General features: G+C 36.8%; 2 protein-coding genes across 2 annotated transcripts; both read left to right on the forward strand.

The window, feature by feature from the left end:
- Positions 1-6,135: 6,135 nt before the first annotated feature.
- Positions 6,136-19,251, forward strand: LOC121410299 (cytochrome P450 2U1-like). Its single transcript, XM_041602293.1, has 5 exons — positions 6,136-6,316; positions 16,358-16,743; positions 17,403-18,031; positions 18,314-18,641; positions 19,062-19,251. The coding sequence occupies exons 2-5, from the start codon at positions 16,374-16,376 to the stop codon at positions 19,238-19,240; spliced, it is 1,506 nt and encodes a 501-aa protein (XP_041458227.1). The 5' UTR covers positions 6,136-6,316; positions 16,358-16,373; the 3' UTR covers positions 19,241-19,251.
- A 13,443-nt stretch (positions 19,252-32,694) lies between these two features.
- Positions 32,695-59,681, forward strand: LOC121410300 (MICOS complex subunit MIC19-like). Its single transcript, XM_041602294.1, has 7 exons — positions 32,695-32,874; positions 46,045-46,102; positions 49,997-50,028; positions 50,691-50,771; positions 54,050-54,120; positions 55,608-55,743; positions 58,301-59,681. The coding sequence occupies exons 1-7, from the start codon at positions 32,803-32,805 to the stop codon at positions 58,337-58,339; spliced, it is 489 nt and encodes a 162-aa protein (XP_041458228.1). The 5' UTR covers positions 32,695-32,802; the 3' UTR covers positions 58,340-59,681.
- The last annotated feature ends 4,056 nt before the right edge of the window (positions 59,682-63,737 follow it).

The raw sequence follows: 63,737 nt of genomic DNA on the forward strand, positions 1-63,737 counted from the left end.
TTGAACATCACGATATAATAGGATGACCTATATGCAAGGTTCAAAACGTTTACGAAGAGGTAATGAACTCTATCTAAGTAAGTCAAGTAACAAATACCCATTATGAACATCATAAAAGATGGTTAAACAATCTGATTTGGAATTTAGATGGACAGTATTATCATTGTCCAATGAGATTAAAAGGCAGAAGTCCACCATGAGATTGTAACTCAAGAGAATATAAGTACATGCAACAAATAAATACTCATGCATGTTAAACATGGCAAAAGGGGTGACCTATCAGTTCAGGATCAGAAAACGTTTACAAAGAGCTAAAGAACTTCTTCTATCAAACCCATGGAACAATGACCACCCTGGACATCTTAAAAGATGGTTAAACAATCTTATTTAGACTTTAAAAATAGACAGCAGTACCATTATCCCAGAATACAGTGGAAAAGTCACACTCTTTGTCATTCTTTGTCATTCTAGAATAAGACTGTATAGAACAGAGATATCGTCTTGCTTGTCGAACATCATGAGATAATAGGATGACCTATATGCAAGGTTCAAAACGTTTACGAAGAGGTAATGAACTCTATCTAAGTACGTCAAATAACAAATACCCATTATGAAGATCATAACAGATGGTTAAACAATCTGATTTGGAATTTAGATGGACAGTACTATCATTATCCAATGAGATTAAAAGGTAAAAGTCCACCATAAGATTGTAACTCAATAGAATATAAGTACATGCAACAAATAAACACTGTCATGTATGTTAAATATGGCAAAATCAATACTGTTTACTTTGTTACTGCGCCAGTTTAGAATGTTTAGTTTTCAGGTTAGAAAATCACAAATCTTTTGGCTCGAGCTTCGCGCTCGCATCAAGTATTGTTTAGGAAAGTAGGCCATCCTGTAAGTGTCCATGGTTACAAAAATGCTGAGAATGTTTTGTTTTCATGTTGGAATATCACACATTTTGGCTGACTCGTGTTTCGCGCTGGCATCAATTATCGTTTCCTTGTTACACAAAAATACTTATAGAATATAATATTTTCTGGTAAGAATACCACAAATTTCATCTCGCGCTGGCACTCATTGATATGAATCCTATAGGCCTATGAGTCACTAAATGCATTTTTTAACAGGTTCGTTTTCTGGTCAGTAAGGAATTCTTTAAAGTTAGTATCTTTTTCATGATTTATACAAATATCTTGCTCATGTTTATTTTTCATGTCTTATATGCCTTCATAATATCCAATAGTAGATCTCCTCCAACTCCCTGGTTTGAACTTGCGAATGGCGCTCGCAACATATCGTAGTCTCGTAAAGATGACTTTTAAACAGTAATTAGAGCCATATATTAAGACCACAAAAACGAGTTTTTACAATTTCACATTTAAAAATGTTTCCAAAACTGCTTGCTCGCTACGCTCTATCGCGGAAAAAATAACAAAACAAGGCGTATACACTGGATGCACGTGCACCCTCCCGCTGAGGGCAGAAGAGTCCCGACACTGGCAAGCAAATCAAAATTTGTACCCCTTCTTCTGCTTTCAACAGCTGATTTTCCTAACATTACTTCCATCTTTCCAAGATGATCACTCCCCCCCCCCCATCACTTTTAGTTCCACATCCCCATGTTCAAACCAGCTAGACTACGCCCTTGAAATAATATTATAGATTTTATCAATCAGAAGTCACTTCAAAAAGACTGCTGAACTTTATTACAAAACGCAAAACCAGTAGCGTAACTACGGGAGGGCACAGCTAGGGGCACGTGCCCCTCCCCCCATCGGCTGGCAAAAAAAAAACGGGGGAAAGGAGAAAAAGGGGGAAAAAGGAACAGAAATGCAGTGAGAAATAAGAAATTATTGGACATTATAGCATGGTATATTATATACATAATGTTGTATTACCTAAGATTTTTTTTTCATAACTTTAGGAATCATAATTTGCTCAGGGCCGATGTGTTCTTCGTTCCTGGTGCTCGCACGGTCTGTTTAACGAGATGTTTAATCCTGTTGTAGTAAAACATCCCTTTTCACCAAATATATTTCCTCGCATTTCGAGTTGTTATTGTTTTATGTAGTGACATATGCCTCTTTTTCAAGACTTCTGAAAGTGATTGCCCCCTTTTAAGGTCTAAATATAAAACATTTCCAGTCCGTGCTTACGTTCGCATTCGTGGACTGGTGAGATATGTCTGCTCTTAATGAATTCCTAAAGTCAGTCCCGTAAATTGTCAATTTTTCTGATCTGAATATCAAAAATTTTCAGCTAGCGCTTCGCGCTCGCATCATTTTGTTAGTAAAATACGTATGGTCTTCGTTAATTCCTACAAACAAGCCTTAAAATGCCCCTCTTCATGTCTGAATTTATTAAATTTTCAGCCGGCGCGCTTCGCGCTCGTAATATTTGATTGTTGAGATGCGTATGATAGTCATGATTACAGTGACTACAAAAAGTGCTTCATGTGTTTAGATGTAATTCTAACAAAATCAGCAAGCACTTGGCACTCGCATTAGATGTCTATAGTGAGATATGAATCCGTAAGGCTTAAAAATATTCTTAACATGACCCTGTCTGGGGTCAATACATAAAAAATCAGCTCGTGCTTCGCATTTGCATCATTTGGTTAGTAAAATACGTATGGTCTTCGTGAATTCCTACAAACAAGCCTTAAAATTCCCTTCTTCAGGTCTGAATTTTCTAAATTTTCAGATCGCGCTTCGCGCTCGTAATATTTGATTGTTGAGATATGCGTATGATAGTCATGATTACAATGACTACAAAAAGTGCATCATGTGTTTAGATGTAATTCTAACAAAATCAGCAAGCACTTGGCACTCGCATTAGATGTCTATAGTGAGATATGAATCCGTAAGGCTTGAAAATATTCTTAACATGACCCTGTCTGGGGTCAATACATAAAAAAAATCAGCTCGTGCTTCGCATTTTCATCATTTGGTTAGTAAAATACGTATGGTCTTCGTGAATTCCTACAAACAAGCCTTAAAATTCCCTTATTCAGGTCTGAATTTTCTAAATTTTCAGCTGGCGCTCACAATATTTGATAAGTGAGATGCGTATATGTTAATCATGATTAAAATGAATACAAAAAGCGCTTCAGTGTTTAGATGTAATTCTAACAAAATCAGCAAGAGTTTGATGGCACTCGCATATGTATTCTCTTAATGGATTCCTAATCGGTTCAGTTAATGAGGATGGGGAAGAAAAAAGAAGGGCGGCTGAGCAAAGTAGAGTAAAGCCTTTTTGAAGTGATTTCTGGTATGGTAATATATTCATGTTTTATTTTTCGTGAGAGAGTGGAACGATCAAGCGGTTCGGAAAATCTTTGAAAGCTGATGTTATATAAAACTCGGGGGGGGGGGGGGGGGTTGTCAGTTACTGTTAAAAGGGCATCCTTGGGAGGTGTTATTCCGAAACACGTTATTGCCTAATACCTCGATGTTCCTTAATCCATTTGTGGCATTATTCCGAAGGTCCGTCGATCCGAAAACGAAATAAGGTTCGTTGTTCCGAAGGTTCATTTATCCGAAAACGTAATAAGGTTCGTTGTTCCGAAGGTTCGTTCATCCAAAAACGAAATAAGGTTCTCTATTCCGAAGGTTCGTTAATCCGAAAAAATGAAAACCGGGAAAGCACAGGAAGGGCAAGTGTGGTGGCGGGGGGGGGGGAAGAAACACCGTTGCTGTTCAATTGTTATGAGGATGAGAAGGCAAGGGCGGACGAACGAATTTTCGTCAAAGTGGGCACTTTGGTGATTTCACGCGATGGGATGATCATCTGCGTGAAGTCATTGTGTGTTTTATATAGTAATTAAGTAGAGAAAAGCCTTTTTTGAAGTGACTTCTGATTATGGAAAGATGTATATTTAGGCCTTTTTCGCGAGAGTGTATTCAATGCTGAAGTTGTAAAACTCGTTTTGGGGGTCAACTTAATGGCATTATTGCGAGGTTTTGCAAGCGTGAATCACGATCTCAAACTTTAGGGCATTTCAGTTAGAAATGAAATAAAAAAATTCCGAGCAGGTTTCTACTATCATTCAAAAGATGTGCATCTATACTATGGACGCTAGGGTCTATGATCTAACTAAAGAATTAACACGAGCACAAATTGCAAGCTTAAATATACTGACCAGAAAAGGAACCTGTTAAGGATTGCATTTAGTGACCTTGTTAGGATACATATTTAACCAATCGAATAATGCGAGTGCGAAGGGCAAGCTAAGAAATTGTAATATTCCAGCCTGAAAATTAACTTAAAATGTATATTTTGAAAAGAGTATTTATTTTGTAAAAATGGAATTTCCCATTTTGAAAAAATAGCATTTCCCTGTTAATGTTATTTCTTTTGGGGGGTGCAAGTGCCCCCTAGCTGCCCCCCGGCGGATCCAACTTTCGCCAATAGGGGGGGGGGAGCAAAAATTTTCACCCATGATTTCCCTGATCGGCAGCTCAAAGTTTATTTTGTTTGTTTGTTTCTTTAAAAGGGTAGTCGTAACAGTCAATAAGTAGCATTTTTCTCATAAAATAATATCATAAGCCCTTTCTTATAATGCGGACGCGAAGCACGAGTTATAATTATTATTTTTTAATATGATGGGCAATATGTTTGCGATCTTCAAAACAAGATGCCTATGTAACTAGATAACAACTGCGAGCAAGAAGCGCGAGCAGAAATTGCGAATATAAGCTCTGACCTGATCTAAAAAGAGGGACTGTTAAGGAATTTTTGCAGTTAGCCATGAAGACGATACATTTTTCATCCAGGGGCGGCGGAATTTTCCTGGGGGCGGCAAAACCCCAAAAGTTGCACTTATATGCTAAAACGGGCATTTTGGTGAAAACGGATATTTTCACCATGAGATTATCATCCGTGTGAAGAAGTTGTGTTTTGTATAAACTCCTGAAACAAAGTTTGGAAATCTGACTTTGATCGATAATCAAACCTCGGCTTAAGTAAATATCATAATTAATATCAATGAATAGATCATTTACTAGTAATTCATTTTTAAAAATGATATCCCTACATGATGTGATTATCACATCATCATGATCATGTAGGGATATCATCCCGGCTTTAGATGGGCTGCCTACACTGCAGCAGAGTCTCGAGAACACCTGTAATCTTACCAGATTGCCTTATATTACAGGAAATTGGTATTTGGTGTATGTGATCTTAAAAAATCACCCCCGCCCTTTTAAACAGACCTTTTCTGTTAAATTGCAGAAAAATTCTTGTTTTATGAATATACAGAATGATTCTGTTATTGCTTTCTGCAAAATCTTTCACTTTTTCTGTACAATAACGGTTTTTTACAGTGTAGGCGCCCAAAGGAAGGCATTTAATGAATTTCTTCCCACCGGGTACCCATTCACCTCACCTGGGTTGAGTTCAGCACAGTGTGGATAAATTTCTTGCTGAAATTACGCCATGGATGGGATTCGAACCTACATCTGTTTCATAGTCAGAAGACTAATCCACTGGTGAACAACGCCCCATATAAAAAGTAAACATTATACGAGCAGTTTTTGTAGTCATGAAAAAAGAATTATCATTGTTAACACTAGGCGTAACGATCAATAAAATTTTAGTAGCATTCTTTTTAATTACCATTATGATCATCGTTTGGATTATTATGATCATCATTAGTGGTTTGCTATCAGGGTAGGCGCAATGCTGAAAGTTTTTATCACTTGACGGCATGAATGGAATACTGTGGTATTCAATACTATACGCCCATATAAAAATTATATAGGACCTATATATTTTTCTTTCCTTGTGGTCAATTTTCTTTGGGGGGGGGGCGGGGCTTGAGTCCCCAAATCGCCCCTCCATAGACATGGAGCCCATCAGTGATGGAGCCACGCTTCGAACCGCGGGCAACGTGTGCGTCGTCTGTTGAGGTCATATAGTCCTAGTCTACAAATGTAGACCCACATCTGCAGTGTGTGTACCTCAGCTGATTGAACGAGTCTGCATAGCAGACTATGTCTACTGAGGCTGCAGAAATGGCTCGCTTCGCTCGCCCTTTCAGGCTGGTTTGCTTCGCAAACCAGCAGATCCCACCTCACAAGCCATTCAGAGTCTGCATAGCAGACTAATATAGTCCATGATGTCGACTGCCTGGGCCTATTGTAAACATGCAAAATAACTTGCTCTCTATTTCCCGGGCTATTTCCATGGACCAGTAGGTCCATGCTAGTTCATAAATTGCGTTCTGTCGTCTGGCTCTGAGTTCGAGAGAGAAAGAAAGAGAGAAAGGGGGAGAGAGAGAAGACAGTCGGGAGTCAAATATCAGGTGAGTTACTTTATGCGGATTATAATAAGCTCTTGTACTCTTATATCTTTCAAATTTGTCTGTCTTTATCAAACCACGGACCCTACCACAAACCGAGATTCACAGATTCGTCACGTTCATGAATGTTACATATAAGAACATCCGACTCTAAATAGAAACTGTGCAAGACCTCGACGGGCCACAAGGTTCTTTATATATCCCTTGCTCCAGTGAGTCCGCATTGAGCAGAATATAGCTCCATGAATTGGAATACTTTTTTCTATAAAGGTTGAATGAGCGTGAATCGGTAGAAAATCTGCAGCAAAATCATATTGGACGGGGTCTACGTGTTTTAAAACCCAGTTGGTATAGCAGTCAAAGAGGATACTAGCATCAGTGGAATAGAATTTTCAACGTACCTCATTTCTCATCATATGCATATGGCTGCGATTTCCTACGCGGCATATTTTCTTTTCATAATTATGTTAACTGGACCCATGAGACAGAATATTGGGCCTGAGTCCTGAATGACGTCACACATGGAAGATAATTATCAAGTTTTTTTAATGCATTTCTATAATGTTTTAGCTCATCGCATGATTCGATAATAGGTTTGCAGATTTTTCGAAAAATAATAGCCTATAATATACTGGCATAAAATGCCTAACTTATCCCAAGATTGACAAAAACAAGAACCATGCAGTTGCCAGCACATGGGGTCTCTGTTCTGTCGACTTGAATGGATAATCCAGGATGAAGATATTATGATTTGAACCGATAAAGAAAATCAGACAAACAAAACACTGAAAATTTGATCAAATTAAAAATCAGACAAGGATATATGGCATGAAAAAATTGCATTATTCCTGTCAAACAGTTCTAGGCATGTCTTCACGAGACACAACACTATGCACATATCTCGAACTCTCAACTACAGTTACTATTACAGCTTTCGATCCTTTATTAATCTTTAGCCGATAACTAAATCCAAATAAGCATATTTTATAATAATTCTTGAATCAGACTTTAACTTTGACATGTCATTAAAATCTTTTAGTATTGTAAATTTTGCATGAATCATATACACCTGAGTTAAACTAATTTCCTTATGTTGACACCCGGGGGGGGGGGCACCGTATGACGAGTAGATACCTGCGCGACCCCAAAAACACGTAAAAAATGATGTCTCTTACAAGATAGGGCACGCGTACGTAACGTAATATTACGTACGTAACGTAATTAGGGGTGTCGGTGTCAAAACACTAAAATAATGAAGAAAAAAGGGGTATCTATTTCGCTAGGAAAGCTACGTGTTTAGGGTCACATTTGCGAGGGTATAAAAGAACTAAAATGTTTTATAAAGGATGTACTTTTTTCCCCAACAGTCAACACTATACGTGTTTAGAGTACAATTTGCGCGAGGTTTGGGGGTTGTTGCCGTACAGGGTTGCCGTATTATAGGTAACGATCGACGACCGACGTCCGTGACTTAAAGCTCAATTAAAATATCGCTGTACTTGTTTAGTACTTGCCAAGAGTATCGTTTTTTTCCCCCGAATACTTGTTAGGGTAGGGTTTCACACGCCAATACTTGCAGGGGTGCATTTTCAGAATATGGAATATTTTCGAGATCTCATGGTCGCGCATGGTATCTACTCGTCATTGGAAGTGGCCCCCGGTTGTTGACATTGTTATCACCAACTTTTGTTTTGTTCTGTCACTTCTGTGTATATACATTCAACCATTCCATGTAACTAGACACCATGCAGGGGCTTAAAATTTCAAGTTGAACCAATTTAAAATAAATAGTCATGTTTGGCTAGGTGTATGTCCAAACAGTGTAAATGTGAATTTTCACTGCTTTTCACCTTCCAACAACCGAGTCATATCTATCTGAACAGAGATCAAACTTGTTACTGGAGTTCTGTCTTTTTTTGTACTTTTTGAAATCATATACTATTAAAAGCACGTTCTATTATGTGTTGATACATCATACAATCTTGTATTAAGTCTTATTTTACACTCACTCTACAATATCAAGTTTGTAGGGGCTTCGATCCATTTTTCAGATGGGGGAGCAAAATGAGTCATAAAACAACATCACAAAGGCGCTCGATCGCACAAAACAAACAAACAAATACACATACAGGCACACACCCTCAACCTCTTCGTGCATTAATAATGCGACCTGGATTCTGGGCATTCTAGATACATTTTTTTTAAATTATGAAAGTCGATGATGCGAGCGCGAAGCGCGAGATGAAAAAAGAATGATATTCTGATCTGAAGAAGGGTCAAATTATGCATTATTTCGAGCAGTGTGTAGGAAAATTGTGAAGGGCATATGGATCGCAATGAATAAATGGTGCGAGGCGCTAGCTGATTTTAGTGTTATTTTGATTTAGGACCGGGATAATTCGAAGACATAATGTTTCATATGACATGTGAGCAATATACAAATGGGTGTACCTCAGGGATCTAATCTAGGCCCATTATTATTTTTATTGTATATAAATGACTTGCCAAGTGTTAGCAGTATTTTATCCTTTATTACCTTTGCTGACGACAAAGCAATATTTTTATCTGGTAATGATCCTTTTAATATGAATTTTATATTAAATACTAAAATAGCCAAAATTCAACGATGGTTTCTTGTCAATAAACTTTTTATTAATTTCGAAAAAAAAAATTGTGTTTTTTTTTAAAACACACAATAAACATATTGATAATAGTGCAATACGAATAACCATTTCAATAAAGCAATAAAGCAGGTTAATCAAGTAAAATTCTTAGGAGTAATTCTTGATGAAAATATTATATGGAGATATCATATAGATTGCATTTGTAAGAAGATTTCTAGAGTAATTGGAGTATTGAACAGAGTAAAAAAAAATTACCAATACGCATCCTTGTAAATATATATAATACCTTGATCTTGCCACATTTGAACTATTGTCTGATTATCTTGGGTGGCTATGCATCATATTTATTTCAAAGGATATATGTGATTTAGAAACGTGCAATAAGGGTATTAACAAATTCCTTTTTTTAGAGCTCATACACAGATTTTATTTTTAAGCTAAAAATTTTAAAGTTTAATGAACTTTATGTACAAATATTTCAATTTAGATTCTACTTTTCCATCTTGTTTTAATACATATTTTATAGTTGATAGTAGTATAAATAATTATGCAACGAGAAATTCAAACAAATTTGTTTATATCAAGGCCTGAAAAACTGGACATTTAAGCACTTATGTAACTATGAATAGGATGCAAGGGTTAATATCATGGGCGGAAATCCCAGGGGGACAGGGGGGACGTGTCCCCCGTACTCAAAATAGTAGGGGGACACAATATCAAATGTCCCCCCTACTATTTGTACATATATAACATAGGAGGATCCAGGGGGATCTATTGGCGGAGCAAAAAAGGGAAAAAGATTAAAGAAAGAAAAAAAAGGAAAAGAGAGGAGAAAAAAGAAAAGGAGGAAGACGTGTGACTAATAAAAAATAAATTAAATGAGGGGAAGACTTGGAAAATAAAAAGAATCTTTCATGCCACTATATAAAATTTTCGCTCGCACTCCGCGCTCGCACTGTTAGGTGATTTACATAACTTGTTCAATATTGAGCTTAAAATATCAAGTTTGGAAGTCAATATTCAAAACATATTTCACCTCGGAAATCAAACTTTCATTAGTTTGTGTGATTTACAAATAGATTTTTATAAAGTGCTCTGTACAAATGTCAGTTTTATGGTCTGAATGTTAACATCTGCTCGCGCTACCACTCGCAAATTTTGATTTATCAGATACTTTATCATTTTCGTGTATGCCATAAAGTTTTCAAAATTTCCCTTTTCAGGCCTGATTGTCAAAACGTATCAGCTAGCGCTGCACGCTCGCCTTTGATTTTCGAGTTATGTATGTGGTGTCAATATTGATAACGCAACAAACTACTTAAAATCCTTTGTTTATAACTGTTTATCACAAATTTTCGGCTCGCAATTTGCACTCACGTTAATTCCGCGCCCTCATTATACATTAATAAATAAGATATCAATTCAATAATCAAATTGTCCCTTTTGTTTCATCTCGCGCATAGCAAGAGGAGGAATAGAAAGATAGTCCTCATGTTATGATGACTGTCCTAAGGATGTCCCGGTCCTATGTCAAAACTCAAGTTAATAATGACGGAAAATATCAGTTTTTTATTAAGCATGTTAAGTGCAATCCATATCGACCTCACCATTTTCCTACAAAATGCTTGAACTATATTGAGCTGAATTTTACCTTTTTAGTTCGGATATGATTTTTTATGCTCTTGCTTCGCGCTCGTTTTGATTTCCATGATAAAAGATGTATTTAGAATGCCTAGATACTTGGATTAAATCTGAAACACGCGCGTGCATCTGCTCACGCTTTGTGCTCGCATTATTAAAGGGATGGTCCGGGCTGAAAGTATGTCTGGCTTGATAAATAGAGTAGAATTCACTGAGCAAATGGCGGAAATTTCATCAAAATCGAATAACAAATAACAAAATTATTGAATTTAAAGCTTAGCAATATTTTGTGAAAACGGTCGTCATGAATATTCATTAGGTGGGCTGACGACGTCACATCTCCACTTGTTCTTTTGTATTTTATTATATGAAATTAGGTTTATTCAATTTTTTTCTTCCAAGAACTAGAAAAATTGGGTTGATAACTGATTAGGTGCATTAGATATTTATTGCTGCAACTTATTTCATTATAAGGGAGACATATTATTCACACAAGTATGAAATAATGAAAATTATGATTTTGTGTAATAGTATAAGAAAACGGAAAGTGGAGATGACTGTGACATCATCAGCCCACCTAATAAATATTCATGACAACTGTTTTTAAAAAATGTTGCTGAATTTAAACTTCAATAACTTTGTTATATGTTATCCGATTTTGATGAAGTTTTCGGCATTTTGCTCAGTGAATTCTACTCTATGTATTAAGATATAGATATTTACAGTCCGGATCATCCCTTTAATGTAGATGGATCCCCTTATTACTCATCATTTTCATGATTTACAAAACATGAATAGAGTGTCTAAATCTGGAATTTTTTGCTCGCGCTTTGCGCTCGCATCAATTGTTTAGTGGTCACGATTGCAAATATTGATTGAAATTTTCCATTCTTTATGTACTAGAAATGTCAAAAATTTATAGCTCGCGCTTCGCGCTCTCATTATTTGATTGTTGAAATATTAAAAGTCTTCATGGCTAAGTGCATGTAGTCCTTAACAGGCAGGCCTACCTTTTCAATCAGTTCGAAACGTATGTAAAAAAATTCTGCTCACGCTTTGCGCTCGCATTATTAATGTAAGGAAGATCTCCAATTACTTATCCTTTTCATTATTTACAAAACATAAATAGAGTGTCTCGTTTTTAGGTCTAAATCCCGAAATTTTCGCATCAACTGTTAAGTTATATACCTATTCTGTTTAAGTCACAAAGAGTGCATAGAATTTCCAATCTTTGTGTAAAATTGTAAAAAATTTCAGCTCGCGCATGACGCTCGCATTATTCGATTGCTGAAATATGTAACGTCTTCATGGCTAACTGCAAGCAGTAGGTAGGCCTATACCTTTTCGATCACTTCAAAACGTGTATCAAAAATTTCCGCTCGCGCTTCGCGTTCATAGTATAGTTTGCGTAGACATCTTTTCAGGATAACAAGCATTGCCTAGAATGACCCAATTTCAGGGAAACTGTACATAACATTTTCAAAAAAAGTTTGCTCTCGCTTCGCGCTCGCATTATATAAATTATGATTATGATATTATATGTTTATGTTGATTTATAAGAGTAAAGCTAAGAAGTAATTATAAGAACTACCACTTCAAAGAAACAAAACAAAAATCATGTTCGAGCGGCCGATCGGGGAAAATATGGCTGAAAAAATTCCACCCCCTCCCCCATTGGTGAAGGCTGGATCCACCCCTGTATAAAACATGTATTTTAGAACGAGATGGCTTTAATTTTGGGATAACCTTTTTTTTGCTTGTTAAATTCATTTTCGTCGAAATGACCTTAAATTTGGGGTGATAACCTTGTACAAGTCAAATTTTCCATCCCCATGTCCCCCCTACATTTTGGGAGAGATTTCCGCCCCTGGTTAATATATTTTTAACAATCGATGCGAGCACAAATCTAGAGCCGGAAATTTTTGATCAACTGTCATGGAAAGGGGGGGGGGGGTTAAAAGTAGTTTGTTAGAATTAATTTAGAGATGAATATACATAATCACCTGGATCCGCCTATGGAAAAGGGGTTAGCCATTTTCTTGTTTATTCATTGGCAGAAAAGAATTACATGCCTATTTGATAAGATTCCTTCATAAATATAGGGCCTACCTTAACAAAAGTTGCAATGATATATGGAATCATACAGTGGCGTAACTACGGGGGGGCATGGGGGGGCACGTGCCCCCCCCCCCCCCCCCATCGGATGGCCAAAAAAAAAAAAACGGGGAAAAGGAGAAAAAGAGGGAAAAAGGAAGAGAAACGTAGTGGGGGAAAGAAGAAATTGTTATTTATCATAGTGTTATATTATGTTATATAACATAAGAAGCATTTTTCACAACTTTATGAAACATTATTTGCTTAATTGTGTCTTCATTGTTTCTGGTGCTCGCATAGACTTTTTATAGAGACATATAAAACTGCTGTACTAAAGCCTCCCGTTTTCAAATCAATATACAACAAAATAATATATTTCCTCGCAATTAGAGTAATTATTGTTTTAAGTAGTGATATATTCTTCTTTTTCATGACTACTGAAAGTTATTGACCTATTTTAAGGTCTTAATATAAAACATTTCCTGTCCGTGCTAACGTTCGCATTAGTGAATTGGTGAGATTTCTGCTCTCATGAACTTCTAAAATCAGTCCTTAAAATGTCAAATTTTAGCTCGCGCTTCGCGCTCGCATCATTTGGTTAGTGAAATACGTGGGGTCTTAGTGAATTCCTACAAACAAGCCTTGGAATGCCCCTCTTCATGTCTGAATTTCCTAGATTTTCAGCTCGCGCTTCGCGCTCGCAGTATTTCTTTAGTGAGATGCATATGATAATCATGATTACAATGACTTCAAAAAGTGCTCCATGTGTTTAGATGTAATTCTAACAAAATCAGCAAGCGCTTGGCACTCGCATTAGATGACTATGGTGAGATATGTATACTCTGACTTAATGGATTCGTAACTATAGTCCTTAAAATATCCATGTTTTGAGGTCAATATATACAAAAATTTCAGCTCGCGCTTCGAGCTCGCATCATTTGGTTAGTCAAATACGTAGGGTCTTAGAGAATTCCTACAAACAACCCTTAGAATGCCCCTCTTTAGGTCTATATTTCCTAAATGTTCAGCTCGCGCTTTTGCGCTTGCAGTATTTGATTAGTAAGATACGTATGATAATCATGATTACATGACTACAAAAGGTGCTTCATGACTGTGTTTAGATGTAATTCTAACAAAATCAGCAAAGGATGGCACTAGCATTAGATGACTATGGTGAGATATTTATACTCTTAATGGATTCTAAAATATAATCCTTAAAATTTCCTTGTTTAGGGTCAGTATATACAAAAATTTTCATTTCATTTCATTTCATTTCATTTATTTTCCACAAATCAATCAAAATACAAAGAAAAACATACAACTCATTCCGAAATAGTATGCATAATTACAATATAAAAGCAGATTCTAAGTGGATGGACCTAAAGTAAAGCAAAAGCTTGTTGTGGATAGGCCCTTAACAAATAATTTATGTGTAATCATTGATAGCTACAAATAATTATAGAAAAAATAGAGCTGAGCTCGGAGAAAGTTACAGAAACTGGACAAGGACGAAAACAGAGAACGTTACAAAGAACAGGGGCACACAGGTTACTAGACAAGACAAGGAGGACAAAACAAGACATAAAAGAAAGAAAGAAGGAAAGAAGACCCGTCTATTATATTGCTGTTCATGATTGCGTCGTTAAAGCATGATCGTATGCCAGTGGAATAGTAGACGGGTCCTTTGTAGGGGTATCTGCAGCTGTAAATATGAATACATGTAATTCATTACAATGGTAAACATACGGACATAGTGAGGGGATAGAGCACCTGGCAGACGAGAAAAAGAAAAAAAACTTGATAGTTGCTAGGAGAGAAAAAGTATCAAAGGACCGAAGCAAAACTTAGAAGAGCTATGTGGTTTTAAAGAGTTTCCCTGGCTACCAGGTGCCCAATCCTCTCTCTGACCGTCTTAAAAGTAATACGCAATTGAGTACAAATAGATAAATATATATTGTGTATTTAAAGCTTACAGTTGGGTTCTACGAGGAGTAATCTTTTAGCTCGCGCTTCGCGCTTGCATTGTTTGTTTAACGAGACAGTTAAGTATCATGATTACAAAACAATTTCCTTATAATGTCAATTTTTAGCCCTCAATATCAAAAATTTTCAGCTCGCGCTTCGCGCTCGCATTATTTAATCGGTGAGATACATATTCGTTTGATGGCACTGCATGTCCTTAAAATATCTATATTAGGCCAGTATACCTGTCAACTGAGCGCGCTTCGCGCGCTCCCTAAGTGACCCGAAATTTTTGCTGGTGCCCCCCCAATGCCGTGACCCACGGTACGCCACTGGAATCATATATAGATTCCAGGCTGGTGTTAAATCAACACCGGAGTTTTTGCAGTGTATACATGATTGTGTTAGGACTGCATATACTTTTAATAGCCCAGCATGGCATATGCAGCGATTTCATGTGAGGTCTCTCTAGGAGTCCCTATCCCACATACAATTCGAAATTCGAGGGGATACTCTTTCAATCCCCGTGATCCCGTACCCTGGGAACGCCTCCGGGCTCATGCCTAGAAAGATAGGTAGGCCTACTTCCTCATAGTTTGGTAATTAGCTGCATATAACAAGCCTTACTGCTACAGGCGTGTAGCCAGGTAGGGCGGTCGCCCCCCCCAAAAAAAAAAAAAAAAAACGCTCCCAAAAAGGAAAAAAAAGAGGAAAAGGAGAGAAAGAAAAGCGAAAGAGGAAAAGGGAAGAAAGGTATAGCTTTTGTTGTTTTTTCCTTTTCGGGTCAAAAGAATAACCTAAACGAGACGTTCTTCACTCTTTATGCTATAAATTTGCTTCCGCGCTCCGCGCGGGAAAAATATCAAAATTGCCATTCCCTTTTGTTCCCTACGCCTTTTTTCTACTCCGTTTTTCCCATTCCCGGCCATAGGAATCGTATATTCTTGTCAGAAATTATAAAGTTTACATGGGTGTAAATTATGAAGAGCATTTTTACTTTATACTACATTGATACAAAATTTTGACTCTTCTGATCGGAGCGGGTAAACATTACCGTCACCTCCGGGTTCCCAAATGCTTTTTTTTCCGCTTTTCATTTTGAATATCTCTGAACTTTCTTAATAAAAAAGGAGGCGCTTAATATGAGCGATTTTTTTCTTCCAAAACAAATCACAGAGGTTTTCGTGCTTCGCGAGCATGGGAAAAGAAAAGTCCTTCTAGCTTGCATCATCCCTTTCACATTTGAGCTCGTTTTTCTTGAGCTATATAATCTAAGAAATATCAAATTTAGAACAGGTTAACGTTTCAAGTAAATTTCTAAAAATCAAAGCTTCAACGCTATTCGCGGGACGGGAAGGGATATAGGGCCTATTTACATCTGCACTCTGTAAGTGTTGACATGGCACGCTTCGCGTGCACTTACCCCTCCCCCTCCAAAATTAACTCCTGGCTACGCAGTTGTACTGCTATAGGCCTATAGTTGTCCATATTCGCTTTGATCTCATCCGATATCTTGACAGTTCATTTCGCCTTTTACATGTTTTATGTCTCTTTTTCAATTCCCTGTTCATTAATTATATATAGGACTTTGATCTGTTCTGATTTCAAAGACCTTTGTTCGACAAGTACAGTTATAGATTTGGAATAAAATCCGGAAACACAGTTATCTTTGTTGACTTAGTTATTGTTGTTGTAGATGTTTTGTTTTGTTTTTGTTTCACAGACATTGTTCACTGAAAATGGAGTTGATGACGACGATACTGTCGGTTTGTCTTGGAATAGCCACTGCCAGTTTGACATTTCTATGGATGCGCCAATACCATCGGAAAATTGAGCCCTCATATCCTCCTCCTCCTGGTCCAACCGCTATCAGTATAATCTTGAATGACTTATGGCGAATCATATCACGCTCCAAACCGCCTAACCTGATAGAGCTTGTGACAGGTTTACGTCGAAAGTATGGTGATATTTACTCAGTGTCAAAGGGCAAGAAAATTCTGGTGATTATAAGTGATCCTGAAATGGTGAAAGAACTCTTCGTAAAGCAAGCTGAGATCACGACTGGAAGAGATACTGCACCTCTAGCACATGTTGCATTCGGAGATGAAGGTTTGTGCATCGATCTGTCTACACTAGCATACCTAACCATGGGGGCAGACTGCCCCCCCCCCCCGACGAGTCACAACCCATGCAAGGGACGTATTTCTGCCCCCCCCCGTTGTCAAATTTTTTCTGGTGTGAACTGTCCTTTATATCCTGTATAGGACCTTTTTTTTTGCTTGTCAATTTTTTTTTCTCGTACGAACTCCTTTATTTGTGGTTGAAGACCTTTTTTTTTGCTTGTCAAATTTTTTGACGGACGATTTTGCCCCCCCCCCTGTGGAAAATCCTAGGTACGCTACTGTCTGTCTATCTGTATATATCTGTATCAAGATTATGGGCTAAGGGCAGGCCAATATCTTACGGCTATTTCCACTGTAACACCATAATTGCAGTACCCTGCATGCTGCTATTATAAAATATGTTGTACAAGATAAAATCTGATATCTGTTCTTTCGTACTGCTGGGACGCGGTTGTGATGCCGGCATTTATATGGCAACTGCCTTCAGATTGTTCCATACTGAATGAAGACGTCATTGAAATAGAAATAAAGAGAAGGTTAACGTGAAAAGTAAAATTTTGATGTTACTACTATAATTAATTCACCATTTCTTCATTATTTTCATCTGATCTTATAAGTTCTTTTATGTTCTCTTTCCCCCGTAAGGAAGTATTATTTTTGAAGAGGGAAAATCTTGGAGTGATATGAGGCGCTTCCTTCTTCTCGCTTTCCGAAAATTTGGCATGGGTAAGAAGACTGCTGGAGATTGTGTGAACGAAGAGGCTCAGATTCTTTGTAGGGAATTCATGCTGGCAGAAGGTAAGCCATTCGACCCATTCCGCACCATCAACTATGCCGTGGCTAATATTATTCGGTCAATCACAGCCGGTCAGCGCTTTGACTATTCCAATGATCGATTTCAACAGATGGTCAAGCTAATCACTGATGTCCTAGGTGCCGAGAACTTTTACGGGCCTCTAGAAATGATGCCGTGGTTGTACTATACCCCATTCTTTAGAAAGGAACGCAATATGTGTAACGCACTGATCGACTTGATGAAGCAAGAAGTTGTTGATCATCGTCAGACAGTGGACATAGACAATCCAAGGGATGTCATTGATATGTGTCTAGCTGAAATTGATCGGGCAAAGAATGCAGGAGAGGAAACATTCTTTGATGAGTCACTCCTTTGGAGAACACTTCTTGATATCTACTTGGCTGGAACTGAGACCGTTGCGACCACACTTACATGGGCCATATTGTATATGGCTGGATGTCCTGACATTCAAGAAAAGGTATAACAATTTATTTCTAAGTTTTGAAAAAAAAAAAAAAAAACACGACCTATCCATCGAGGTAGACAGTCACAGTAATGAGCAAGGAAATTTTCTGTGACCGGCGAAATATTTATATTAGCTATATTCCCTTGATTAATTTAATTTGTATAGGGACATAATATTAGAATAGGCTGTGGAAAGTTCTTGTGCTTTATTTGATTCAGCGAAAGTGAGCATTGGCATTAAAGATTTCGATTAATTTCAGTCTTTGTATGCTTCTTTCTTCATCTTTTCATTCAGGTCTGTCAAGAAATTGACACCGTCATTGGTAGTGAAGGCACACCTCACTACGACGATCGCACCAGGATGCCTTACACAGAAGCTACTATTGCCGAACTTCTCCGAATCCGTCCGATCGCACCCCTTGGCATTCCGCACATTAACACGGAAAACATCCTTTACCAAGGCTATCTCCTTCCTGCGCGTTCCATTATTATTATGAACATGGTAGGCATGCATCTAGACCCAAAGCTGTGGCCCGACCCAGAAAACTTTGATCCATCCAGATTTTTAAGAGATGATGGAATGACAGTCAAAAGGCCAAGTTGGCACATGCCATTTGGAGCAGGTAATTTCTGTCAACGACAGTACCGTTGCTCTTCTTTCATGATTTAGTTAAATAACATTGCATTAATGATTATGTTAAACTGCTAGTGGACACTTTATATATATATTTAATTCCACTACTCTATTAAAACGCCATTTGAGTAATTCAAATACAACTGATCGGCATTCATATCTTTAATTACAACCACAATGCAACCCTAAGACATGGATTGTCATGCACAATTTGAGTTGGATGTGTTTTAATTTTCTTTTTACATGTTAACGTCATTTTACATTATAGGCATAAACTTAAGACTAATATGATTTAAGTATTGATTAATCTTTTCAGAGGACTCTATATTAAATCGAATTGAATTGAATGAGATCTGCTTATTGATTCTATTAAATTGATATTGTATTATAATGTGATTATTCTTATCAGGACGAAGGATATGTCTAGGAGAACAACTTGCCAAGGTTGAATTATTCTTGTTTTTCACCAATCTGCTTCAGAGGTTTACTTTCAGACTACCAGATGGTATCCTTCCAGATTATGGATTCGGACATCGTACATCGACCCTTGCCCCGAAGAAATTCCAGATCATTGCTAGTCCACGTTGATTGTCTACTGAGTACTTGATTAACAGTCTCGAGCTAATAGTAAAGTGATAAACTCCATTAATAACTCAGAGTAGCCGTACAGTGTGAGAATCAGTGGCGTAACTACGGGGGGGATGGGGGGCACGTGCCCCCCCCCCCCCCATCGGCTGGCAAAAAACGGAGAAAAGGATAAAAAGGAGAAAGGAAAAGAAGCGTAGTGGGAAAAGAAGAAATTATTGTTCATTATAATGTTATATTATATTACAGTTATGTAATGTTATATTAAATAAGATTTTTTTTGTCATAACTTTATAAGAAATGATTTGCCCAGGGCCTTTGTCCATTGTTCCTGGTGCTCGCACAGTCTGTTTAACGAGATGTTTAATCCTGTTGTACTGAAACATCCCTTTTACACCAAATACATTTCCTCGCACTTCGAGTTGTTATTATTGTTTTATGCAGTGACATGTGCTTCTTTTTCATGACTACTTAAAGTGATTGCCCCTCTGAAAGAAATCATTTCCTGTCTGTGCTTACGTTCGCATTAGTGGATTTGTGAGATACGTCTGCTCTTCATGAATTCCTAAAATTAGTCCTTTAAATGTCCCCTTTTCTGATCTGAAAAAAAAAATCAGCTAACGCTTCGCACTCGCATCATTTAGTTAGTGAAATACGTATGGACGTAGTAATTTCCTATATACAAGCCTTATAATGCCGCTATTCGGGTCTGAATTTACTAAATTTTCAGCTCGCGCTTCGCGCTCTTAATATTTTATTCGTGAGATGCGTATGATAATGATGATTTCAATTACTACAAAAAGTGCTTCATGTGTTTAAATGTAATTCTAGCAAATCAGCAAGAGCTTGGCACTCGCATTAGATGGCTATGGTGAGATATACGTATATACTCTTAAAGATTCCTTAAAATAGTCCTTAAAGTATCCATGATTGTTTGGTTAGTGAAATACGTATGGTCTTCGTGAGTTCCTAAAAACAAGCGTTAAATTCCCCTTTTCTGATCTGAATTTCCAAAATTTTCAGCTCGCGCTTCACGCTCGCAATATTTGATTAGTGAGATGCGTATTTGTTAATCATGGGGAGCGTTTCATGAAAGGACTTGTCGGACGTTTTATCTGACAAATCCTGTTTTATCCGACAGTTGCCATCGTAACAGTGACTCTAAGCCAATCAGAATGAAGGAAAGCTGTCAGATCTGACATCTTGTCGGACAAAATTGTAAATGATACGCTCCCCTGATTTCAATGACTAAATGTTTTATGTGTTTAAAGATGTAATTCTAACAAACTCAGCAAGCGCTTGGCACTCGCATTAGATGACTATGGTCAGATATGTATACTCTTAATGGATTCCTGAAATATAGTCCTTAAAATGTCCCTTTTTGGGGTCAATATATATACAAGAATTTCAGCTCGCTTTGCGCTCGCATTGTTTGTTAAGCGATACAGGTACATATCATGATTATAAGAATTTGCTTACAATGTCTTTTTTAAGGTCTGAATATAACACATTTCATCTGGAAAATAAAAAAAAACGGGAAAAGAGAAAAGGAGAGGAGGTGAAAGGAAAAGAGGAAAGGGGAAAAGGGAAAAAGAGAGGAAAAATAAGAAAGGGAAAGGAAGAAAGAAAGAAAAAAAGAAAGAAAGAACATAAATAGGGAAATGGAAGGAAAGTGCGAAAAGGAAGGAAGGAAAGAAGAACATTTTAGGAAGTACAAAATATCCTGAAACACTAATACATTTGCATGATTGACAAGAGAGGGACATAAAATAAAAAGATATGACTCAATGGGACGGCCAAGAATTAGTCTGCTATATGCAGCCTCTGAATGGCTCGTATGGTGGGATCTCAACGCGCTGCGCGCGCTGACGCTGATTTGCGAAGCAAACCAGTCTGAAAGGGCGAGCGAGGCGAGCAGCCACAGTGGACCTAGTCTGCTATGCAGACTCGTTGAATCAGCTGTGGTACACGCACTGCAGATGTGGGTCTACATTTGTAGAATAGGCAAGAATGGCAAGAAAATGGGAGAAAGTGTCCAAAAGAAACGGGAAATGAAGGAAGAGCCAAAAGCTAAATATTGGAAAAATCAGAATATGAAGAAAAGGGACAGGAAAAAAAGAGAACTTAAAGACCCTGACCGGTGTAAAAACAATCATATATTAAAAGAAAGGCAATGATTCATACAATACAAATATACCAAAAATATTCTATACATCTCCTTCCATTTTTTGAAATATTAGATAAAAATCAAAGAAACTGCTCCTCCAAAGTACGCTTCGATTGAGCACACCACGTCGCCTGGAAATGATGACGTCATGTTGTGTCTGGAGGGTTGCGATTCCATAGGTTTGTGTACAAAAGCATTGGGTATTTTCTTCCATTTTTATATTATCAATCCATTTTTTTTTTCGTTTTCAGATGAAAATGGCACTCACAATTATTCATTGTTGAAATTGATGGAAACCTACAACTATTCACTGCCTTTTTTGTGACTTCTTTGTTTGGCTCTTATTGGGCCTAAATTGCTATGTCAGGAAAAGTTGTGATACATAATCTGAATGCAAATAGATTTGAAATCTACGCCAAATAAGCAGGAAATAAAATATGGCAAAAACTAGTTCAAAACTGTAGATTTCATAATTTAAGTATGTAGGAAAAAATATACGTGATATCACTCTGTGATGGAAGTGAAGAAAATGAAATGCGTAATCTGGAAAGCAAAAAAATAACCCAGTTTTTCTGTGTACAAACCTATGGAATCGCGACGCTTCTTACACAACGTGACGTCACGCGGTCTCGAGGCATTTGAAAAGCACAATAAAGCCTATTTTCTAAGCCGCGTTCGAAGCCCGATAATTGGAATATTCTTAAGCAAAATACTCAGCTGAAAATGAATAAAGCTCACAATGCTGTATTTAGTAGCTTATAAGCTTTCGATTGGTATATAATTTGTCAATTTCATTTTTGGGTCCGGTCTGGGTCTTTAAAGACACGGGCTGCGGATGATTGAAAAAATTAAAGAACGAGGAGAAAGGTGGAAGGCGTCTATTATAAGCTTGCCAAATTTCATGCAATAATGATCACAATCAGGGTAAGAAAATCTTCCTATAATATGTCTTTAACTTAAAAGAAAAGCTTTATACGCTGGCTAGATTTACCGTAAAAAGCCTCTTAATATTTAGTTTGGCTAAATTACCAAAGCTACTATCACATAATTAGATTTTAATTTCTAAATCATTTAGAAGGCCAAAATTTTCTGGCTCGCTTCGCTCGTTGGCGAATTTTACAAAATTTTCCACATTTGCTATTGTGCTGCCTCAAAATATTTTGTTTTATACCTGCATTGAATTTATTATGTGTGTACCCGCGATTTGATAAAGAAGTGGCCATGTGCAATTTGTAAAAATATCACGAGGTTCCGGGGGCTCTGCCCCAGACCAGTGGCGGCACGAAGAGGCACGGGGGCATATGACCCCAGTGAGTCCCCCCCCACTTGCTCTCCCCCTGGAAATTTTGAGAAATGTATAGTTTATGCTGTTATAAGCATCCTGCTAAAGCTGCAAAGTGCTTCAAAAGATTTTTCGGTCTTTAAATTTTGAAAATTTTCTCTTTCATTCACTGTTGGCTCCTAACAATTTTTGTCACTAACATAAATCTTTCAGGTCATTGAATACAATTCAAAATGTCGCTCGCGCGTAGTAATTGTTGACTGAGATAAGCAAAGTACCTGTTCACATTGGGCTTAAGAATCCAATGATCAAGTCAATATGCTTATAGTGATTAGAATTTTCATTATTCGTTTTAGTGAAATACATATCATGTGTATTCATAATTTTCATAAATAAAAGTTTTCATTTATTGTGTAATAAGATAGCTGCCATGTTCATGATTACAAAAAAAAATTGCTTAAAACGTCAATTTATCATCTCAGGATATCAAACAAATTTAGCTCGCGCTTCGCGCTCGCATTATTTATTTGAAGAGATATCATCCTCGTGACCAAATGCAAACAGCTAGTCCTTGAAAGGTCCCTTTTCAAGTCAGTAGGGTCTACATTGAAAAAAAATTAGCTGGCGCTTCTCGCTCGATTCAAGTTGTAAGATCGGCAAAATATCTGTCTGTTGCCCCCCCCCAAAAAAAAAATGTCCTTTTGCCTCCCCCTATGTTAAAAATCTTGGTGCCATCTTGCCCGGGACGTACCCGATCCGAATAGCACTGGCCCCCAAAAGTTCTACAACCAAGAACAAAAACTAAAATATATAAGGAAAGGAAATGAAAAGAAAGGAAAGGAAGATGGAATGGAAGATGTTATTTTCTGAATAACATGTCAAAATCAATCTCAATGTTAGATTCTCATAAAAGGTGATTTTTTTTCACTCGCTCGGGACTTATATTGAGCAACTTTCTGCCGCACGCGTCATGCTTTGCCCCCTCTTTTTTGTACTTATCATGCATTGAGCTAAAGCTCGGGCACAATCATAATAAATCCTATTCATACCATATGACCGGGAATTTCTTGGCTCTTGCCCCCTGGCCACCGATCCCTGTTACGCCCCTGTGTTCTGGATATGCTTATCGTTGAGTGGGAGCTAAACGACACAAACGGGGAGAAAATGTATTATATCACCATTAAATCTGATCTAAATTAATTATGAAGTGGCATTGCTTCCTCATTGAATGTGCTCTTTCTGAATTCATAATGAAATAGATCGATTTCGTTTTGGTATATTAGCCAAATTTGAAAAAAATGTCACCTGTGACGTCGACAGGTCTTCGGTAGGGGGGTGGTTCCATACCGGCCTATACGTAGGCCTATGATATATACGCTATACATGGATACTCAAAATCAAGTAAAAACTCCGTAAACAATGAATTCTTCATTTGATTTTGAGTATTTTTATTTCACTGAATCCGAGCAGAGCACTTTTCTCTTAATGTTATCTATATATATGTGTGAAGTTATACATGTACAACAGCTTTGGCAACTCCTTTATTTAAATATTGTGTGAAAGAAATGGATGAAGAGAAAAATGGTAGGCGTAGCTTGAATCAAGGTTCACCAGAGCTAGCTACCCTTTGGCAAAATTTGTGATGCCGAAAAAATGTCTCTGCCGGGAATCGAACCCGAACCCAGCTTTGAACGCCGGTGCCTTAACCACTAGACCTGAGACGGGTTAGTGGCATGGCGGTTTGTCATTGTTCAAAACACACCTTCAACCGACAAAGGAATTTATAATTGGTATGGTTTCGAAAATCTGTCTATCTGACGGTCAATCGGATCGGGGTCGCCCTAGCCACTAACCTGTTTGGTAATCATGAACAGGATGGGCATCTAACTAATCAATGCGAGCGCGAGCTAAAAAAAATGATATTCTGACCCCAAATCTGGACATTCTTAGCACGTTTGTGTGATCATACATGAACAAGATGAGTGCGAATCTATCTAAAAAAAAAAGGAAAAGGAAGAAAATTGACTGTCGCACGAGCGAAATTCGTGCGCAGTTAAAACGCGAGCTGAAAATTTCTGAAATTTCGACCCAAAGTTGGACATTCTTCGCACTTTTCTAACGATGAACAAGATCGTCACCTAACTAAATTATTGATGCGATCAAAGAGCGATTGAATTTTTTTTTTATATTCTGACCTAAAATTCGACCTTTCTAAACATTGGGTAATCATGAAGTACGAAGCCCCCGTGTGAAACATGAAATTGGCTCCCCAATATTCGAATATGAATTTGGCGCCCGGCTCCTTAAGTTGAACATCAGTTTGGCGCCCCTAGCTTGTTTCATGTCAGTTTAGCGCCCCCGGTCAAACATCGAATTCTGGTTGGTGTGTCATATAGAAATGCATGGAAAATGACCAACATCTTGTGTTGAAACCCCCTTTATTTATTAATTTTTTTATTTATTAATTTTTTTTTTTGGGGGGGGGGCTCGCTCGAGCTTCGCGTTCGCATTGCTTGTTTGATGAGATAGGTCTAAATATGAGATTCTTCCTCAAAAGGCTATATGGAGCTTAAAATATCAAGTTTTGAGGTCAATATACAAAACATATTTCAGCTCCGACATCTAGCTTTCATTTTTTTTGTTTGATTTATGAATTTATTTTCAAAAAGTGCTCTGTGAATGTCCGTTTAATTGTCTCAGTATCAACATTTTCAGCTCGCGCCGCGCGCTCGCGCTATTTGATTCGTCGGGTCTTCTCAGATTTTTCAGATTTCAGATTTTGATTTATTTCCAACAGAAATAACAAATATTGATACAAATCATTTTCATAGATTATAAAAAAATATTTGCAATACATTAATAATAATCATGATAACTAACATATAAAGAATAATACAAAATATTTTATAGACAAATAATATATAGTTTGGATAAAAGAAAAGTATGTGTGGAAATGGGGGATTCACTAAAAAGCATAGCTTGTATAATGTGAACCCCCTAAAGGAAGAGAATAGAGGAGAGAGGGAGAGAGAAATACGCACTGGTTGCTATTTGCCTACGGAGATTTACTGAATAGATTAAAAAGAACAGGATAACTCACAGCACAAGACAAAACGAAAAATAATAGAATAAAATGAAAAAAAAACAGGACGACAAAAGGAGAAATAAACGTAAAATAGAATCAGGACAAATTTCGACCGAAAAGAGAGGATAAAACAAAATGATAAAGACTAACAAAAATAACTTGAAGTCTGAGAGGAGATGATAACGAGCAGGAATTAGTAATGAAGACCTCGGTAGGATTTAAGTAAGACGTTTTTAAGTTTTCTTTTAAAAGAATGTATGGAAGGGCTGTTTTTTATGTTATTGTCGAGGGAATTCCAAAATCTAGGGCCATCGAACATAAATGTACTCTTTGCCAATAAAGTCCTAAAACGGGGTAAATGAAATTCGTTAGATTGCCTAGTTATAGGGTAATTATGAAAAGACCGATTAAGAGGAAACATAGAATCAAATACAGGTGAAAGTGTGTTTTTGTCAAAGTTAAACATAAATTGTCCTAAATGAAATAAATATAGGTCGCTTATCTTCAGCAATTTGCTATCAAAAAATAGTGGGTCAGTGTGTGAACGAAAAGCTGAATTATGAATAACACGAAGGGACTTCTTTTGCAGTAATAACAGTCTATCTAAAATGGTTTGATGGGTGCTGCCCCAGGCAAGTATCCCATAATTCAAGTAAGGCAAGATCAGGGAAGAATATAGCATTAAAAGTGATGACGACGAAAAATGATATTTCAGTTTATTGAAATATCTTCGTGAACTATTCCATTAAGTTTTCAAAATATCCCTTTTCAGGTTTGATTGTCAAAACCTATCAGCCAGCGCTGCGAGCTCACATTTTGATTGGTGAGTAATTTATACCTCAATAATTTCCTCTATGATAATAAGCAATTCTATAACAAACTACTTACAATCCCCTTTTCATGACATCGCGATTTGCGCTCTCATGAATTTGTTAAAAATGCATCCTATTCATAATTACAAAAGTGCTCTATACAATGTCCAGTTTTCAGGAAAGCCCATGCTAGGTATAAATCTTACAGACACGCACGCATGTGGATGGAGATACACAGCTTGTTCTTTAATTAAAACATGTTTCAGACTAAAATTTTCTGCTCACGCTTCGCGCTCACAATATTGATTTTGGATACCCAATTACCATTCTTTTTATGATTTAAAAAACATGAAGAGTGACCCGTTTTTAGGTCCAAATCTCTTTTTTCCCCGCTCACGCTTCTCGCTCGCATTATTTAGTTATATGCCTATCCTACCCATGATTATAAAATATATATTAGAATTTCATTTTTTTAGGTTGGAATGTCAAAATTCTTCGCGCTCGCTTTGTTTGGTTATTGAATATGATCGCTTTATGGCTAACTACAAACAGTCCTCAAAAAGCCACTTTTCGATCAGTTATACGTATTTTGTTCAGGATCACAAACATTGCCCAGAATGTTCGATTTTCAGGACAAGATACATGAAATTAAAAAAAAATAGCTCGGCACTATTAGATATGGCTTATGAGATTACTTATCAGAAAAAAGCAAAGAAATGACTGTCACAAAGAAACAAAACGAAAATTACCTTTCAGTGGCCGATGGATGGAAGTATGGGTGATTTTTTTCGGCCCCCCCCCCTTTTTTTGGCCAAAGCTGGATCTGGCCGTCCCTGAATTTAGGCCTACTTCAGCACCCCATTCAAAAATAAATCGTTCCCAGGGCCCTATACAGTGCGTATTAAAAAAAACGGGACAGATTTGAAAAGTCTATAAAATTTTTGTTTCATATTATGATCTCTATATTTTGGTGTCGATACGTGCTCTGGAGTCTTATTCTTCAAATGCCATTAAAATGATTTAGTTTCGTTCATGCTTGAGCGAACACGGAATGTTTTTGTCTGGGGTAAAAAAGGAGGCTTGCGCCAAAATGGCATGAAATGATAAATATGGTGTTCGGACTTCTTGCTAATCAGCAGACTTCCTCTTAAACTTTTCATTATCTTTGCCATAATTTTCGAATTCTGCGGTCAAAATTCATTTCAAAATCTACTTATTTGCTTGAAATAGTTCCGTTGTTCCTTTTTAATCTGTTCTCTTTTAGCTTTGAATATTCCTTCTTTAGGCAAGAACATTTTTTTTTAAACCAAAGTATGGGAGAGCGTGTTTTTTCCAAATCCTTTCATTATGTGCTACAAAGGTTATGGCCCGGGGTTATGGTGCCTTTGAACAGTGGCATACTGAGGATGGGGGCTCGGGGTGCTCCTCCCCAATAAAAAATATTACCAAGGAAAAAAGGGGGAAGGCAAATAACAGAAAACATAGAAAGTGAAGTATGATATCATTTTATGAATATTATGTCAAAATCACAAGATTGGATATTTTGATAAAAAGTGGAAATTTTTGCTTGCTCGCTTCGCTACTTTTTAATACATTTTACCCGATCTGCTTTATCTTGCTCCTTCAAAATTGACTCAATGCACCATTGCCATTAAAAGACATGAATCCTTTCCTGTTTGTCATGTCAAGTACATAATTAAACTTGATGAAGGATTCAATACCGTAACCCATTGAAAATAGGATTCATGTCTTTTATAGGTACCATAGCATAATTTGTTTCACCAAATAATTATTAAAGGTACCATAACATATTTTGTTTCACATAATAAAAGGATTTGAATAATTACAAATTTTCCCAATTAATGAAAATCTTTTACTTGGGTTGACAAAAGTCTCTTCTTTTCTTACTTATGTAGGAAAATTCAAGGGTAAAAGAAGTTTAAATGAAAAACAATATAATTCAGGTAAATAAATAAATTTGTAAATGAAATTTGACAGCATAATTCGAAAATTATGGCAAAGATAATGAAAAGATTAAGAGGAAATCTGCTGATTAGCCAAAAGTCTAATCAGCAAATTTCTCCTTTCTGCCATTCTGGCGCAAGCCTCTTTTTGAACCCCCGACAAAAACGTCCCGTGTTCGCTCAAGCATGAACAAAATTTCTTTTTTTGAATGGCTTATCAAAGATAAGATCTTAGAGCATCAATTAACATCAAAATATAGATATAATGATTTGAAACACATTTTTGTAGACTTCAAAACTGTCCCGTTTTTTTGATACGCACTGTATAGCCTAGTCTGTATATAAAATTTGTCCTAAATCTAAACAAGGGGAACGCCTCTGGCAGTCTCGCCTGCACTACGCAATTCGATATAGCAGCAGTGCTTCCTTTGAAAAAACAGCTAATAAATAATTATTCAAAGAAGAAAACATTAATCAGATAATGAAATATTATGTCCATTGACCCAAAATGACCTTTGACCACGATCATGTGACATAAGGATATTGTGCCAAAACTATCATTCATACCCTTATGTCGATGTTTAATGAGCAAGTGCCATAAACTTCCTAAGTTATGATGTCAATTCAACAAATACTCCCAAAACGGCCAGAGTCCATTGACCTTTAAATGACCTTTGACCTTGGCCATGTTCCAGAAACACACACAGGATATTCAGGGATAAATTGCTGCTCTTATGTCCAAGTTTCATGAACTAAATCCATAGACTTTTAAAGTTATGATGACAATTCTAAAATACCCCCAACATGGCCATAGTTTGTTGACCCTAAGTTACCTTTGACCTTAATCATGTGACGTGAAACTCAGGCAGAATATTCAGTGATACACTATTACCCTTATGTCTAAGTTTTATGAACTAGGTCCACATACTTTTGAAGTTATGAAAACGTTTCAAAAACTTAACCTTTGGTAAGATTTCGATTTTGATCCCCCCAACATCGTCTAAGTTCATTGACCCGTCCCTAAATGACCTTTGACCTTGGTCATGTGACCTGAATCCCAGGCAGGATGTTCAGTGATACTTGATTACCCTTATATCCAAGTTTCATGATCGATAAGCATTTTTTTTTTGAAGCCTTTAATTTTCGAAATAGGTTCTACATACGGACTAGACCTATAGCATTAAACTAAGGCTGCCAAGCTCATTGGTTTAACGAAAGTTCTAACTAAACTATTTAGCTATAACCATGATGGCATTATTCGGCTGCAGGCATTAGACAGGACTGGTCCAGATATGAGAAAAATTAATGCCTTAGCCTAAGCTAGCCATTACCTAGCCTAATATTTTGTCTTGTCATTATAATGGAAATTTAAGAATTGGCTCTAGATGTAGCAAGGGCAGATCCAGCTTTCACCAATAAGGGGGGGGGGGGGGCGAATAAAAATTTCAGCCACAATTACCCTGGTCGGCAGTTCGAAGTTGATTTTTGTTTGTTTCTTTGAAGGGGTAGTCCTAATAGTCACTTCTAAGCTCTATACTCTCATAAATCAACATAATAATCTCACGATGAACCCTATTTGAATAGTACGTACGAGCACGAAGCGCAAGCATTTTTTTTCGACCTAGAATCTGGGCATTCTAAATACCCTTTATCTTGAAAATCTATGAAGTTGAAATATTTTATATTCCATCTGAAAAAGGGTCAATTTAAGATCTGTATTTGTAGCACTTTGAAGGAAAAATGTGAGGTGGATTATGGATCACAGTTAAAAAAGAGCTGATATGTTTCATTATTTTTAGTTTTGACACAGGACCGGGATATTTTATTAATATTATGTCTTCAGATGAAAATGATGACTATCTTCCTATTACATTTCCTAAGCGCAAAATGAAACTTGTCGCCAAATGGATAATTTTATTATTAAATTAATATCTAATTTATTAATATAATGAACCTAATGAGAGCGCGAAATCTGTTAATATTATGGCCTGAAAACTGGGCATGTAAAGCACTTTTGTAATTATGAGTTAGGTGCATGAGTTAGTATATTGTAGCCGAACCAACTTTCTATCCTGACGAGCTCGTTCCGGCTGCAATATACAACCAGTTGGTGTAAAGTCCGTCTTCTTCACTTCTGACTCTTTGCTCCTTCTCAGTAACTTAGATTATATCTCATGGATTTCAACAGCTCTGTCATTCCGTATCTCCACTATCTCAGTCATTCCAGTAATCAGTATCTCCGTAAATTCAGTATTTTGATATCTCAGTAATTTCAGTATTTTCAGTAAATTCCGTATTTTCAGTATCTCGGTAAATTCTGTAGTTTCCGTATCTTGGTTAAGTCGGTACTTTCCGTATTTCGGTAAAGCCAGTATTTTCCGTACTCCCACTTTTTCCTTTCAGTACTTCTGCTCTTCCGACCATGCATTCTGTAGCTCCGTACTCAAAATAACGACAGGCAAGAAGCAAGGTTTTTCAGTTCTTATAACTTTACTTAAGATATCATATCATGCTCTTCCTGCCTGTCACAGCAGGTTGCAATAAAAATTGAACAGAGTTTCGTTCTGGAACCTATACTGCCAAGCATATTGCATGGCTCATAATCGATCATAGAACTGGTGCCGTGGTCGAGTGGTCTAAGGCGCCTGGCTATACATGGAAAGTCCGGAGTTCGTTCGATCCCCGGACGCGGCACCTATGCCTGAGAGCAAGGCATTTAATCTACAATGCTCTTTTACATGTTTTATCCTGCTTTCAAATAAATGGAATTGCTATATTGGTAACTAGGTGTGCACTTCATTGCTCACCAATGCTCACCAATTCATTGGATGGAGATTGTCAGCCAGTAAAATTTAATCATCTTTTAAAAATAGTTAAAGTCATGAAATAAATCTTTTCAACAACAGCTATGGTAATTGACACTACTATTTTTACCTGAACAGTGAAAAACAATTAAAGATACATATCTTACATAAACATACAGTTATAAACATCGTTATTTCTTAGCAAATAGTGCTTCAATACATTTTAAAGATAATCAGTACATAATCGATTACAAACGATTACTGAATTTCCCTTTTGCAACTATATACATGGATTAAAAATTATTCTACGCTCTTCACCGCTCCAAAACCATGACGAACATTAAAAAATCGTTTCATTTCGTTACATGTTTTCAAAAGTCAATGCAAGCGCAAATCGCGAGCCGAAATTTTAATATGTTGATAAACTGTCTTGAAATGGGATTTTAATTGTTATAGAATACATAACCCACCAATCAAAATGCGAGTGTGCAGCGCTAGTGGATACGTTTTGGCAATCTGACCTGAATTTTGAGAACTTTTGGAAAACAAGAAAATAATTAATAGGTACCTGACCAACAAATCAAATTTTGCGAGCGTGAAACGCGAGTAGAAAATGTTCATATTCAGACCATAAAACATAATTTTTGTACAGAGCACTTTGAAAAAAATTGGAGGAAACTCTGGTGAGTTTAGTATAATTCGATAAATTGCTTGTCTTTTGTTATTTAAACAAAGAACAAATTCCACAATCTACTTTGAGAGATTTGTAAATCATACAAAACAAGGAAAGTTTGATTTCCGTGTTGAAATATGTTTTGTATATTGACTTCAAATTTGATATTTTAAGCTCCATATTGAGCAAGATATGTATATCACCTAAAAGGCAATGCGAGCGCGAAATGCGAGCGAAAATTTTATATTGTGACATGAAAGATTTTAAAAATAATTTTCTAAGTTTTCCCCTCATCTTATTTTATTCAATCGTCTTCCTCCTCTTATGTTTCCCCTTCTTTAGTTTCTCCTCTCTTTTCCCTTCTTTTTCTTTCTTTCCCCCTTTTTTTTGCTCCGCCAATAAGGGGGGCAGGCCCCTCGCCCTCCCCCGGCCCCTGGATCCGTCTTACATTTAAAAAAAAAAAAATATTAAAATAATATTATTTAACAGATTTTCTTGGAGGTTTCATTATCCATAAAAATAGTAAAATTGAACAATAGAAAAAAAATCAACTCTACAATCTTCCAAAAAAGTGCTCTGGGAGAAAATGGCACTGAGAGATCAGTGGAAAATGGTCACAAAATCTGAGCGAAGTGGACCTTCCGAAAAGCAACACTGCCGTCAAGGCCCTCTACGTTCGTTGCTCTATATCTGTATTGTCCGTATTAATTGTGCTCTCAGATCACCGACAACTCGCCAAGAAAATACTGAGTTCGCTTTCACTTTACCTTCTGCAAACATGGGAGGGAGTAGTAGTAGCCCTGGGAGAAGAATTAGTTTAGAACAAGATGCTGACGGAGGAGTAGTTAAAGTGAGTGAATAAATTACTTGTTTCTGATTGACTGACTCGGCTCGGTCTAGGGCTCCAGAGTAAACGAAGACGAGTCGAGCTCCGGGCCGAAGCCCAGGGCGGGCGGTGTGCACAGAAGATAAATCAGGGTACTATACCCAGTTGTTGTGTATCCGGACGGGTTGTGTGTCCGGACGATCAATTTTAGAATGTCATTTGGAAAATTTTACAAGTGAAGTTTCATCAATTTTTAGTACAAAATGTTAGGAAATATTATAACGAACAAAATAGAAAATGATTACAAGTAATGAATTCATATTTTTAGTGTAATCCACAGACAAAAAAGAAGGCTTCAAATAATTAAAGTGTCCGGACACCCGACCCCCCATCCTACTACTAGACTGTGGGATGGACAAGGAAAATGTCTCTAGTTTTTCATTTCCGTGGGGCGGCAAATACAACCACGGTTCTTGGCCATGATAATATGTAAAATATTATGAGTGAATACATGCACAATGTTGCCATCGGTAAATTTTGCTCCTGACACCTGACCTCAAAATTAAAATAATAATATGCAAAATCGTACCATTGACTCGACTGGAAATTCCGCCATTCACCCCGTGTGTTAAGGACTTCCGTGAACGCGCGCAAGCGTGCACCATGCATGTAACCTCGTTCGCGTTTTATTTTTTTTTATTCGCTGTACATGATATACGTTATATACAGAATATACGATGGCGGATAAGATGTCGTCGTCTTCGTCGTGTTTTGACAGCGAAAATGACGATTTATCACTAGCAAATATATGCTACATGCACGTCTTACCCAAGGAAAGAGGGCCAGTAAATTCCTTTCAAGTAAAGAGCTAGAACAAATTTAAGCCTTTGCTGCATTTGTTGATGTAGACTACCTGGGACTTCAGAATAAAAATAGCTATTCGTGCAGTAGAGAAGTTTGCGATTGACTTGCATGCAACCCGGCCCATCCCAGGGAGCAGTGGCTTAACAGTGCAGGGGGGGGGCAAGCTATCCCCCCTGGCGGAGTTCGCCGGGAACTTAAAGGGGAAAAAAGAAAAGGGGGAGAATGAAGGGGAAAAAAGAAAAGGGGGAGAATGAAAGGGAAAGGGGAAAAAGAGGAACTGGAAAAGGAAAGAAAGAAGAACATATAGATTTTCATGAAAAGGTGATTTTATTTTTTTTTAAATAAGCATGCAAAATCATAAACAAAATCTTGTTTACCGTGGCGTACAGACCAAGAAAAAAAAGGAAAAGGAAAGAGAGAAGGGTGAAAAATATGTTATCTTCTTTAACATTATGTCAAAATCTGAAATTGGATTTTTGTAATAAAAATGTATAATTTTTGCTCACTCGCATTGTTTTTTTTACCCGATACACCATATTGCCCCTCAAAATGTTGCCTCATGACGCCATTGCCTGCCCCCCCCTTTTGAGAAGCAAAATACTAAAATTTGTAATGTAAATATGCCATTAAAACAAAGGTGTGCCCCCTCTTTTGAAATTGAAGACCCTTTTTTTCATGTACGAAATATACTTCATTTGTGGGTGAAAACCTTTATTTTTTTTTTTTTTGCTTGTCAATTGCTTGAAAAACTTTTTTTTTTGGGGGGGGGGCTGGTCGAAACTTTCCTCTGAAAAATTAGCCCCCTTTTGGAAAATCATGGATCTGCCCCTGATAAGACTGGAGATTTTTTGCTCTTGCCCCTCCTGCATGGCCACCGACCCGTTACGCTCCTGCCCAGCCCGACCAGCATTGCAGCAAGATCCGAATGGATCAAACTAATGATCAGAGCCAGGTCAAACATCGTATCACCAGCATTCCAGCAATCGAAGGTGAAAAAGATACAGAGGATGATTTTGAGATGGTGATCCTTGTTATAGCGATCTTCGTCCATGCCAAAATTGTTTCACTTTGTGCTTTTGCATTTCATTCTCTGCAAAAGTGAAGCAGTACAAGCTTTGATGATTTTTGTATAGGTCTAGATTTCTTAATTGAATCGATATATAATGTGACTCATGTCATGACTTATTTCACCGCCACATTTACAAGCCTATGAATAGAAGACGAAGTAAGTCATGAGTCACATTATTCATCGACTCAATTAAGAAATCTAGATGTAGACCTATACAAAAATCATCAAAGTTTGCACCGCTTCACTTTTGCAGAGTGAAATGCAAGAGCACAAAGTGAAAACAAATTACCTTCGATCGCTTGATTGCTCAATGCTGATGATATACGAACGATGTTTGACCTGGCTCTGGGCAAGATGTAAACGCGGTAGGCCTACATTTATTTTGATCCATTCGGATCTTGCTGAAATGCTGGTCGGACGTCGGGCTGGTCTCCCGAGGCCGGGCTGCATGCAAGTCAATCACAAACTTCTCTGCTGCACGAATAGCTATTTTTATTCTGAAGTCCCAGGTAGTCTACATCAACGAATGCAGCAAAGGCTTAAATTTGTTCTAGCTCTTTACTTGAAAGGAATTTACTGGCCCTCTTTCCTTGGGTAAGACGTGCATGTAGCATATATTTGCTAGTGATAAATCGTCATTTTCGCTGTCAAAACACGACGATCAGACGACGACATCTTATCCGCCATCGTACATTCTGTATTATAACGTATATCATATACAGCGAATAAAAAAAAATTAAACGTGAACGAGGTTACATGCATTGTGCACGCTTGCGCACGTTCACGGAAGTCCTTAACACACGGGGTGAATGGCGGAATTTCCAGTCGAATCAATGGTACGATTTTGTATATTATTATTTTAATTTTGAGGTCAGGAGCAAAATTTACCGATGGCAACATTGTGCATGTATTCACTCATAATATTTTACATATTATCATGTCCAAGAACCGTGGTTGTATTTGCCGCCCCACGGAAAGTCACAATTTTAGCGACCATCCCACAGTCTATACTAGGCCTAATGGATAATTCGTTTTTCATTTCCGTTCAGCGTAGGCCCTACAGCGAAAACGGAAATCAGCATCGTCTTCCCTGTTCGTGTGTTCTGATTTTGTTTTTGATACATAAAAACACAGAACGAAAATAGCGATCGCAACGGGTTCGCGTTTAACACATTTCCTATTCCTATTCATTGAGCCAGTGTATCAACATTTCAAATCCTTTTTTCATAAAATCTTACGATCTTTTTCTATTATATTTAAACTTCTTATTTCTAGTCAATTTACTCACATTTGCATCGCCAAAATGTTGTTTTTAAGGCCGTTTTCGAGAGCACCACCTGTCCGTCGTCACAAGATGGAAGTCGCCATTTTGGAAAATATGACTCCAGAACCGGGTTAATCTTGCAAGTTACATTTACTTGTTGACACCCTCTAGGGGCATCAAATAACCATGTGTTATGTATCATTAAAATCGGCAGACTTTCTTCTACAAGTTAGTGACGATGTCAGTTCAATATCGGCAATGTTTTTCGTTACAAAAAGGAGTTTTTTGGACACTTACGGTAAATCGTGTTTCTATTTTCTTACTTCAAAGCCGTATAAACAGAAAATTTCCCAGGGAACAGTCAAATATCAGATATAAATTAATTCTTTGAAGTGTATTTGTATCAGAAAATCTAATTTTGATATATAAGAATGTGTCGCATAGCTGCGCAAGAGGCGAATGCAAGCCCATGTTGTGCCGCCTAGAGTGTGATTTTGGTGCCATGGCTGACCGAAAGGAGTGAGTGGGCGTGGTGGCCATGGGTGTGGTACTTGATGCATGTATGTTATTGTTAAACCCATTGAAATTAGTTGTAGGTGATAAGTTGTGCATTTGATTTCTGCATGAATTATGTGTATTGATGATAAATTAATGATAATTTCAACTTAATATTTCAAGAAAAAAAAAAAACAGGCGGGAATTAAAGCAGTCTCATTTTTTTTTCATGGTGTACAGGCGCAGACCATGCATTGACTGCTGCCTGGTACTGGTATTAAAATGAATAGATACATGACTATATCTATATTCTGTTGTTTTGTGTCATCATATAAATAAGCTGTCTCATCAATTCACATGATGTACACAATAATGGGTCCCTGTTTTATTATGTTTACTAGGAGGGAGATTATTTTGTAAATGTGATTTTAAATGTAGTAGAAATTCAGATAATGTCAGAGACTTGCTTTTTAACTTTATATATTCCAATATATTTAATGTTAATATATTCTATAATTCTAAGCAGTGGAGTACATTTCTAGGTACTGTTGCAGCTCCAGCTGTCTGATCTCGCATTCTCAGATCTGCAAACAAAAAGAGACATCATGGTAATTATACAGAATACAGAGTGAACATGGACAAACAGAAAGAAAAAAAAATTTACTTGCAAAACTTAATTTTCTACTTTTGAATGATATAAATCTTACAGATACCGGGAAGTATAGTGGGACATTCATTTTTATTTTCTGATTAAAGTCTGTTGAGGAATGAGACCCCCAAGAGTTGATTAATTTTTTTTAACAACGCAAAGCGTTCCATGCATTTCTCTTAACTTATTCTAATTTGTTATCTTTCTTCTTGTATACTATATTTTCACAAATAGAAGCTGTTTGAATAAGAAAAATATGAAGGTAACACAGCCATGCTCTACAAGATCACCTCTTGTGTTGCATTTTAGTCAAATTAACTTAGTAACCTACATGAAAAAAAAGTATGGAAGTTTCTTAGATCTACAAGTACCTGTAGATCTGCCACCCAATGGGTACTTGTCTTGGGTGGCAGAAAAGTTCTGCGTATAGCGTCCCTTTAAGAGGCCATATCTTCAGTTATGGTGCTCCAATTGTAATTTGGTCTTCACCATTGAATTTGTCTTGAAAAAACCTTTCAAGTGATGTATAATTTGTCTGTATTTAAAAAAAAAAAAAATCATGTAATATAGCTAACGAAAAGCGTGTTCTGGTTTTGTTTTTGATACATGAAAACACAAATATAAAATAAGATTAGAAATCAGAAAGAGCCCAAAAGCGTTTCTGATTTCAATGCGATATTCTGTTTTTGATCAACAAAAATGAAATCACAGCACGTTTTTTCTCACTGTGATTTAGTTTTTCTGTTTTCAAACTCAAAGACCGAACCACGATGCTGATTTCCGTTTTCGCTGTACGCTGAATGGAAATGAAAAACAAATTATCCATGAGTACCCTAATTAAGATACTGGTACATGTCATGTCTGGAGTAGCCTGGAGGCGTCTGGGGAGTGAAAGTTTAATACTCTACATATATCACTCCCCTAACACCTGGATTTGCTTTACATGCCTCTCGTGGAGGCCAGGATTACCCGTGTTGAACCTAGACCTAAATCACCAATTTTATTTTTTGTTTTTTGCCCAAAGTTATGTACATGGGCAAGTTTTATGTTTACTCCCATTTTTTTACTTTTTTTGTACTTTTCATTAAATAAAAAGTATTAAAATTGAAAGAAGTTAAGAGCAAGAGCGTTCACTTACCCTGTCTGTTTACGTCGCCATTTTTATTTCTTTTGTTATTGATACCTTGATACACACGCGGTAACACGCGTGCAGAGCTGCAACTTAGATTTTTTTAAAAATTGCATTTGCCAATATCACGATTCGTAAAATATTTGTTTCGGTTGATAAATATAAAGTAATTTGTATGATATTTATTGATTAAAACAAATATTTGCGATTCCTGATATCTATCGGCAGATGCAAGTATTTTTTAAATCCAAGTTGGCAGCTCTACTGCCAACTTAAAAAAAATTGCAACTGTATGGAAATTAGTAATCTTAGTCACAAAAGTGATATTTTGATGATTTTTTAAAGTGTGTAGTATGTACAGCATTGGCATGTTTTAGTCCTACCCACTCATTTAATAATAAAGGTTATGATTTATATCCTACCTGTAGATTCCCCACAGGAAGGATGGTTGCAGTGAACAAGTGCATTCTTTGTATCGCCTAAATCAGCTTTGTGAAACAGTTTAGCGATATCTCGTTCTTACGTAGAACAGTTAGTACGAAAGACACTTTAATGCAACAGGCCCCAGGACTCGTCCGTGTATTATGATTGATGGGTAGTCCAAACTGCGCGGACTTTTCAAAAATATTCATCAGGCTTAAATTTGTTCACAAACTATTAACAATTTATACAAAACCAATTCAAGAAATAGTTACCACATTGACGGCAAGATCGTAAATTGTTAAATCATTGACAAAAAGGTGAAGTAGGTCAAGTGTTTTCGGCGGTATCGCGATCTCAAACTTCTATTCTCATGATTATGATAGACGAATGCGTGCTATGCTGGAAACCCGCTCTGAAAAAGTGTGACCTAACTTCGCGGACCAAAGTATTTTAGATATAAAAAAAGTTTAGCTCAAATGGTGAGATATTTATATCAGATTGACGACAAAAAGCTATAGAATCGGTCAGTACCACATTTAACTCACATTTTTGTCTCACCTGCATAGCAGAGTGAGACTATAGGCGCCGCTTTTCCGATGGCGGCGGCGGCGGCGTCAACATCAAATCTTAACCTAAGATTAAGTTTTTGAAATGACATAACTTAGAAAGTATATGGACCTAGTTCATGAAACTTGGCCATAAGGTTAATCAAGTATTACTGAACATCCCATTAGAGTTTCATGTCACATGACCAAGGTCAAAGGTCATTTAGGGTCAACGAACTTAGACCATGTTGGGGGAATCAACATCAAAATCTTAACCTGAGGTTAAGTTTTTGAAATGTCATCATAACTTAGAAGATGTATGGACCTAGTTCATTAAACTTGGACATAAAGGTTAATCAAGTATCACCAAACATCCTGCATGAGTTTCACGTCACATGACCAAGGTCAAAGGTTATTTAGGGTCAATGAACTTTGGTCGATTTGGGGGTGTCTGTTGAATTACAATCAAAACTTTAAAAGTTTTTGGATCTGATTCATGAAATTTGGACATGATAATAATCAAGTATCACTGCACATCCTGTGCAAGTTTCAGGTCACATGATCAAGGCCAAAGGTCATTTAGGGTCAATGAACTTTGGCCGAATTGGGGGTATTTGTTAAATTACCATCATAACTTTAAAAGTATGTTGGTCTAGTTAATAAAACTTGGACATAAGAGTAATCAAGTATCACTGAACATCCAGTGTGCATTTTAGGTCACATGACCAAGGTCAAAGGTCAATGAACTTTGGCAATAATGGGAGTATCTGTTGAATTACCATCACAACTTTGCAAGTTTATTGATCTGACTTTTGAAACTTGGACATAAGATTAATCAAATATCACTGAATATCCTGTGCAAGTTTCAGGTCACATGATCAAGGTCAAAGGTCATGTGAGGTCAATGAACTTTGGCCATGTTGGGGGTATTTGTTGAATTACCATCCTATCTCTGTAAAGTGTATTGGTCTAGTTCATAAAACGTGGAAATAAGAGTAACCAATTATCACTGAACATCTTGTGCAAGTTATAGTAGTTTTCAAAGTCAGCACTGTTGTTATGTTGAATCGCGTGATGCAGGTGAGACAGCCAGAGGCATTCCACTTGTTATGATATCTGCTTGCAAAATGATGATATCGTGATGCTTGTTGAGAACATCAGATTTCTTTGGAACGGGTGCTAACGGTGACAAATTTACTAATCTTTTGTTAATATTTTCATGAATATTGAACTCATCCTATAGAACTGAATGGTAAATTTAGGTCTTTTTTCACGCTGATGATGTCAAATTTTAAGGATATTGGCTACTTTTTGAGACAATGACCATCCGTGAAGTATGGACACACACAAATTTTGAACTCACTGCCATACCACTAACATCCTTGCCATGGTCATGGACGTCACTGGGTATGGACCATGTGCAATTGTTTTACTGTTGCGTCACCTGTCACTGCCTGACCAAAATGGTTCTAGAAATCATTTGCAATGTTGAAAAGTGTCTTGTGGCATCTGATATTAATCCTCAGTAATTCCCTAAAATGCTGCAAAGTTTAGTTAAAAGATCCAGCAAAAGAAAAAGGAGTTTAGGGCTTTAGGCTAAACTTTAGCGCAGTCAAAGTCAGACTTGCAAACTTGGTCCATACGGTGCAAATTTTAGCTGCCATTTTTCTGGGGCGATGATTTGAGACACCCACACTAAGCAATCAATGTTTCCAAAGCTGCCCACTCTAGTTACCAATATTTGGTATCAAAATATAGATTATTAAAAAATGCTCACTATCATTTCATTTTGAAAGTGGGGGTGACAATTGTTATCAAAATAAGAGGGCTGGCGTCTCAACGTATATCTCAACCCATGGAGAGGTTTCAGCAACGCAGCTGAGTCAATGCACTTTTGTGTACGATCAGTGCATGTGTGTATGCTGATGTGAGATATGTCTTGTGTAGTAATGTATTGGATGTTTTGAATCACCAACTCAAAATTTACCCATCATGACATTCTTACTTAAAAATGCAGTAATTTCAGGAGAAAAGTGTTTCATATATTTGAAAGGATTTGTGGATACTTTCATCTCATACAAAGATTTGGGTAAGAATTTTTTTTGCAAAATCGAAGGTTGAAGACCGCCGATTTTTGCCGATGGCAACTCACTGGTAGGTCACTGGGCATGGATGTTAGGCATGGCAGACATACTCTCCAAAATGGGGTAGAATGCAATATCACTCCAAATAAAAGGAGAAAAATAAATTATGCACTTACCTCAGTTATATGAATAAAGGTCTGTTATTGTGACACAGAATCCTGACATCGAGGCACAACCTGGAGTCTGGACCCTCAAAAAAAGGGAAGTTGGACCTCCATGTCGCATTCGTTCTTGGCATCGATCGGCCACTCTTTGTTTTGTTTTTAATTTTGAAAGGAGAACGAATGAGAGAGAACATTTCCTCTTTTTTTTGAGGGTCCAGTTTGTGCCTCAATGTCAGAATTTTCCCCTTTTATTTGGGGTGCTATTGCGACCCCATTCTACCCCATTTTGGAGAGTACCCGCTGCCTAATATTACACGGATGAGTCCTGGGCTCCACCCGCTTTGCAGATTACGACTTACTATGAACTTAGGCATGTCAGGCGATGCCGTTGGTTCGTGTAGCACTGTCATGACTGTAGTGTACGTAGGCTCCACTTGCACTGGCATGGCACTATACTTCCATTAGGGCACTCACATTAGTATGAGGTTAGTATGCTATAGACTCCTACACCTACAGACCTACTAACCTCGTGCTCCGAACCGCGTTTGGCCATGGATTTCTAAGTAGTCGGCAAACATCGCTTCATTGCAGAAGTAATATTTGCTGAAACTCCTTCCTGCTACTCACCAGGTTTCTTTCCAGTGAGTAGCCATACAAATCTTAATTCTAGTTACTAGTTTTATGGTACAAAATGAGAGAATTCGCTTACTTATTAGTCTACTTGATTAAATACGAGCACCAATAATTGAAATACCTTCAAAAACAAGATTTAAGATTATTTTTGGTGATAACACTTTCTTGCAAGTAATTTAAAACAATGACTCATATATATAAAAAAAGAATAGAAAAAAAAATCTACGCACCTTGAACGAAACCAGCAGTACAAGCTTCATTTGTCAATAATACGGTCCATCAAAGTCTATACAATGAAAAGATTGGACACTTTACAGACTTCCCGTAATGCTTTGTGTCAATTTGCATTTAAAATAGTTTAGGTGCCTTGTCTTTCTCTTGTATCTTTGCTATATGAATATAAATCATGCACACTCTTTAGGCCAAAAAGTGATGTTCTCTCTGAACTTCAGGCAGCACATCACGAGCAATAAAATATGAGGAACAGAACATGTAAGATAAGTAACCGAAGGGACTTAATATCAATCGGTAAGGACGGTAAGTGAAATGGAACAATTTGAATAGATTTTAGATTTCATAGAAATAATTCATTATGTTCAATCGCATGGAAGTATTTCTTGTGGACTCCAGGAATCTCCAAAGAAGTGGAAGGATCCGCTCATGCTTGAGAGAGTTGCATGCGTCGCGCCATGATTTTCCCGTGCACAGCGGCATGTAATGAACCCTTGAGTGAGATTAGGGGTAGGGTGACTGCACACAAAGCTAAAATTTGTCATCACTTCAATTGATCCAATTGAAGTGTTGTCATCACCAATAATAATCTTAAAGTATGTTTTTAAAGTATGGATTTATTGGTACCCATATTTTATCAAATCATAAGAATTGAGCGTACAAAGAATTAAGACACCGTTATAAAACTACCGACAAGCTGAATAAAGGTTTTGAACTTAAATAGTGCCACCATCGAGCTTCCTTTTATTTGCTTGGAAGAGACATGCAAAACCACTTTCCAGGATGAGGTAAGTGATTGTACTCTTTTTTGTGTGTGATATTGGATATTGTATGTGATATGGAGCGTTGTGGCCCAGTGGATAAGTCTTCTGACTTTGAAACAGAGGGTCGTGGACTCGTGGGTTCGAATCCCAGCCATGGCGTAATTTCCTTCAAGAAATTTATCCACATCGTGCTGCACTCGACCCAGGTGAGGTGAATGGGTACCCAGGATTAATTCCTTGAATGCATGAGCGCTGAAAGGCAGCTCGAGCTAAAGCCGGGGTAATAATAATAACAACGCGCCTCGGAATAGAATATTTCTAGATAGATGGCGCTATTTAAATGCCTATTATTATTATATTACTTTGTGAATTTTTTTTTTCAAATTACAATTGTATAGCTACTCACAGGGAAGAGCCACGGTGAGAAGCGATAAGGAGTTTCGGCCAACATTACTTCTGTAATGAAGCAAAGTTTGCTGACTTTTTAAAAATCCAGAAATCCAAATCCAGGTGTACTAGCTTAGTAGCATACTATTACCTCCCAAAACGTGTGAGAGGCTCAGCTCTAGTCCTAGAGAATGAAAGTAATTCACTGACGTGAGCTTAATGTCCACATAGCCAGAGATTGTGCCTATATCATGTCGTATAGGTTTGGAAAATTTGCAAATTTTTAAGCTTTAATTTCCACTTTCCTTTGAAGCGATCCCGCCAATAAAAAAGTAAGTGGGCATTCATGCAATTCTTAATAGGTGTACTTGTACTTTTAGTTTTAACAAATAAATCAGTGAAATAGACTTTATTTCAACTTTATTTATTTGATGTATGTACAGCCTTCAAGGAAGTTCAAGCTACTCTTATTGACATATTTTTTCTCCATTATTGTCTCGCCCACCAGAGGTGAAGGCAAGACTTGGGGATCCAAATGTCATCCATCCGTCGTCCGTCCGTCACAAACCTAATGACACATAACTCCGCAACCATAAGTCACTTTTCAACCAAACTTGGATGGTAGATGGACTTGGGGGACCTGCATGTTGTGCTGCAGTTGGAGGTCACATGGTAAAGTCAAAGGTCATTTTCGGTCAACGTTAAAGTTTACATACAAGACTCTCTTATGACACCTAACTCCGCAACCGTAAGTCACTTTTCAACCAAATTTGGATGGTGGATGGACTTGGGGGACCTGTATGTTGTGCTGCAGTCGGAGGTCACATGGTAAGGTCAAAGGTCATTTTCAGGTCAACGCTAAAGTTTACATGCAAGACACTCTTGTGACACCTAACTCCGCAACCGTAAATCGCTTTTCAACCAAACTTGGATGGTAGATGGACTTGGGGGACCTGCATAATATGCTACAGTCGGAGGTCACATGATAAGGTCAAAAGTCATTGTCAGGTCAACGTTATAAAGTGTACATGCAAGACTTTCTTATGACACCTAACTCAGCAACCGTAAGTCACTTTAGAAAAGTTTTCAACCAAACTTGGATGGTGGATGGATTTGGGCATGGACCTATCACAAATGGACATTCAACGAATCCCCTCCTTTTGGCCAAAGACCGTCACTGCTAATCCTTTTATAAACAGAGCGCTGGCAGCTGACGCCAATCAAGCCGGTCATAAACACGCTATCACTGATGGACAGCGGAAATAAATTGTGCGCTGCTACTACACATTGCGATGTTGTTCGTTCACTTTATCAAAAGCAACGCACAGCAGAAACAAGAAAACAGGCGTGCATAAACATTTTTTACGTACATCACAAGTTACCGCACATGAAATGCATTGACATCACCTTGCAGATCAGTATATTTACGGCAAAAAAGCAGTTGAAATTTGACAGAGAAATGAGCGGAAAAATGTTAAAAATGCATCTTTTATTGACAATATTGATGTCGATAGTAGCGCTTACCTCTGGTCTGAAGTTGATTTTCATTTGGGCGTAAAATTCCAGAGGATTGGCGGAATTTGATAGGATTTATGTGATGATCAGATGACAATTGCACAGTATTGACAGCGTGAAATAATATATTGAAAACCGGAAATAAATTGCGCATTGCATTATAGGTAATGCAGGGAATTTCCCTGATCGCAGCAATTGAGCTTACGTGACCGCATCTGGTCGAGATCGGGCGGTGACTGTCAATGTCCGAGAAGGGATTGAGTAAACCAACGCCCCTGGCGCTCGTGGTAAAAATGCAAAGAGAAAGTTAACTGTGAGACAGCAATTTTGACAGCTGGAAACAGGTTGCGGACATAAAATGCTCTCGTTGAATGTCCATTCGTAGTAGGTCCATGATTTGGGGGACCTGCATTTTAGGCTGCATTCGGAGGTCACATGGTAAGGTCCAAGGTCATTTTCAGGTCAACGTTAAAGTTTACATGCAAGACTCTCTTATGACACCTAACTCCGCAACCGTAAGTCACTTTTCAACCAAACTTGGATGGTGGATGGACTTGGGGGACCTGCATGTTATGCTGTAGTCGGAGGTCACATGATAAGGTCAAAGGTCATTAATTTCAGGTCATTGTTAAAGTTTACATGCAAGACATTGTTATGACACCTAACTCCGTAACCGTAAGTCAATTTTCTACAAAACTTGGATGGGAGATGTACATGTTAAGGTCAAAGGTCATTTTCAGGGCAGCATTAAAGTTTACGTGCAAGGCTCTTATGACAAGTGTTATTCCATCCCAGTCATTTCAAAATGAAGTTTTGATACAATTCTGTTGCGTGCCCTCCCAAATCACAATATTTATAGTTATTTTCATAAGTGGGCGAGACACAAAATCGCTTTTGCCTTGTTTTTCTTTTTTTAATTTAAAAGATGTTATTGCCTACAGGTGTAACTTAAAATCAATAATATTTTTGTTTTCCAAGGTCTCAGAAGATGTACTAAGGCGCATGTTTGGAGAAGAGGATTCGACCAAATCAACAGGTACGGTGTCCTAGAATGGACTAACAGGATATTTCTATAAAAGAGGTTTTCGAGGTCTAAAGGTCAGCTATATCAAGAATGCATGATTTATTAATTCATGTGATACATGTACCTATTCTATATATTAAACTGATTAACTCATCAACTTTAATTGCATTCATTTGATATCTATTATGTAACTGACTAACTCATCAACTTTAATTTGCATCACAATTTACTCGGTCACAGTGTTATATTTGGAAGACAAAGGGTACAAAACCTACTTTTTCTTAGTTTTGGGTTTTGATTAAAGGGATTGTCCAGGCTGGAGATAGTTTTATCTTAATAAATAGAATCAGATAACAAATAACAAAGTTATTGGATTTCAAATATATGCATTATTCCAGTAAAACAGTTCTAGGCATGTCTTCATGAATATTCATTAGGTGGGCTGATGATATTATATCCCTACTTGTTCTTTTGTATTTTATTATATGAAATTAGGTGTATTCATTTTTTTTTCTACCAAGAACTAAAACAATTGGATTGATAAGTGCAATAGGTATTTATTGCTGCAAGTTATTTCATCATAATGGAGACACATTAGTTACACATGTATGAAAAAATGAAACAATTATAATTTCATTTTGATGAAATTTTCAGCATTTTGCTTTGTGGATTTTACTATATTTATTCAGATAGATATTTTCAGCCCGGACCATCCATTTAATGTACATGTACGAAACCCAATTTGTGTTAGGTTTTGGTTTCATCACAATTTTTCTCACCTGCATAACAGAATGAGACTATAGGGCCACTTTTCCGACGGCGGTGGCGTCAACACCAAATCTTAACCGAAGGTTAAGTTTTTGAAATGACAGCATAACTTAGAAATTATATTGACCTAGTTCATGAAAATTGGCCATAAGGTCAATCAAGTATTACTGAACATCCTGCCAGAGTTTCATGTCACATGACCAAGGTCAAAGGTCATCTAGGGTCAATGAACTTAGACCATGTTGGGGGAATCAGCATCAAAGTCTTAACCTAAGTTTAAGCTTTTGAAATGTCACCATAACTTAAAAAATATGTGGACCTCGTTCATGAAACTATTACTGAACATCCTGCATGAGTTTCACGTCACATGACCAAGATCAAAGGTCATTTAGGGTCACTGAACTTTGGCATATTGTGGGTATCTGTTGAATTACCATCATAACTTTGAAAGTATCTTGGTCTATATAAGAGTAATCAAGAATCACTGAACATCCTGTGCACATTTCAGGTCACATGACCAAGGTCAAAGGTCAATAAACTTTGGCCATAATGGGGGTATCTGTTGAATTACTCTCATCGCTTTGAAAGTTTATGGATCTGACTCATAAAACTTGGACATAAGAGTAATCAAGTATCACTGAACATCCTGTGCGAGTTTCAGGTCACATGATCAAGGTCAAAGGTCATGTAAGGTTAATGAACTTTGGTCATGTTGGCGGTATTTGTTGAATTACCATCATATCTCAGTAAGTGTATTGGTCTAGTTCATAAAACGTGGACATAAGAGTAACCAAGCATCACTGATCATCTTGTGCGAGTTTCAGGTCACATGACGAAGGTCAAAGGTCAATGGCCATTGGCCATGTTGGAGGTATTTGTTTAATTACCATCATATCTCTGTTAGTGTATTGGTTATTGGTCTAGTTCATAAAACTTGGACATAAGAGTTGTCAAGTATCACTGAACATCTCATGCAAGTTACAGGTCACATGACCAAGTCAAAGGTCATTTAAGGTCATTGAACTTTGGCCATTTTAGAGGTAATTATAAGATTGCTGTCATAACTTTCAAAGTTTATAGATATAGTGTATAAAATGTGGATATAGGGATAATTATGTATCACTGACAAGTTTTAGGTCACATGATCAAGGTCAAATGTGAATGAACATGGTATTGTATCCTTATATGAATGTTTTTTTGTGTGTGAATAATTATTTTGTAGCAGTTTTCAAAGTCAGCACTGCTTCTATATTGAATCGTGTGATGTATGTGATACTGCCAGAGGCATTCCACTTGTTTCCCTACAAATTCATTTAAATGTTAGGTTTTGTACCCCTTGCCTTTGAAGGACCATAACTCTGACCTGGGACGAACGTGATGCAAGCAAGGTGTCAAATTAAAGTTGATGAGTTACTCAGTTATGTAGAATAGAAATCACAAGACTAAATTGTGTATTCTTGATATAGTGACCTTTGAACTTCATTTACCTCTTTTAGAAACATCCTTAAAAAAATAAGAAAATTATAACCTTAATGATAACTGAATATTTGAGATGGTGGAGAGAATAATACTTGTAAAATGTTAAACAGTATATTTTTGTATTGAATTGAAGATACAAAATAACATGTGCAGATATTTGTCTCGTGTGCAGAGCAAGGTGCGACTAAGTATAGGCGCCGCTTTTCTGACGACATCATCGGCGGTGGCATCAACATAGAATCTTAACCTAAGATTAAGTTTTTGAAATGTCATCAGTATATGGACCTAGTTCATAAAACTTGGACATAAGGGTAATCAAATATTACTGAACATCCTGCCCAAGTTTCATGTCACATTACCTAGATCAAAAGTCATGTACATGTAGGGTCAATGAACTTTGGCCTTGTTGGGGGTATTTGTTGATTTCTATCATAACTTGTTAGGGGTTTGGTTCATGAAACTTAGACATAAGAGTTATCAAGTATTACTGAATGTCCTAAGTAAGTTTCAGGTCTCATGACCAAGGTAAACGTTCACTTCATATCCAAGTTCAACTTCAAAAGTCATTTGGCGGTCAGTGAACTTGGACCATTTTTGGGGAATCAATATCCAAATCTACATCATAACTTCGAAAGTATATGGACCTAGTTAAAACGAACACATAACTGACATAAGGGTAATGAAGTATTACTGAACATCCTGCCTGAGTTTCAGATAACATTACCAAGGTCAAAGGTCATTTAGGGTCAATGAACTTTGGCCATGTTGAGGGTAGTTGTTGATTTCCTTCATAATTAACTGAAAGTTAATGAATCTGGTTCATGAAACTTGAAAATAAGAGTAATCAAGTATCATTGAACATTTTTTGTTAGTTTCAGGTTACATTCAAGGTCAAAGATCATTTAGGGTCAATGAACTTAGATTATTTGGGGGGAATCAAAGTGAAACCTTAACCAATCTTAAGTTTTTTAAATGTCAGAACTTTGAAAGTATATAATGGATCTTGTTCTTGAAACTTAGACATAAGAGTAATCAAGCATCAATGAACATTCTGCGTGAGTTTCAGGTCACATGACCAAGGTAAATGAATTTCGACTATGTTGGGGCTATTTATTGAATTGCCATCATAACTTAGAAAGGTTATGGATCTAGTTCAGGAAACATAGACATAAGGGTAATCAAGTATAAATAATTGTTTTGCCTACATCTTAGATCACATGATCATGGTCGAAGGTCATTTTGGGTCAATTGACATAGTATTTTACTATCATATGAATGTGAATAATTGTGAATAATTATTCAATAGCTGTTTTCAAAGTCAGTAGGTGAGGCTGCCAGTGGCGTTCCACTTGTTTGTGAATAATTACTCTTCAGTCTAGTTTTTAAGTCAGCTATGCTTTTTTTTAATACTGGTGAATTTTTTTAGAAATTCCTAGTTTTATTTTTATAACAAGTTCTTCCACTGAATGAAAAAAATATATGTTCCAGTAGTCATTGATTACAAATTAGAGCCATTATGAAAATTCTAGGATAAAAGTTGCATTGTTTGATGTGGAGCATTTCGGTACTTTCTTTGTTTCCCTGAAACCTTTCTATTGTCTATATTGATTGCTACAATGTGAGTTAACAAAAATATTTCCCCCTTATCTTCTGTTGCAGGTGATTCAAGAAGTTCAGATCCCCTACCCAGGGTAGGTAAATTCTCTGTTATTGGTCAGAAAGCAGGAGTTAATCCCAACTTTTATTTTTGTATTCAAGTATCATTGTCTTGTTTATTACCCATTTCCATTTTGAGAGAGAAAAAAAAAACAAAGGGGCAAAGCTCGATTCAGTAAAATATTACCAAGTATTTATCAACATAATACGGGAATCATTAAAATTCAGGCCCGAAATGCATGTGAGCATGAAATTTGAAGACAGACTCTTTGCACAAGAAATGTCACAACTGTTTGCAAAATGAACAAAAATTAGGCTCAATATATTCAACTTTAAATGTCATTTACCTGTCATTTAATGGCATTTATAAATAATGTAAAACTCCTGTTTGATACTAAATTTGTGACCACTAAACTCAAACACCTTAAGTGTGAAGTCTGAGGCGTCATGGTGTAGTGGTTCTTACCCCTACCTCTTCATCAGAGTTTCGTGGATGCAAGTCTCTCTCCAGATGTTTATTTCCTTCAGCAAAAAAACTATGTACTGTACAGCACTTAACCCAGGTGAGGTAAATGGCAGCCTGGCAGTATTTTATGCAGTGCACATAACAGTTGCTCTGTTATTCCATTGAGAGAAATGATGCTCTTGCTCTTTGATTCATCGGTTTGTTTTAAATTCTTTATTCTGTTGTGAATAGCGGTCAGAGGCAAGATGGAAAGCTCGTATGGATGAACTAGAAGATCACTACAGAGAAAAGCTTAGGAATGCAGAAGAAAAGGTAGGATATATTATCAATTGTGCTGCCTATCATCTATGAGAGATAAAGGGGGATGTTGTAGAAGAGGAATGATTGTCAGCGCACAACACTTGTAGGGGAAGGCGGGGTAAGTTGAGCATAGGGGCAAGTTGAGCCACCAGCCCCAGGCCAATAATGAATGAGTCAGACATTGTGGTGGTGTCATGTATTGATGACCCATAGCATAACCCCTAACCCCACCATATTGTTTTCAACTTTGAAACAAAAAGTAGTTTTTTAGAGGGAAAAATATGAATTTCAGCCAAAAAAGTAAAAAAGAGTGTGAAATAGATAAGTGCTTTATAAACACACACGTCTTTAAATATAATAAAGACATGATAACAACATTATTAGTCCAGGTATGGATCTTCATTCTTGTCATAGTCTTTTATATGATGGATGCATAATAAATGTGTGGATACAAAATTATTGCACTAAGTTCGGACTGGGGTAAGTTGAGCCAAACAGCATGGGGCAAGTTGAGCCATGGTAATTCCTATGGTAATGTATCTTAAAAAACAAACAAACCATAAAAATCAATTGAAATGCTGGCTGAAAGAAGCAAATTTACATGAATGCTCTTTTCCTTTTAAAGGATGTTAGTATTCATAGAGAATTAGCAAGTGAAAAGACTTTAAACAAAAAATTGACATGCTGGTTCTCCCTCATACATTTTGTACATAGTTTTTGTGGCTCAACTTACCCCAGAAGGTGGCTCAAACTTACCCCATATATGGGGCAAGTTGAGCCATTTGACATCGTTTTTTTCAAAGGTCACTATGACTTTCGGTGTGGGGATAGAAAGTTATATATAGGTGGAAAATATTTCAGAAGAATTAAATTTCAAGGCAAGGTACTTATTTCGACAAGATTATTAATCATATCAATTCTAACATGCAAAAAGCAAAAACTGTCACAACTTACCCCGCCTTCCCCTACCTGTCCGATGGTCCCAATCCAGTAAAAAATTGCTGTCGGGCCAGAAAATTTTCAGAAATAGCCAGCTTTACTGGTCTGACATGACCAGTTAAAATATCAAACTGATACAAATGATATTTTCGCCTATTTCATTATAAAAATTACTCTTCAGAATTGAGAATTGGCTCTCACAAATTATGTCATGTGTGTACTATTGGTTTTTAAGGGTTTCTTGGGGGGCAATAAAAGACAGCAAATTACTATTTTTATGTTTTTCTTTATTTTGGGGACTGTCCAACCAGTAAAATTAGGTTCAGACCAGTAAAAATGGAAAAACTGGGTATCTACTGGTCAGACATAAGAGGTTGGACCAATAGTAGGAAAAAACGGTTAGTGTGGAGCCTTATGATGGTGATAAAGATGAGTTTTAGGGGAAAGAGGCAGTGATATCTCTTTGGGAATTTGATGTAAAGACTAAAAGCTTTATAGCCCATTTATTTTATACAAAAATGTATACAAAACTCTAAATCAATTAGCACCTGAATATCTTAATAATACCATCAAATTATACACACCCTCTCGTAATCTTCGTTCAATCACTGACACATGCAGACTTTGCATTCCCTTGTCAAAACTCTCCTCTGCCGAAAAACTGTTTGCTGTAGCAGCTGCCAAGACTTGGAATGCTATCCCTCTTTCAATAAGAAATGTGTCCAGTGTTCTTGGCTTCAAATCATCCCTTAAGACATATCTTTTTCCTCAATTAATACTTTCCTTTTTATCTTGAATATTGTAGTAATCGTTGCAAATATTAAATTGTTTCCTACTTTTGTATGCACTATGGTACTTTTTGTTTTTAGCGCCTCTTAATACCCATTATTATTTTACCTCTTTAATATTTCAGACCAATCATAAGTGTGGTTAGAGAGGGGGTGGATAGAGAGTCAGCCTGGGAGTAAACATTGATTAGTTTGAATGGCTTGACTCCGATCGCTATTCAATTAGTAAAATTCACCTGTTTGAATGTTCGGCAGATCCCGATAAGACACTTGAATACTTAACAGAATGACAAGATAATAATTATTGTTTTTAAATACTTTAAGAATGATGTTATCGAGGTAATTTGACAAAAATTAACAATGATTGTATCACATTCATAGTTAAACACAAACCTGAAAGAGCTCTGAAAATTTTAATCCCACCCGGCCTTGTCCTCGCTGCGCAATGTATGTTGTCTGTGTGCTTAAAACAGAAACTACACACACAAGTAGCTCACTTGAGCTGATATTGGACCTTTGACAGCCAATGAAACTTTCTTGGGAGACAAAGAAGAAGAAACTACATGCTTCCCCATTATCAGGAAAGGTCATGACTTCAGAAACAAATTGACCCCTCCCCATCTTAGTGTGTGTGTGTGTGAGAGAGAGAGGGAGAGATAGGGAGTGGGATCGGAGCCAGGAGAATTTCCTTTCATGTTTTAAAACAAAGCTTCCCCGGCCCCTTAAACATTTCGACATGCACCGTCACCTAAGCACAAGTTCTTGACTAGTCTCCCAAAATAGACCCAGTTATAGGTTCAAATACTGGTAATAAAAATTGTAATTTTGAAAGATATTTGAAATGAAAAATATTTAGCAAAATATTTTTTGAAATACACCCATGTACTGTGTGTAGCATCATGAGCAGTGCCACAAGTAGGGGTGGGGGAATGGTGTGGAATCGAGATGAAATCTTTCAAGAAGTGAAAGGCACACCTGCCTGTCTGTCTCAAAAAATAAATGTACTTCATGAATGAGTTGTTTACTTTGATGTAATTGTACTTTAGACTGTAAAACCATAGGCTGACCTGAACTGATTCAATCATATGCGGGGGTGTGGCACTTGGAGGGATGCATTTAATACAAGCATTTATTTAGGAAAGATTTTTCATTGGAACAATAATCTCATTTCATAAAGTTTTGTTGACATAGAAATGAAAAAGAAGGGAAAGAAATGGCCTCTTTTATTTTATGGGAAACAGATAATACTCTTTACCCCTGGTCTTTACTTTCAATAATTGAACCCTGTCTAAATTTGTAACATGTGGCTTTACTGGAGAATTTCTGCATTAGGGGTCATATGAAGTAGGCCAACTATTGTGACTTAAAAGACATGATTCCAACGAACAATCAAATCATTCAATTGCTCTTTCAGGAATTAATCGAATGGTGAAAATTACATTCGTCCCAGGCCCAATAGAGGGAAAGAAATCCTCTAACATTTGCACATAAATTTTGAGAAAAAAAAATCGAAATGTAATCTTATCAATATTTTTGTTATTCTTTTGATTTTAATTTTCACAGAGTGCTGCCTTTTACAAGTTAACTGCTGAACAATTTCAAAAAGCTGCAGATGAAGTTGAAGCAAAGTTTATGTGAGTTTATTGATGTAAAACTATCATCTTTTGTTTATTCACCCATTATTTTTGATTGGGCAATAAAATTCTAAAAATCTTGGTTAGACAATGTAAAAATGGTATGCAATTATATTTCATGAAAGGCCTTACTTCTCCAGAGGTTTACATGTCTTAAAGACATAGGTTGGCAGTTTCATAGTATTGAGTAAAGTACTCAAAAGATTTATGGAGTGGCCTATCCCTAAACAAGATAGGTGGGGGGCTTATTCTGGGAAAAACAAATTTGAAAAGTAGAAGGGGGTATCTATTGGAAAAGGAATAGACATGATAATACATAGAAGAATGGTTATGAGAAAACACGGGGGGGGGGGGGGGGTTGACGAGTGGATACCATGCGCGACCAAAAAAACACGTAAGAAGGATGTCTTTTTCACGATACAACACATTACGTACGTAACGTGATACGGGTGTCAAAAACACAAAAATAATGAAAAAAGGGTATCTATTTCACTAGGAAAATTACGTGTTTAGGGTCGAATTTGTGGGAGTGATAAAACAAAATTAAAAATGTTTTATAAAGGATGTCCTTTTTGCCCCAACACTTCGTGTTTAGAGTCCGATTTGTGCGAGGTGTAGAAGGTGGGGTCGTACTAAACCAAATAAGGTAAAGCCGACAACTGAAGGAGCCGTAACAATAAAACATTCTTGTACTTGTTTAGGGGTTCATTTCAGAGAATATTTGCCAAGAGTATCATTCGTTTCCAATACTTGTTAAGAGTACGGTTTGACACGCCAATACTTGTTAAGGGGTGCATTTTCAGAATATGGAAATTACGTGTTTAGGGTGCTTTTCGAGACCATGGTCGCACATGGTATCCACTCGTGAATGGAAGTGCCCCCCCCCCCCCCCCCCCGGGGAGAAAACCAACAGCATAACTTTTCACTCTTCACTTACAATCAAGCAAAAGCAATCTCTTCAGTCTGATATGAACTGCAGATCGACTCAGCCCATATTTTTTAATTTCAGATAGTGATGGATCTGACATTCCTATTCTCTATCAGGTGCTAGTATCAGAGCTTCTTTTGTTAACATTCAGAATGAGAAACAACACTTTTATAGAGCAAACATGGATTGAAATCAAAAGATCATGATTAATTATTGGCAACAATAATTTGTACCCTCCGTAACCAGCTGCAGCGAGCCTAGCCAACAAAGTGAAGGATTAGTTGGGCGTGAGCAGAAAGTTGGCATTGTAATAGCTCATTTAATTGGTCATCTGTTTAAAATGGGAGGAACCTAAATTCAGTAAATAAAGCACTAGAACCAAGAGGAGTTTTCAGAATGAGTACATAGATCTAATAGCATGCTGTGAAAGGTAAGCCGGTTTAGAATAATAGGAAACTTAAGTTTTCAGAAAGCCACCCCAATTGTATGTTATTTTCTGTATACTTATCTTTTACTTTGTTCTTCTTTATGTAATTTTTTTCCTGGATATCGATGGTAGGAAGCAACGGTTTGTTCCCATTTGTGAAAATCTTCAAAATGATGTCTTGAAATGTTATGCCCAAAACCCAAACCAGACATTAAACTGTGCCCAAGAAGTCAAGGCATTCAACACATGCATAGAACAGGCAAGAATGGTATGTTACAAAGATCTCAAAAATTGTTATGATTGATTTGTTATTAATTATTATGATCATTTGCAGTAGCTGGACCAACCCTTCCTAACGATTTACCTCTAAAGGTGTGTTAATGCTTCCACTGCGTAGACAAAATCAGCGTTTTCAAACATTGTTTAAGAACACCGATCAAATATGTGGTTCTGGAGGTGCTGTTTATGCTTAAAAGGGGAATGAAACCTTGGGAACAAGTGGGCTTGTGTGGAAAGAGAAAAATTCAAAGAGTAAGATCAAAGAAAGTTTGAGAAAAATATGACTAATAATGAGAAAGTTATGAGCAGTTGAATTTTGCGATCACTAATGCTATGGAGATCCTCCTATTGCAATGCGACAAAGATGTGTGATGTCACATGTGAACATCTTTCCCTTTGATGGACTATAAAATACCTCCAAGTCTTTTTTGCTCTTTACTATGGTGATACAAACTCTGTATCCATAATGTGTATTCTTTTAAAATCTATATTACATGACCTAATGTAGAAAGAATAGATGATTTGCTGATAAAGGCAGTTTAAGTGAAATTATATACAAAAGTAATGGGAAAGTTGTTCACATGTGACATCACACATCTTTGTCACATTTCCATTTGGAGGATCTACATTGCAAATAATATCTAACTTTCAAATGTTCATAAATTTATTATTTATTCAATTGCGCTCAAACTTTGTTGATTTGTTTCTTTGATTTTTCTGTTTTCAAACAAGCTTTTTTGTTCCAGAGGGTTCATTTTCCTTTCATTTTTCAGAAGCGAAATCGCGATCTGCAGATGGCTTCACATTGTAATTTTCGTTGAGCAGGAAAGCTAGGTCAAATTGGGCGCGCCCTTTTTCAAAAGAGTGTTATGGTCAACAATTATTTTAACTTCAAACTATTTTCGATCTTTAAGTAATTGCATGGAGCTACATGACATACCGATAGAATTTTAACCATGGTGAGAATAATAGATGAATAAAGAATATCAAAGTGTACATAAGAAAATAATAAGATTTGTTTATGCTACTGGGCTTTTGGCTCAGCAATTCTCACCATAACTCATGTTCACTGCTCATGTTATTTTTTTTTGTAAATCTAAATTAGAGGAATAGTACTTAGTACGTAACTTAATAATCATACATGCAAATGTACATTGGTCATTAATAGAATCAGAGAGCGATGAGAAGTAATTCCATGGAGGTAAGTCCCTAATAGAACCATGCGACTATTTGCCCGCAGATTTTTATAGCACTGGACGCATGTAACAAATGACGTCATTAGAACACGTTTCGATCACAGTCCTTTTAATATTTGCCCAGAAAGCCTGATTCTGGTCAAACGAGTTTAGAAATGCACCTTTTTTGTAAGTTTTTGATCGATTCTGAAATGTCGTTTCAATGAAAGTAAGCATGAACGCAACCGTGTTTTAGACTAATCACGCATGAAAACGCCGATTGTGTCCTGGAAAGTGGAAGCATAAACACGGCCTTTACATCAGACAGGCATCCATTTATTCAACTTTCATGTCCACACTTCTTTTTCATAGTGTAATCTAGTATGAATAATTATTTTATTGGTAACTAACTCATGAAGGTCTTTAAATGATCAAATAGTGAATACTGTAATATAGGCCTATTTCTTAGATTTTTTTGTCTTGCTTGTATAGCAGAGGGAGACTAATAGGCGCCACTTTTCCGAGAGCGGCAGCGTCATAGTCAACATCAAATTTTAATATAAGGTTAAATTTGTGAAATGTCATCATAACTTAGAAAGTATATGGGCATAGTTCATGAAACTTGTACATGAGTGTAATCAAGTGTTATTGAACATCCTGCCAGAATTGGCAGTGACATGACCAAGGTCAAAGGTCATTTAGGGTCAATGAACTTAGATTATTTTGGGGGAATCAAAATGAATTCTAACCAATGGTAAGTTTTTGAAATGTTAGAACTTTGAAAGTTTATGGATCTTGTTCTTGAAACTTGGACATAATCAAATAATCAAGCATCAGTGAACATTCTGCCTGAGATTAAAGTCACATGACCAAAGTCAATGAATTTTGGCCGCGTTTGGGCTATCTGTTGAATTACCATCATAACTTTGAAAGTTTATGGATCTAGTTCATGAAATGTGGACATAAGGGTTATCAAGTATCACTGTTCATCTTGCACAAGTCTTTCGGTCAAAGTCAAATGTCATTAAATGTCAATGAACATAGTATTTTATTATCATAAGAATTGTGTTTTGTGAGTAATTTTTCTAGTTGTTTTCAAAGTCAGCACTGTTGCTATATTGAATTGTGTAATGCAGGCAAGACTGCCAGAGATGCTTCACTTGTTATATGGTATTGTAAAGTGCATAGCGATATATCATGTTTATTATGTGCTATATAAGTAGCCATTTGAACTGAAATACAAGATAATACATCCTGTAAGAACCATCTCTGAATAAAATGATAATTCCATGCAACTACAAATTTATGTTCTCATACATTTAACATGTATTTTTTTTCATTAATTTGTGTATTTCTTCATTCTTTCTGCAGAATATTTTACTGAAGAGAGGTGTGGGTGCTGCGTCATAACAGATGATATGAAGATAGCCTGAAAGGAATATGTTTGCATATTATATCTTTAACTTGTACCTTGTAAATATTGTGGTGAAATGAGAAAGAGACCAACACTAAAACCATGGTCTCCTCATTAGAGAGTGCATTGTATTAGAGTTACCCATATCATTCTTTCAGTCAGATCGTCTTGTCATCAAATTTTGTATCGATACCCATTCTTAGAATTTCTTACAATTATTGAATTCTAGGATGTTTTGGTTTCATACTGCAATCAGATATTCTATAAATTCATGCAAAATATGGAGATTTGGAAGATAAAGGTTCCTCATGGAATGAAATTGTATCTTGTTCATAAGCAGAGAATGACAGGTTTTTGAGTCGTAATGCATTATTGAGTTAATATGATAAATTCCTACCGAGAAATATTCAATCATTCAAGACAAAGGTGTTTTGACAAAGTAGTATGAACATGGCTTTTCAATGACTTCAGATGTACAATACCCCAATCTTGCAGAAATATTGCTAATGCACTTCAGTGAACTTTGCAAATCCCTTTTTCATGCACGCATCGAAGTTTCAAAATTTTGCAGTATTTCGACCGAGATGCACATGAATGGAGGCAGCCAGAATGTTGTAATCTACACAACTTCTTTTGTCTACTCTGCAGAGGAAATGATTGTGTAAGCATAATATGATCAAACATATAAGTGAGCCTCTAATGTGGTTTTGCAGATGCATTTAATGAGCCCTACTTATCACAATGTTACTGAATATTGTATTTTCTAGAGGGACCTAGTTGCAAATTGCCACAAAACAAGCCTAGGATTTGTATTCTTACTAAATTGAATAATAATAAAAAATATGTACTTCATACTTGTTACATACAAGAACATGAATTTATTTAGGGCTTCACTGCTTGTCCATTCATTACCAAGAGTGGAATCACATTCTATGGATAAGTGTAATGTAAGACATGCAGAGGATCTTGTACTAAATGGCTCTACATATCCTGTTACTTAGAATATTTGGAGTTCCATTGTTACTTAGGATATTGTGAGTTAGAAGGTTGCGAGTTCGATTCCAACTCTGCCATTGTCTCCACTTTGATAAAAAGGCCCAAGAGTGATATCGGTCGTCTATTATGTCAGCCACTATGGCTGATTAATCTAGACGTAAAATGTTTCCAAGGTAATTGGTTATATGCCAGCTTGGCGTTTACCAGCAAAAAATGCTGTCCTGCCGAGTTCCTACGGGAGTTACCACAACAGAAACAGAATATGGTCTCTGAGCAATCTCAATCAGATAAGTAGAAAGTGGAAATATGATCAGAAAATAAAATTTTAATATTAACGTTGAATCACAATTGATCCCGGATTATATGTTTACCTTTTTTGTCAGTTTGGAGGAATTAATTCGTAATCTGTGTCAAAGATTGAGAGAGAAAGTAACTCTTTGAAAATATGAACTTGTGTGAGAACAGAAAAGTAAAATAGATTAAAATTTGAGAGAAACTGGACAGTCATTAAGAGTGTCATGAGCATGTGAATGTTGAGACCACTATTGAAAACTTCCCCACGAATGGTGCAACCAAAATGTGTGATTTCGCACATTAAATCTCTCCCCTTCGAAGACAAAAAAAACAATCCAAAATATCTTTTTTACTCACTTTAAGGATAGTACAAAATCTTTGTCCATGATATATGTGTGAAACCTGAATAACGTGTCTCCGTATGAAAAGAAAAACCATATCTACTGATGGAATTGATGAAGAGACATTTTATGTGAAATTATGTACAAGAGAAATTCCACAATAGGGAAGTTGATCATGTGACATCATGCATCTTGGTCAATGCAATAAAGGGCCCCTGCTATCAAAATTGACCCCAAAAATGAAATTTACACATATGACATGATTTTTCATGGTGATTCTGAATATGACAATTTCTTTTTTTAAATCAATAACTAGCCAATTTTTGATGCCTCCCAAGCTATGCCACTCCCCCAAAAAAGGCATGTACGCTCACCCGACTTGATGACGCGTGCAACGCCAATGCCAGACAGTCCTTACCTTTCACATCGTAGATATTGTCCACTTAACTCTTTGCCCGCCATTGACAGAATCACTCCTGCGCCACATTAATTTCAAGATGCAACCTTAAGAGGGGATTTGCATGGACTACTCTCATTCAGCTCACAATAGGTTTTGATTGGTTTATTGTAAAGAAAAGCTTTGTGTGTACCAGAGTACAATGCGATGCTGTATGTGACTCGAGTCGATCAAAGCGTGCAAATAGTTTATCTCAGCATATCATAAATTTGACTGAAATTAGGAATGACCACTGAAGGGCATCTTTATGGAATTTGTCAGATGCACATTGTTCATTAAGAAAATGTTTTCATTCGTTGTCCATCAGTGGTCATTCCTAATAATGAATTTCAGTCAAATCAATAAGCTGAGATCATTTAATGTATGATATCTATGATGGCAAAGGTGAGAATTGCCTTGCATTTAAAGTGACGTGCGTTGTCAAGTCACATGATCGCACATACCATTTTTTGAGGGATGGAGCTTAGCCTTTAGCGAGCCTGAGAATTTATAGAATGTCTGAAAAATTATAGGCTGGTTTACTGACAAAGTTTCAAAGCCCACGTCAGTTGGGTTGTAGGGACCCTAAAAACTCACTATAAAGAAAGTTTAATCCAGTTTGCATTGTGTCTAGTATGCCTAAATTCTTGGTAAAGCCAAGGGTCAGTAATTTGAATTATCATTCCAATATTACAAAAGTGTAGTGGTCAATGGATGTTTTTCAGCCATAAGAATTCAAACTTGGCCATTTTTTCAGCCGTTCAAATGTAAATCCGGCATTTTATCTAAAATTTTCAGCCCATTTCATGCTTAAAGGAATACTCTGGGCGGAAAATATTTATATCTTAAATAAATAGAGTGAAAAATTCATAGATCAAAATGCAGAAAATTTCATAAAAATCTGATAACAAATGGTGAAGTTATAGAATTTTAAAGTTTGGCAATATATTGTGAAAATAGTTTAATATGCATAACATTATGAATATTCATTAGATGGGCTGATGTCACATCCTCACTTTCCTTTTTGTCTCGCCCACCAGAGGTGAAGGCGAGACTTGTAGTCCAGTCATTTTAAATTTTCACTTGGAACAAATTGCAACAGAATTTATTCCAATGCAGAACGTTTCTTTGAGGTCCATAGAAGACCATACTAAAAGTCCCAGAAAATCCGAATAGGGGAATGTGTTCTAATTTGCATAAACATAATGGTTAATTTTGGTCATATTCGCTCATTTAGTTTACGTAGCAGACGACGCCAATGTATACTATGTACTCAGACCCGATTACAAATCATATCAATTCCGGCCTCAATATACTATAAACATTGACTTCCTCAAACTATCGCTGTATCATAAATATCAGTAAGCAAAGATTTATACCACAAGAACATTGTTACTATTAACATTAAATACAAAAATTCGATTCTGTTTGGACTGTATTAATTGTTTTACATGAAAGGGTCTAGGCACGGGAACTATCATATGCTAGTCACGTGACATTGTACACCAAAATAATGACATTTTCTGCTTGCTCGATCTCAAAGTTCAAGAGAAAAATAAGATGTATAGCTATTAGACCTGCCACATCCTATTATACTACTATTTAACTGTATACCAAAGTAGCACTTTTTCCGTATTTTGCCACTTTATGGGAAAAATCTGTCAATTTGGAGCCCCTGAAGAGGGAAGGGGTCGATGCGCCGTATTTTGCCAATTTATGGGAAAATCTGTCAATTTGGAGTCCTTGAAGAGGGAAGGGTCGATGCGCTGATAGACTAAACCTACTCATCTTTAAGTTACAAATAATAAAAGTGACTTAACCATATAGCAGAAATGCCTTTTGCCCGAATGGGGGGGTCAAAAACTGCAATTTTGAGACTTCAGGAACCCCTAAGGGAGGTAGGCTTTGCTGAGCCAGCACTTCTTTATTGTAGTTGATAGAGGAAAATCTTTTTTTATCTCCAAGTGGTTACGAAACAATGAAAGAAGTTTGCTATAGAGCAGAAACAACGTTTTGCCTTAATAGGGGCTCCAAATTGACAGATTTTCCCCATAAATTATAAATAAAATAAGGAGGGGAAAATAGGCAAAAAAGGGAGACTTAGGGAACCCCTGAGGGGTAGGCTTTGCTGAGCCAGAACTTCTTTATATGTAGCTGATATAAAGGATTGTTTTAATCTCCAAGTGGTTACGAAACAATGAAAGTGGTTTGCTATCTATATATATATATATATATATATATATATATATATATATATATAAAATAAATAAAGTTACACAGATAACGTGTGGTTCATCAGTACTTTATTGATTTGCTACTCGCAGTTTCACGCAGATGCGATCTTCAGGCAACAATAAAGAGTAGCAAATCAATAAAGTACTGATGAACCACACGTTATCTGTGTAACTTTATTTATTTTATTTCATGCTCTGCCTCATCACAGACATCGAGCACTCTTCTTTACAAGGATAGCATTCACCAAGTGTATATATATATATATATATATATATAAACATTTTTGCATCAATGAGGGCTCCGAATTGATAGATTTTTCCATAAATAGGCAAAATATGGAAAAGGGATGGTTGACTTCGGCAAACCCCTGAGAGGTAGGGTTTGCTGTGCCAGCACTTCTTTGTATGTAGCTGATGGAGGAAAATCTAATTTTGTTATCTCCAAATGGTTCCAAAGAATAAAAGTGGTCTACTGCAAAGGGGGAAACGCCTTTTACCTCATTGGGGCTCCAAAATTTTACAAGAAATGGGTAAAATACGCTTAAGGGGTGGGGTGATTTCAGCACCTGCCTAAAGGATGTAGGCTTTGATATGCCAGCAATTCTTTATACGTAGCACATAGACAAAAGGCTACTCTTTTGTTTCCAAGTGGTTTTAAAAACATTAAAAGTGGCTTACACTGTAGCAGAAACATCTTTTTGCCTCAATGAGGGCTCCGGATTTATAGATTTTTCCATAAATTGACAAAATATGGAAAAGGGTTGATTGACTTTGATTGACTTATCCCCGTAGGGGATAGACTTTGCTGTACCAGCACTTCTTTAAATTTAGCTGATAGAAGAAAATCTATTTTTTCATCCCCAAGTGCTTACAAAACAATTAAATCGGTTTACTGCAAAGGGGAAACGCCTATTGCCTCAATGGAGCTAAAAATTGTGCGAATTTTCCAAGAAATGAGCAAAATACAAAAAGGGGTTGGTGACTTCAGAAGACCCCTGAAAGGGTAGGCTTTGATGTGCCATCACTTCTTTATATGTAACTCAAAGAGAAAAGCCTGCTCTTTTGCCTCCAAGTGATTTCTAGACAATAAAAG

The sequence above is a fragment of the Lytechinus variegatus genome, chromosome 3 (assembly GCF_018143015.1).
Source record: "Lytechinus variegatus isolate NC3 chromosome 3, Lvar_3.0, whole genome shotgun sequence".
Lineage (NCBI taxonomy): Eukaryota > Metazoa > Echinodermata > Echinoidea > Temnopleuroida > Toxopneustidae > Lytechinus > Lytechinus variegatus.

Coding starts and splice junctions, on each gene's coding strand:
- LOC121410299 (XM_041602293.1), top strand. CDS start 16,374: ATGGAGTTGATGACGACGATACTGTCGGTTTGTCTTGGAATAGCCACT. Junction 18,032..18,313: donor GTCCTGACATTCAAGAAAAG/GTATAACAATTT, acceptor CTTTTCATTCAG/GTCTGTCAAGAAATTGACAC. Junction 18,642..19,061: donor GCACATGCCATTTGGAGCAG/GTAATTTCTGTC, acceptor TATTCTTATCAG/GACGAAGGATATGTCTAGGA.
- LOC121410300 (XM_041602294.1), top strand. CDS start 32,803: ATGGGAGGGAGTAGTAGTAGCCCTGGGAGAAGAATTAGTTTAGAACAA. Junction 46,103..49,996: donor GGATTCGACCAAATCAACAG/GTACGGTGTCCT, acceptor CTTCTGTTGCAG/GTGATTCAAGAAGTTCAGAT. Junction 50,772..54,049: donor TTAGGAATGCAGAAGAAAAG/GTAGGATATATT, acceptor TAATTTTCACAG/AGTGCTGCCTTTTACAAGTT.